The sequence below is a fragment of the Hyla sarda genome, chromosome 4, assembly GCF_029499605.1.
Source record: "Hyla sarda isolate aHylSar1 chromosome 4, aHylSar1.hap1, whole genome shotgun sequence".
NCBI classification, from domain to species: domain Eukaryota; kingdom Metazoa; phylum Chordata; class Amphibia; order Anura; family Hylidae; genus Hyla; species Hyla sarda.
The window spans coordinates 246,197,233-246,269,321 of NC_079192.1; positions in this window are offsets into that span (position 1 = coordinate 246,197,233).

A 72,089-nucleotide genomic window follows, 5' to 3' on the forward strand; every position below is an offset into this window, starting at 1 on the left:
TTAAATAATTATATCCATCTATCTATTATCTATAATTTCTGATTGGGGGGGGGGTCTAGCTGGGTACATATGTAAGGGGTCTGATTCCCAGCACCCCCACAAGATAGAAAAGTAATTATTACTGACCTCTAGTGAGGTCTGTTCAGTAAGTGTGTGGTATGATAAAAATATTTTAAAATGTATCCAGTTTCTTAAAATGTTATGATGATACAAAGTAGAAATATTTATTAAAATAAATATAATGCTTATTTACTAAGAGCAGTCTGCAGGGCCCTTAAAGAAGCTCACACATTTAAAAGAAATAGGTAAAATAAGAGTTAATAATCATATTATACTGTAGATTAAGAAATTAAGAATTTAAAAAATCACTCTATTGCCACAACAGTATAAGCAGTAAGAATTAGAAATAAAATCAGTTCTTTATAAAGCCGCGTGTACTGAAAAATTCCGCTTCTGCATGAAAATTCTGCATGAATTTATAGCCAATTTACTTAAATGAAATTCCTGCAGTGGAAATTCTGCAGCAGAAATTCTGCTGTGTAAATGGGAGAGTGGAATCCCATTGAAGTGTATTGTCTATAAATTCATGCAGAATTCAGCGCAGAAATTCTGCCGTGTGAACCAGGCCTAAGACCCCATTCACACGACGAAAATTCCACATATTTGCGTGAATTCTGCATCCACATTGGTTCTGTGCAGAATTCCACAGTTTATGTTTATTATTTGTTGTGTGGAATTCGTCCAAAATTTATGCAGAATGTATGCAGAATTTCTGCAGCTCAGTAAAAGATAGACATTATTTAATTAAACAGTCAAAGTTCGTGCGGATTCTGGACAGTGTCTGATGCGAGCTGTAATAGGAGAGATGGTTCCTGCCAGGGAAAAACCCTGCCGGGATCCCTGAATGGCCACTTGGTGCTGGCCATTTCAGGGGTCCCAGCAGGGTATTTGAATTTCAGGCCACCCACTCCCCAGATTAATAACTTAGGATCACAGTGGGTCTCAGGATTAAGACCCGGTGCGATCAATCCCTTAGCCCCTGTTCTACTACCCTCAACATGGAACAGACTTTGCTCCATGATGACAGTGGTATTACTAGTTCTACAGTAGTCTCCCTAGACACCTGCAGACTCCCGCAGCCGGGGGGAACTATTACTCCCATCATGGAAATTAGTCAGGTCCATGATGGGTCTGTGGAAAAAAAAAATCATTTTATTAAACTAAACAATGTTAGTTCGTGCAGATTCCACATAACATCTGCATACATTCCGCGTTAATTCAATGCAAATTTGGCAGAAAGTCAGCCCCATTGACTTCAATGGTATTCCGCAGCTTAAGTTCGGAAAATTATAAGACCAGACATATTTTTCTGTACCGCGGAAATCAGCAGCGGAATTCTGCATGCGGAAATTCTTCTGTGTGAATGACAGTGCGGAATCCCATTAACCCCTTAAGGACCACATGCGTATGGGTACGCCCTTGCTCGCTGGTACTTAAAGGGGTACTCCGGTGGAAAACCTTTTTTTTTTTAAATCAACTGGTGCCAGAAAGTTAAACAGATTTGTAAATTACTTCTATTACTGAATTCTTCTAGAACTTATTAGCTGCTGAATACTACAGAGGAAATTATTTTCTTTGCTGACATCATGACCACAGTGCTCTCCTCTCTGCTGACATCTCTGTCCATGTTAAGAACTGTCCAGAGTAGAAGAAAATCCCCATAGCAAACATATGCTGCTCTGGACAGTTCCTAAAATGGACAGAGATGTCAGCAGAGAGCACTGTGGTCATGATGTCAGCAGAGAGCTCTGTCTTCCAAAAAGAAAATAATTTCCTCTGTAGTATTCAGCAGCTAATATCTACTAGAAAAATTAAGATTTTTTAATAGAAGTAATTTTAATAGAAGTAATTTACAAATCTGTTTACCTTTCTGACACCAGTTGATTTAAAAAAAAAAGTTTTCCACCGGAGTACTCCTTTAACCCCTTAAGGACAATTTCATTTTTTATGTTTTCATTTTTTCCTCCTCGCCTTGAAAAAATCATAACTCTTTTATATTTTCATCCACAGACTAGTATGAGGGCTTGCTTTTTGCGCGACCAGTTGTCCGTTGTAATGCCATCACTCACTTTACCATAAAATGTATGGCACAACCAAAAAAATATTATTTGTGTGGGGAAATTAAAAAGAAAACCACAATTTTGCTAACTTTGGAAGGTTTCGTTTTCATGCTGTATAATGTGTTCTTTATTCTTTGGGTCAATACGATTAAAATGATACCAATGATAACATACTTTTCTATTACTGTTGCGCTTAAAAAAAAATCGCAAATTTTTTAAGCAAATTAGCACGTTTAAAATCCCCCTATTTTGAAGACCTATAACTTTTTCATTTTTCCATATAAGTAGCTGTATGATCTGTACTTTTTATTGATACCATATTTGCTTATATAAAACTTTTAATCCATTTTTTATAAATATTTTTGGGAATAAAATGTTATTAAAAAAAGCAGCTATTTTGGACTTTTTTTTTTTACGTTGACAGTACGGGATCATTTACATTTTATTTTAATAGTTCAGATACTTACGCATGCAGCGATACTAAATATGTATCTAAAATATTTTTTTAACACCTTTTGGGGGTGAAATAGGGAAAATGGGACAATTTACATTTTTATTGGGGGAGGGGGTTTTTCAATTTTTTTTTAACTTTTTAACTTTTTTTTACTTTTATTTTTACATTTTAATAGTCCCCATAGGGGACTATTTATAGCAATCATTCGATTGCTAATACTGTTCAGTGGTATGTATAAGACATAGCACTGATCAGTGTTATCGGTCATCTTCTGCTCTGGTCTGCGGGAAGGCAGATCAGAGCAGAAGACGCTGGGAAGGCAGCGGAGGCAGATGAGGGGACCTCCGTCTGCCATGCTGAATGATCGGATTGCCGCGGCAGTTCTGTGAGCAATCCGATCATCCATTTTAGTGACCTCGATTCTGCATATGCCGTGATCTGTATTGATCACGGCATCTGAGGGGTTAATGGCGGACATCCGCGGGATCACGGATGTCCGCCATTACCGGAGGGTCCCTGGCTGAGATCAGCAGCCGGGACCTGCCGGGCATGATCCGGTCATCGCTCCGATGCTCGCGGTTATGCTTAGGACGTAAATGTATGTCCTGGTGCGGAAAGTACCAGCTCACCAGGACGTACATTTACGTCCTGCATCGTTAAACGGTTAAGGACATAGTGTTTTTCCGTTTTGCACCGAAAAATCCATATGATGGCTTATTTTTTGCACCACCAATTCTACTTTGTAATGACATCAGTCATTTTACCCAAAAATCGACAGCGAGATGGAAAAAGAAATCATTGTGCGACAAAATGGAAGAAAAAATGCCATTTTGTAAATTTTGGGGGCTTCTGTTTCTACGCAGTACATTTTTCATTAAAATGACACATTATTTTCATTCTGTAGGTCCATACGATAAATAAAATAATACCCTACTTGACTTTTTATTACTTAGGAAAAAAATCATAACTAGATGCAGGAAAATGTATATGATTAAAATGGTCAGCTTCTGACCCTTATAACTTTTATATTGTTCCACGTACGGGACAGTATGAGGGCACATTTTTTGCACTGTGATCTGAAGTTTTTATTGGCACCATTTTTGTTTTCATCAGACTTTTTGATCGCTTTTTATTCATTGTTTATTTTATAAAAAGTGACCAAAAATACGCTATTTTGGACTTTGGAATTTTTTTGCACATACGCCATTGGCCGTGCAGTTTAATTAATGATATATTTTTATGGTTCGGACATTTAAACATACCACATATGTTTATTTTTATTTACAGTTTTTTTTATGGGAAAAGGGGGTTGATTCAAACTTTTATTAGGGAAGGGGTTAAATGATCTTTATAAACTTTTTTTTCACTTTTTTTTGCAGTGTTATAGCTCCCATATGGGCTATAACACTGCACACACTTATCTTTTACACTGTTCACTGCAAAGCCATAGCTTTGCATTGATCAGTGTTATCAGCGGTTGATTGCTCAAGCCTGGATTTCAGGCTTGCAGCAATCAATCGCCGTTCGGACGCACAGAAGGCAGATAAGGCACCCTCCTGCTGCGTCCCAGCTGATCGGGACATCGTGATTTTGTTGTGATGTCCCGATCAGCCCGTCTGATCTGCCAAGATACTTTTACTTTCACTTTTAGACGCGGCGATCAACTTTGATCGCCGCGTCTAAAGAGTTAATGCCGTACATCTGCCGGAACGGCGATGTGCAGCATTAGCCACGGGTCCTGGCTGCTGATAGTAGCCGGAACCGTGCGGGTATGATGCAAGCTCAGCTCCTGAGTTTGCTTTATAACCCCCCCCCCCCCCCCGGTGCCGCAGCGCCGTATAAACCCGGCGTTTTGCGGCAAGGGGTTAAAAACAAAGGGGCGTGCCTGTACACCCGTAGGAACTTCCGTCCCCGACGCGTGCCGGGCAGGGACCGGACTGGGATGACTGCTGATATCTATTAGCAGGCATCCCGTGCCAATGCCCAGGGGGGTCCTGAGACCCCCCATGTCAGCGATCGCTGCAAATTGCCGGTGAATTCACACTGACGATTTGCGGCAATTCCGGGTCATATGGGTCTCTGGTTACCCAGAGAATAAGGGGGATCGGGGGTGTCCAAGACACCCCCGGTCCCCTTGAAGGGATAGGAGTTAGATGACAGGGGAGCCACCCCTCCTATCCCTGCTATTGGTCGGTCAATACCAGACCGGGAGCGGGGGGTTAAAGTTCGGTTCCCCCGCTCTGCCTAACCACTGTTGTCCGGACAGAGCAGGGGAACCGTCGGTGACCGGCGCTGGAGGTCACTCACCAACGGAGGCGGCAGGAGCGGGTGCAGAATACAGAAGTCGGTGAGTTGCCTAGCAACAGCTGGAGGGCTACAGTTTGAGACCACTATACGGTGGTCTCTAAACTGTAGCCCTCCAGATATTGCAAAACTACAACTCCCAGCATGCCCAGACAGCTGTTTGGGCATGCTGGGATTTGCAGTTTTGCAACAGCTGGAGGGCTAAAGTTTGGAGATCACTGTGCAGTGGTCTCTAAACTTTGGCCATTCAGATCTTGCAAAACTACAACTCCCAGCATGCCCAAACAGCTGTCATGGTATGCTGGGAGTGGAAGTTGCGTACATCCAGCCGTTGCATAACTACATCTCCCAGCATGCCCTTCGGTGATCAGTACATGCTGGGAGTTGTAGTTTTTCAACAGTTGGAGGCAGAGTGGTTGAAAAATACTGACTAGGTAACAGAACCTAACTGAAGGTTTTCCAACCAGTGTGACTCCAGCTGTTGCAAAACTACAACTCCCAGCATGCCCAGAAAGCTGTTTGGGCATGCTGGGATTTGTAGTTTTGAAACAGCTGGAGGGCTATAGTTTGGAGATCACTGTGCAGTGGTCTCTAAACTGTGGCCATTCAGATCTTGCAAAACTACAACTCCCAGCATGCCCAAACAGCTTTCTTGGTATGCTGGGAGTTGTAGTTGCGTACATCGAGCTGTTGCATAACTACATCTACCAGCATGCCCTTCGGTGATCAGTACATGCTGGGATTTGTAGTTTTTCAACAGTTGGAGGCAGAGTGGTTGAAAAATACTGACTAGGTAACAGAACCTAACTGAAGATTTTCCAACCAGTGTGACTCCAGCTATTGCAAAACTACAACTCTCAGCATGCACGGTCTGTCAGTGCATGCTGGGAGTTGTAGTTTTGCTACAGTTGGAGGCTTGCCCCCCCCCCCCATGTGAATGTACAGGGTACATTCACACGGGCGGGTTTACAGTGAGTTTCCTGCTTCAAGTTTGAGCTTCGGCAAATTCCTAGAGGGAAACTCACCGTAAACCCCCGCCAGTGTGAATATAACCTAAAAACACTACACTACACTACACTTACACATAATAAAGGGTAAAACATTACATATACACCCCTTACACTGTCCCTCCCAATAAAAATTAAAATGTATCGTACGGCACTGTTTCCAAAATGGAGCCTCCAGCTGTTGCAGAACAACAACTCCCAGCATTTCCGGACAGCCACTGACTGTCCAGGCATGCTGGGAGTTTTGCAACAGCTGGAGGCACCCTGTTTGGGAATCACTGGCGTAGAATACCCCTGTGTCCACCCCTATGCAATCCCCAATTTAGTCCTCAAATGCGCATGACGCTCTCTCACTTTCAGGAGCCCTGTCGTATTTCAAGGAAACAGTTTAGGGCCACATATGGGGTATTTCCGTACTCGGGTACAATTGCACTACAAGTTTTGGGGGGCTTTTCCTCCTTTTACCCCTTATGAAAAGAAAAGGACTTCAAAAGGACCAGGATTTTCGGCGCTGACCACGGAGGGATAGACGGAGTCCAGGTAAAGGAATCAAGGTCTAATAGCAAGGCGTTTCACCGTGCTTGCGCGGCTTCATCAGACTTTTGAAGTCCTTTTCTATTCCATGATTCTTCAGGAAGGCTGCAGACTATAGGATTGTGATCCTTAAATCACACGCGATCAGCATTGTTGTGTATTCCACTACACAACTTAGCAGGGTGAGCATGGAAATTTTTCTTTTCTCTTTTCCCACCCTCGTGCTGGCTATACTCCACAGGGAGCGCCTTTCTCTTCCCTTATGAAAATGAAAAATTTACACTAACATGCTGGAGGTGCCCTATACTTTAGTTTCACAAGAGGCAAATGGAAAAAAGACCCCCAAAATTTGTAACGCAATTTTCTCCTGAGTATGGATATACCCCATATGTGGGTGTAAAATGCTTTGCGGACGCACAACAAGGCTCAGGAGTGAGAGTGCACTGTGTACAGTCGAGATTGGTATTTTGTACAGAGGTGGCTGATTTTAAACCGGCTCTGACATAAACACAAAAAAAAAAAATAGCCATGTGTGACCCCATTTTGGAAACTACACCCCTCACGGAATGTAACGAGGGATATAGTGAGCCTTAACACCCCACAGCTGTTACGAATTTTCGTTAAAGTTGGATGGGGAAATGAAGAAAAAAAAAATTTTCACCAAAATGCTGGTGTTACCCTAAATGTTTCAGTTTCACAAGGGAAAAATAGGAAAAAAGCCTGCCAACATTTGTAACCCCATTTCTTCTGAGAAAGAACATACCCCATATGTGGATGTAAAAAGCTCTGTCCGAAATTGAAGGCCATGTGTGTTTACAAAGCCCCCATAGTGCCAGAACAATGCATCCCCCCACATGTGACCCCATTTTGGAAACTACATCCCTCACGGAATGTAATAAGGGGTGCAGTGAGAATTTATGCCCCACAGGTGTCTGACAGATTTTGGAACAGTGGTCCATGAAAATGAAAAATCTAATTCTTCATTTGCACAGCCCACTGTTCCAAAGATCTGTCAAACGCCAGTGGTGTGTAAATGCTCACTGCACCCCTTATTAAATTCTGTGAGGGGTGCAGTTTCCAAAATGGGGTCACATGTGGGAGGGTCCACTGTTCTGGCACCACGGGGGGATTTGTAAACGCACATGGCCCCTGACTACCATTCCAAACAAATTATCTTTCCAAAAGCTCAATGGCACTCCTCCTCTTCTGAACATTTTAGTTTGCCAGCAGAGCACTTGACGTCCACACATGGGGTATTTCCATACTCAGAAGAAATGGGGTTACAAATTTTGGGGGTCATTTTCTCCTATTACCCCTTGTAGAAATGTACAATTTAGGGAAAAAAATACATTTTAGTAAAAAAAAAGAATTTTTTAATTTACTCATCCAACTTTAACAAAAAGTAATTAAACACCTGTGGGTAGTTAAGGCTCACTGTACCCCTTTTTACGTACCTTAAGGGGTGTAATTTCCAAAATAGTATGCCATGTGGGTATTTTTTGCTGTTCTGGCACCACAGGGGCTTCCTAAATGCGACATGCCCCCCAAGAACACAATTTCAGCAAAATTCACTCTCTAAAATCCCATTGTCGCTCCTTTCCTTCTGAGCCCTCTACTGCGACCGCCGAACACTTGAACTACACACATGAGGTATTTCCTTACTCAAGAGAAATTGGGTTACAAATTTTGAGGTTTTTTTTCTCCTATTACCACTTGTAAAAATAAAAAAACTGGGTCTACAACAACATGAGAGTGTAAAAAATGAAGATTTGGAATTTTCTCCTTCACTTTGCTGCTATTCCTGTGAAACACCTAAAGGGTTAACTCACTTACTGAATGTCATTTTGGATACTTTGAGGGGTGCAGGTTTTATAATTGGGTCATTTGTGGGGTATTTCTAATATGAAGGCCTTTCAAATCCACTTCAAAACAGAACTGGTCCCTGAAAAATTCCGATTTTGAAAATCTTGTGAAAATTTGGAAAATTGCTGTTGAACTTTGAATCCCTCTGATGTCTTCCAAAAGTAAAAACATGTCAACTTTATGATGCAGATATAAAGTAGACATATTGCATATGTGAATCATTATCTAATTTATTTGGAATGTCTATTTTCCTTACAAGCAGAGAGCTTCAAAGTTAGAAAAATGCTAAATTTTCAAATTTTTCATCAAATTTTAGAAATTTTCACCAAGAAATTATGCAAGTATCGACGAAAATTTACCACTACCATAAAGTAGAATATGTCACGAAAAAACTATCTCGGAATCAAGTTTATAAGTAAAAGCATTCCAGAGTTATTAATGCTTAAAGTGACAGTGGTCAGATTTGCAAAAAATGCTTCCGTCCTTAGGGTCATAATAAGCTCCATCGCCAAGGGGTTAATTCACAAGGTTATAGGTCACCTTTTGTGCACTTTATTTTTGGTGTTTTTCTTTTTTCATGGCAGCCCTTGTATATGGGCAACTTTTATCAGAGATGCAATAAATGTTAAGTTTTAGTGTATTGTTGGTTTTTCACAATTTTGGATGAAAGACAGTAAGTTATCTCCTTTTTGCTTTCTTGAAATGTTAAAGCTTCCCAGAGTTATTAATGCTTAAAGGGAACCAATCATCAGATTTTACCCTATATAACGCTTGGCAAAGCGTTATATAGGGTAAAATCTTTATTTTCGCCATTCCCGGGGGATGCTGCTGCCCCCAGAGATGGTGAAGATATGAAGTTATAAACTAGTCACCGCCGCCGTAAGTAGTCACCTGGGTGGGGAGCTCTTCTCCCCTACTCCCGTTCTTCGGCCGGCAGCGACGCCCCCTCCGCTTGATTGATGGGCCGCGTCATCGTTCTGCTCACTGAACAGACGGAGCAGAGTGATGACGCGGCCCACCAATCAAGCGGAGGGGGCGTCGCTGCTGGACGAAGAACGGGAGTAGGTGAGAAGAGCTCCCCGCCCAGGTGACTACTTACGGCGGCGGCGGGGACTAGTTTATAACTTCATATCTTCACCATCCCTGGGGGCAGCAGCATCCCCCGGGAATGGTGAAAATAAAAATTGGACCCTATATAACGCTTTACCAAGCGTTATATAGGGTAAAATCTGATGATTGGTTCCCTTTAAAGTGACAGTGGTCAGATGAGCAAAAAACGCTCTGGTCCTTAAGGTGAAAATGGGCTTGGTCCTTAAGGGTTAAAGTTAATGGGCAATAAATTAAAGGGGTATTCCAGACAAAACCTTTTTTTTATATATTTATATATATCAACTGGCTCTGGAAAGTTAAACAGATTTGTAAATTACTTTTATTAAAAAATCTTAATCCTTCCAATAGTTATTAGCTTCTGAAGTTTTCTGTTTAACTGCTCAATGATGATGTCACGTCCCGGGAGCTGTGCATGATGGGGGAATATCCCCATAGGAACTACACAGCTCCCGGGACGTGAATCATCAGATAGCAGTTAGACAGAAAACAACAACTCAACTTCAGAAGCTAATAACTATTGGAAGGATTAAGATTTTTTAATAGAAGTAATTTACAAATCTGTTTAACTTTCCGGAGCCAGTTGATATATACAAAAAAAAGTTTTTGCCTGGAATACCCCTTTAATGTGGAATTCCTTCCGGAAAATTCATACGGAATTCTACTGGGATTTTCTGCCATGTGAACGCGGCCTAAAGCTGTATGTTTTCTGCATGATTCCGCAGCACAGTTAAAAAGATGGAATACATGCGTAATTCTGCATAAATTACACATGTATTCTGCATGCATTCCACATAATTTCTGCACAAAAAGAATCCCCTTTGACTTCAATGGAATTCCGCAGCTGAAGACCGGAAAAATATAAGAGCCGTCTGATTTTTTCAAAGCACGGAAAGGGGGATTTCCGTATCAAATGTTCTGCAGCAGAAATCCTGCTGTGTGAATGATTATGCGGAATCCCATTAAAGTGAACAAGCAATAAATTTGGGCGTAATTCTGTGCACAAAATTCATGCAGAATTCCTTGCGGAATTTCCGCTGTGTGAATGCAGCCTAAGACTTAAATTGTAAAGTCCTGTAAAAAAGTCCAGTAAAAAATTTAAGAAAAACTGTCCAGATAGAAATATAAATAATGACCAGATAGATTTCCTTTAGACTAAGTTTCTACTTGGTTTTCTGTCCTGCGTTTTTTGGTTTGAAAAAAACAGAAGAAAAAACGGCTGAAAAAAACGGCAGTGCAATTTCTTGCATTTGGCCTTTTTCTGGTGTTTTTTCTGGCAATTTTTCATTTGTGCGGAAATTGCATTTTTGGCACCTTGGCAGTTTTTTTTTTTGGTACCCAAAATTTGTTGGGTACGGAAAAAAAAAAGGATGTAGTAGTGATGGAAAAAAAATTATTTAATGAAATTTAAATTTTTTATAACTAAATTTTAATTCATTTTTAATAAAGTGTGTGTGTTTCACTTTTTTTTCCTCTATCTTTTTACATTTTTTAGGTAGAACTACTACTCCCAGCATGGAACAGACTGTTCCATGATGGGAGAAGTAGTACCTGTACTAATAGACATATCACCCGGGGTGTCAGTCGTGACACACGATGCGATCGTCCATAATATAGCAGAGATGCGGAACGGCTCTATACAGCGCTCACATCTCTGCACTATACTCCGGCCAGTGATGTGAATAGAGCATCACTCATTCATATTTTCCGCCCAGAGTGATGATTGGACGGATGGTTGCAGCCAATCACTGCTCTCAGAGGGAAATATGAGTGAGTGGCCGGCCAGAGTATAGTGCAGAGATGCGAGCGCTGTATAGAGCCGCTTAATCTCTGCTATAGACAGGATGATCGCAGCAGGTGTCAGTAGTGATACCCGCTGTGATCTGTTCTTACCTGCAGGTACTACTACTCCCAACATGGAGCACACTCTGTTCCATGATGGGAGCTGTAGTACCTGCATTAATAGACAGATCGCAGTGAGTGTAACTTCTGACACCTGTTGCGATCTGTCAATTAATGCAGGTACTACAGCTCCCAGCATGGATCAGAGTGTGCTCCATGTTGGGAGTAGTAGTACCAGCAGTTAAGGAAAGATCACAGCATGTTTCACTCCTGACACCCGCTGTGAACCTCCTGAATAATGTATAGATGCAGCCAGCCGCTCTTCTATGGTCTCCTTCACTGACGTATATATACACATATTCATATTTCCCACAGAGAGTTGTGATTGGCTGGAACCATCTGGCCAATCACATCTCTCTGTGGGAAATATGAATAGGTATATATGTACGGCAGTGCAGGGGACCATAGAAGAGCGGCCAGCTGAATCTATAAATTATACAGGAGGATCGCAATGGGCGATCTGTCAATTAGTACAAGTACTACTACTCCCATCATTGAACAGTGTGTTCCATGCTGGGAGTAGCAGTACTATCTAAAAAATGTTTAAAAAAAGTGAAAAACACACACACTCACTACATTTTTTTATTATTGTCGGCTACATTTTTAGGTCCCTGCCTGCACACATAAATTGATCCCTGTTTAAAAATGAATAAAAATGTTGTAATAAAAAGAGATACATTTCGTTATATACAATTTTTTCCATTACTATTGTATCTTTTTTATAATTTTTTTTTTTAAATGGTACCCTAGGAAATTTTATTAACAAAAGGTATCTCCATCATTTTTTTGGGATCGCCAAGTCCAAAAGAGAATAAAAACAGCCTGAAAAACGCCAAAGTTAAAACCAACTTGGCGTCTTTCTTGGTGTTTTTTACTCCAATAGACTTGTATGGGAGAAAAACGCCACGATTTCAGGGAAAAAAAACCCTGTGGCTCAACATGCTGCGATTTTGCAAAACTGCCAAGGAGCTGAAAAACGCCAAAAAAGAGTGAAACAATGCCAAAGAATTTAAAAAATGCCAAACTGAAAAACGCCAAGTGGAAAAAGAATTATGCGATTTCTCATTGATTTAAAGCTAACATCTGTCCGCAGCGTTTTTTAGCCGGCGTTTTTCTTGGCATTTAAAAAAAAAAAGTAGAAACTTAGCCTTAGAAATTCAGATCCATACCTGTGAATATGAAAGTATCCATAAATAGGTACTATGTACTGATAAATGCCATTTTTGTAGTACATCCCCGGGACCTGTGGGATATAAGTAAGTAGTGCTATACACTGCTCAATGGTCTATTGGTATGGATTCCACTGCGCTCGCACATTTACCCTGCTGGGTCTCCTCCTGGATTTCGAGACTGCTGCCAGGTTAGCAAGTCTCTGTTGCTGCTGAGCCCGGAGAGGGAAAGATCTTAAAGTGGATAGCAGGGTCCGGACGGCATCTTCCTTGTGCCCAGAGTATGCCAAATGGATAATGGATATAGATGGAGATATGACGCTGTGTATGTCTGTATAGGACACTAGGATAAAAATAAAGTGCTCCCATCTCGTCCCGGCAGTAATCCAGTTGCCCTTTTCTGACCACCTATAACTTTCCTATTTTTCTGTTTACACTGCTATATGAGGGCTCATTGTTTGTGCCATGATCTGTAGTTATTATCAGTACAACTTTTGCATATATGTAACTTTTAGATCACTTTTTACTGTGTTTTATTTTTCTGGGATGTGATGTGTTGAAAAATTAGCAACTTACACTACAGTTTCACTATATGGGATCATTAACATTATATTTTGATAGTTCAATAATTTCTGCATGCTATGATCCAAACATGTCAATTTATTCTATTGTTTTACATTTTTTATTTGTAAAAAGAGTGTAATTTAATTACTTATCGAGGGAGGGGGCTTATTCACATCTATTAAAACTTTTTACTTTTTTACTTTTTATTTTACTTTTTGAGTCCCCACAGGGGACTATTTATAGCAAAGACTGTTCATTTCTATCAGTGATCTACTTGTTCAGTAATATTAGTGATCTACTTCTATAGTCTGACGAAAGGCAGAACAGAAAAGAAAATCACAAGAGCTGGCCAGGAGCAGGTGAGAGGAGCTCTGGAGGTGGTCTAATGAGTCCATTTGAGCCTGTGTAGATACTTCAGATGCTGTGATCAGCGTCTTAAGAGTTAATGGTGGATATCAGCAGAATAGCGGATGTCCATCCTTACGTATGAGGTCCAAGCTGCTGGCTGGTTTCCATTTACATTTCGGAAGACGCGGTGACCGTGGAACTCTGTGACATACATGTACCTTAAATGTCCTCTAAGGTTAAACCTTACTAGATAAACTATTCATAAGTGTGCATAGCTATTCGCATTAGCATGTGCACCCAAAAGTGTAGTCCGCAGGAGAAGTCGTCATGTTACATTGTACTATGAGGACATGTATATGCTATTGTGTGGCCACTCAGTGATTCTAATGTGAATTGAAGCCTGTTTAGTGTTTTCTTAGTGTGTCATGAAAATGTTTTATACGTGTGAGAAATTGGAAGCTTAAAGGAGTACTCTGGTGCAGAGTATTCCTGCTCCGTCCTGCCCGGGCTGCAAAAAAAATGAAAGTAAACCATCTCTCACCTTCCTGGGTTCCTGCGGAGCACTGCTACAGCTGATCTGTCCTCCGGTCCATCTTCTTCATACTTCCGTGTGAACGAAGCGTCACACGGCGCTCAGCCTATTATGGGCCGAGGCTGAACATCACGGCGGCCGGCGATAGGCTGAGCGCCATGTGACGCTTCGTTCACACGGAAGTATGAAGAAGATGTACCGGAGGACCGATCAGCTGTAGCGGCGCTCCGTGGGAACCAGGAAGGTGAGAGATGGTTTACTTTCATTTTTTTGCAGCCCGAGCAGAACGGAGCAGGAATACATATGTGTAAAGATATATTTCTACTATATCACCCTGAAATATAAAGAAAAGGCACATTTTTTAGCCATCATTTGAAACTTGCTCCCTGTCTGTAGGAACTAAAAATACCACAAATAATATTTGCAAGTAGGAAGCAATGGAGAATATTCTTAAAGAAACTGGTCCTGCTGTGTCTGGAGACTCCACTACTTATTCCTTTTTATTTGGTCATATGTGATACCAGGGACTTACCGTATATACTCGAGTATAAGCCGAGTTTTTCAGCACGATTTTTCGTGCTGAAAACACCCCCCTCGGCTTATACTCCAGTGAACTCTCCGCCCTCAGTGGTCTTCAACCTGCGGACCTCCAGAGGTTTCAAAACTACAACTCCCGGCAAGCCCGGGCAGCCATCGGCTGTCCGGGCTTGCTGGGAGTTGTAGTTTTGAAACCTCTGGAGGTCCACAGGTTGAAGACCACTGCGGCCTTCGACATCATCCAGCCCCCCTCTCACCCCCTTTAGTTCTGTACTCACCTCCACTCGGCGCTGGTCCAGTGCTGCAGGACTGTCCGGTGGGGAGGTCGTCCGGTGGGATAGTGGTTCCGGGCTGCTATCTTCACCGGGGGTGCCTCTTCATCGCGCTTCGGGCCCGGCCCCGGAATAGTCACGTTGCCTTGACGACGACGCAGAGGTACGTTCATTACCAACGTCCCTCTGCGTCATCGTCAAGGCAACGCCTCTATTCCGGGCCCGAAGCACGGAGAAGAGGCCCCCCGGTGAAGATGGCAGCAAGGAACCACTATCCCACCGGACGACCTCCCCACCGGATAGTCCTGCAGCACCGGACCAGCGCCGAGCGGAGGTGAGTACAGAACTAAAGGGGGTGAGAGGGGGCTGGATGACGTTGAAGGCCGCAGTGGTCTTCAACCTGCGGACCTCCAGAGGTTTCAAAACTACAACTCCCAGCAAGCCCAGACAGACGATTTTTGAAAATGATGACAAGGGGATGATGACAAGGCGATGATGAAGGGGGGTGGGGATGATGACAAGGGGATGATGAAGGGGGGTGTGGAATGATGACAAAGGGATGATGACAAGGGGATGATGAAGGGGGGTGTGTGGGATGAGGACAAGGGGATGATGAAGGGGGGGTTTGGGATGATGACAAGGGGATGATGACAAGGGGATGATGAAGGGGGGGTGTGGGATGATGACAAGGGGATGATGACAAGGGGATGATGAAGGGGGGTGTGGGATGATGACAAGGGGATAATGACAAGGGGATGATGAAGGGGGGTGTGGGATGATGACAGGCGGTGATGATGAAGGGGGGATGATGACAGGCAGTGATGATGAAGGGGGGATGATGACAGGGTGATGATGATGAGGGTGTTAATGACGGGGGTCTGGATGATGACAGGGGGGATGATATATTTCCCACCCTAGGCTTATACTCGAGTCAATAACTTTTCCTGGGATTTTGGGGTGAAATTAGGGGCCTCGGCTTATATTCGGATCTGCTTATACTCGAGTATATACGGTAAATACATAGTAACATAGTTCATAAGGTTGAAAATAGACCAGAGTCCATAAAGTTCAACCTATAACCCTAATGAGTCCCTTCGAGTTGATCCAGAGGAAGGCCAAAAAAAAAATAAAAAAATTTGTAAGTAAAAATTCCTTCCCGACTCCAAATATGGCAGTCAGAATAAATCCCTGCATCAATGATCTAGTATAAATAACCAGCAATGTTATTATTCTCCAAAAATGCATCCAGGCCCCTTTTGAACTCTTTTACAGAGTTCACCATGACCACCTCCTCTGGCAGAGAGTTCCACAGTCTCACTGCTCTTACAGTAAAGAACCCCCATCTGTGCTGGTGTAGAAACCTTCTTTCCTCTAAACATAGAGGATGCCCCCTTGTTATAGATACAGTTCTGGGTATAAATAGATCATGGGAGAGATCTCTGTACTGTCCCCTGATATATTTATACATAGTTATTACGTTGCCCCTAAGCCCTCTTTTTTCTAAACTAAAGAACCCTAATTCTGATAATCTTTCTGGGTACTGTAGTCCTCCCATTCCCCGTATTGCTCTGGTTGCCCATCTTTGAACCCTCTCCAGCTCCACTATATCTTTCTTGTACACTGGTGCCCAGTACTGTACACAGTATTATATGTGTGGACTGACTAGTGATTTGTACAGTGGTAGAATTATTTCCTTGTCGTGGCCATCTCTGCCCCTATTGATGCATCCCATGATTTTATTTGCCTTGGCAGCAGCTGCCTGACACTGGTCACTACAGCTAAATTTACTGTTACCTAAGACTCCCAAGTCCTTTTCCATGTCAGTCTTTTGACACATGTAAGCTTAGTCTTACTAATTGATCCTACTAAATGAATTTACTTTGGAGCACATAGGCATACATTTTATTTACACAAATTTAACATGTTTTTAAAAAGCTTTTAAAACATTGAATAAGGCTAAGTTTCTAATGTTTTTTTTGTCCTGTGTTTTTTGGTTAGAAAAAAATTCAAGAAAAAACGCTTGAAAAAACGTCAGTGCAATTTCCTGCATCTGGCGTTTCTTCTGGCGTTTTTTCATTTGTGTGGAAATTGCATTTTTTGGCCCCTTTGGTGTTTTTATTTTTGGTACCCAAAATTTGTTGGGTACCAAAAAAAAAAAAAGGATGCAGTAGTGATGGAAATTTTTTTTTCCATAGCTACTGCATCTACTACTGTTATTTTTTTTTTAATGGTACCCTACAAAATTTTATAAAAAAAAAAAAAAAAAAGGTATCTCCATCACTTTGTTGGATCGCTAAAGTCCAAAAGAGAATAAAAACAACCTGAAAAACGCCAAAGTTAAAACCCACATGGCATTTTTTTTTGGCGTTTTTTTTACTCCTATAGACTTCTATGGGAGAAAAATGCCACAATTTCAGGGAAAAAACGCAAGTGGCTCAACATGCTGTCATTTTGCTAAACCGCCAAGGAGCTGAAAAATGCCAAAAAAAGAGCGAAAAAACGCCAAACTGAAAAACGCCAAGTGGAAAAAGAATTTTGCGATTTCTCATTGATTTACAGCTAACATCTGGCTGCAGCGTTTTTTGGCTGAAAAAAACTCCATGCAACAGAATTGGCGTTTTTCTTGGCGTTTAAAAAAAAAAAAAAAAAAAAAAAACAAGTAGAAACTTAGCCTTATAGGGAAACTGACACCAAGGTCTCCTCCACTAACCTGCTTATACAGGGAAATAGTGCTGGTGAAACTGATTCCAACATTGTACTGAAGCCACTCCCAGCTTCCTGTTTTAGAGGTGTAGTAGCACCTGTGCGGTTGTGGTACAGACCATACGCCATGACCAGAGGAATAATTATATAGGAGGCTTTATCACAGGGCCAGTTCAGGCGAGCATAACAGGGCACCAGGAGCAACTCCTCCAGTGCACCAAAAAGGTAATTTACTTTTTTTTTTTTTTTTGGTACAACCTGGGAACCAAATCGGAACATGGGAAAAAGCTTTGGAATTAATGCAACCAGCACTATTTGTGTAATTGACACTGCTGTCAGTTTCCCTTCAAGATGTATGCCCATTGCCATGATATGGCTTCATTTTGCATATAGTTGTAATAGGGCTTCTATAGAGTTCAATGAGGCCTTTAATGTACTCCTTTATGCCTTTAATTTCATACAGACAGGCGTACACACTTTATTTATGCTGGATTCTGTAAAAATGCAAAGAAATGTTCATACTCCATTAGAGGGCAACCAAATCTGTATTGCCCAACTATATAGGGTTCACACACAGGATTCTGCCATAGGCTGGAAATTTGCATTTGCAACATTTATTTCAATATTGTTACTATTATCAGTAAAAAGTATGTTTCAGAATCAAATATTGTAACCAATGTATATTTGGTATATTTTAAAGTTGTATTCCATCTTATATTACCAGATATGCATTCCCGTTTGAAACTCTTTTCAACATAAAGAGAAGCTACTCTTTGTTCCAAAATGCTAATTATATTTGAGAAAAGCCCCACGAACAAGGTATTTTATTAACCCACCTAAAGTGGATCCATTTGCATTGCAAAGCTAGCACCATGTAAAGCTGTATGAAGCCTTAAAATACATTTTCAATGATATGAAAACAGATCACTTTGCATTATGCTAGTTTTGTTACCCGCTGATAATGTGAGAAATGACTAGGACAAAAAAATAACAGATTTCGCATAACATATGTGACCTTGAACCAGTGTATGAGCCAAAGAGACAGTACAAACACAGCTCCACCAGACAAGGGACTTTGATGCTGGGTAGCTAGGGGGTCAAGCGCAGAAAGGGGAAATAAGTGGTAAAATCACTGTCTCTAGACTCCTCAGATAAAATAGAAACAAGCACTTGGCATTTTCAGTGCTGACAACCTGGCTTGTTTGTTCACTCTAATGAGCACTCTGGCTCCATTAATGAGCAGACTGAATCCATTATCATCATCATTTCAAAAGGTAGCGTGCCACTAAATAGCTTCCCATATTAGCAGGCATTGCCCTTGTTGTTCCATTTGATCAGCTGTGGCAGCAGGGAGCTACTGTACTCTCACTTTTTCTGCTGGGAAATTAGCAAGTGAAAATTAGTAAAAAAAAAAAAAAAAGATGATGTATGTATATAAAATTTATTTATATGACCTTTAAAATATATGCAATAAAATACTTATACAAGATTATCTGAAAAAGGTGAAGAGGCAGTTAAGGAAGTAAACATCAATTTAAACCTGTTTTCCTGTTGTCATTTTTTTTCCTCTGTCAAACAATCGAGACCTATTCTTCTTTCATGCTAACACCTTTTTTAATAAATCACAGCACCAATTAACTTTGTCAAAAAAAATCTGGTGGCGTGTTTACGCTGAGAGGCTGTTGAGGGCAGCAAAAGCTCACGGTGCAACCTTCTGGTTTGCTAGCTAAAGAAAATGCATTTTCTACATTCCCTTCTTTCATTTTTTCCTTTTTATCTTGTAACGGGAGCTCTTGAATGAACACCTTTCTTTACAGCATTAAGGGATTTTAATTAGGGCTTTACTGTACCATATGTACTTTGTGACATGTGAATACAAAAAAAGTGTAGAGACCTATAAGAAGGAAAAGGAAAAGAAAAAGGATATAAAGCAACCATTGAAAATAATGAAAAAGTGTAAATGTTTTTCAAATAAGTTGTGTTTTTATTTATGAAAAATGTTCATTCTTTACATAATCAAATATTCGCGAGAGTTTGACTGCATAGTTTAGTACTGAAGCAGCTTTTATTTGTCATTTTTCATTTTGGAGTAACTGCGGAAAAATAAAAATAGGATGGCAAATTAAAAGTTTTATTTGTTCAGGAGTTTATCAGACAGATAATACTTAAGTTACAGATTTGTTACATTGAAGCCACTCTTAAATGTTAGGGAAAAAAAGAACACAGAACGGCCAAGAAAATAGAGAAATATTCTTAGCAAAATAGAACATGTCCGAAATAGAATATTTTCTGACACATTTGATTATTTTTGCCTAAATACAGCTGATACAATTGGACTATTTTGCAAAAAAACAGCACAGAGAATGTATACACTCATTGAGTAATTCAAATTCTTAAAGGAGTACTCCAGTGGGAATTTTTTTTTCTTTCAAGTAAACTGGTGCCAGAAAGTTAAACATATTTGTAAATTACTTCTATTAAAAAAATCTCAATCCTTCCCGTACTTATCAGCTGCTGTATGCTCCAGAGGAAGTTGTGACGTTTATTTTAGTCTGACCACAGTGCTCTCTGCTGACACCTCTGTCCATGTGGTAGTGGCAAATTGTGCAGTGCCATCTGCTTCTTTTTTCTTCCTTTTACCTATATATAATGTGTAGTTTTTTTGCAATGTAATAATTAAATTTTATGTGGAAACTGTGTTAGTGCACATTTTTATGACTTATAGTTGTTCACAGTTGCTATTTGCAATATCATCATTTATTTACTTCTTGTGTTGTTAAGCTTGACCACATGACTGCTTTGCCTGTGAGTGATAAGGTGGGTAGAGACAGGTATCCCTCATATGAGCTGGCTGGAATTTCTCATCAATTTCACCCTCCACCCCATGCAGCACTGAAGTACTGGAATCAAATTCCACCAAAAGACATCGTCTGCAAGAGTTTGTATGTTCTCCCTGTGTTTGTATGGGTTTCATTCCAAACTTCAAAACATAGCGATAGGTCAATCTGGAGTATAGATTGGGGACATTGACCAATGTAAGTGATGACAATCTCTATACAGCACTGCAGAATAAGATTGCACTTTACAATATAATAGTAATTCCTTGATTTATAAAGATGTACATTATAAGGCAGTGCTGACCCTCTCTGTATACTACAGAGGAAGTTGAGTTGTTCTTTTCTGCCTGACCACTGTGCTCTTTGCTGACATCTCTGTCCATGTCAGGAAGTGTCCGGAGAAGGATACATTTTCTACAGGGATTTACTCCTAATCTGGACAGTTCCTGACACAGACAGAAGTGTCAGCAGAGAGCACTGGTCAGAAAGAAAAGAACAACTCAACATCCTCTGTAGTATACAACAGTTGATAAGCACTGGAAGGATTAGGATTTTATAATAGAAGTAATTTACAAATCTGTTTAACTTTCTGGAGCCAGTCGATTGGAAAAAAAATGTTTTCCACTGGAGTACCCCTTTAACACCTTAAGGACCCAGACCATTTTTACCTTCAGGACCTGGGCATTTTTTGCACATCTGACCACTGTCACTTTATGCATTAATAATTCTGGGATGCTTTTACTTTTCATTCTGACTCTGAGACTGTTTTCCGTGACATATTCTACTTTATGTCAGAGGTAAATTGTTGTCAATACTTTCATTTCTTGGCGAAAAATTCTAAAATTTTATGAAAAATTTGAAAATGTTGCTTTTTTTTGCTTTGAAATTCTCTGCTTACAAGGAAAATAGACATAATAAATAAATTATATATTTGTTCACATATACAATATATCTACTTTATATTTTCATTATAAAGTTGGCATGTTTTTATGTTTGGAAGACATCAGAGAGTTTTAAGGTTCAGCAGCAATTTTCAAATTTTTCTAAACATTTTCAAAATTGGATTTTTTCAGGGACCAGTTCAGTTTTGAAGTGGATTTGAAGGGCCTTCATATTAGAAATACCCCACAAATGACCCAATTATAAAAACTGCACCCCTCAAAGTATTCAAAATGACATTCAGAAAGTGTGTTAACCCTTTAAGTGTTTCACAGGAATAGCAGCAAAGTGAAGGAGAAAAATCAAAATCTTCATTTTTCAACTCGCATGTTCTTGTAGACTCAGTTTTTCACATTTTACAAGGGGTAAAAGGAGAAAAAGCCCAAACAAAATTTGTAAACCAATTTCTCTCCAGTAAGGAAATACCTCATATGTGGATGTAAATTGTTTTCTGGGCGCTGTAGAGGGCTCAGAAGGGAAGGAGCGACAATGAGATTTTGGAGAGTGAGTGTTTCGAAAATGGTTTTTGGGGGGCATGTCCCATTTGGAAGACTCTATGGTGCCAGAACAGCAAAAAAAAAAAAAAAAAACATTGCATACTATTATGGAAACTACACCTTCAAGGAACGTAACAAGGGGTACAGTGTTCCTTAACACCCCACAGGTGTTTGATGACTTTTTGTTAAAGTCGGATGTGTAAATTATTTATTTTTTCACTAAAAATGCTGGTTTTCAAACAAATTTTACATTTTTAAAGGGGTAATAGGAGAAAATGCCCCCCCCCCCAAAATTTGTAACCCCATCTCTTCTGAGTATGGAAATACCCCAGGTATGGATGTCAAGTGCACTGCAGGTGCACTACATTGCTCAGAAGAGAAGAAGTCACATTTGGCTTTTGGAAAGCAAATTTAGCTGAAATGGTTTTTGGGGGGCATGCCGCATTTAGGAAGCCGCCATGGTGCCAGAACAGCAAAAAAAAAAAAAAAACACATGGCATACTATTTTGGAAACTACACCCCTCAAGGAGCGTAACAAGGGGTGCAGTGAGCCTTAACACTGCACAGGTGTTTGACAAATTTCCGCTAAATTTGGACGTGAAAATGAAAACTTTTCTTTTTTCACTAAAATGCTGTGTTACCCCAAATTTTTCATTTTCACAAGGGGTTATAAGAGACAAAGCATCCCAAAATGTTTTACCCAATTTCTTCTGAGTATTGAAATACCCCATATGTGGATGTAAAGTGCTCTGTGGGCGAACTACAATGCTCAGAAAAGAAGGAGCGCTTGAAGAGAGAATTTGGTTGGAAAAGATTATATGCATTTACAAAGCCCCTGTGGTGCCAGAACAGTGGATCCCCCACATGTGACCCCATTTTGGAAACTACACCCCTCAAAGAATTGAATAAGGTCTGTGAGACACCTGTGGACCATAAATGCTCACTGCACCCCTTATTAAATTCTGGGAGGGGTGTAGTTTTCAAAATGGGGTCATATGTGGGGGGTCCATTGTTCTGGCACTATGGGGGCTTTGTAAACACACATGGCCTTCAATTTCGGACACATTCTCTCTCCAAAAGCCCAATGGTGCGCCTTCTCTTCTGAGCATTGTAGTATGCACGCAGAGCACTTTACATCCACATATCGGGTATGTTCTTACTCAGAAGAAATGGGGCTACAAATAATGTTGTTTTTTTTCCTATTCTCCCTTGTGAAAATGAAAAATGTAGGGTAACACCAGCATTTTAGTGAAAATGTTTTATTTTTTTCCAACTTTAACGAAAATTCGTCAAACACCTGTGGGGTGTTACTTGAACAGGATTCTAATGAGGGGTCACTTACTTGAATCGCTTCAGTAGGTCCAGAGATATCAGAAGTTCCATTCTTGTATGCAGGGACCTGCGCTGTGGAGGCGGGGTCCCCCCCAACTGGCCGCTTCTGTTTCCCTTTGTTACCTCTTTATTCTGCCCCTGCTATTTAAATATTCATAGTCTTCAACTCCACGTCCTAGTGATGTGAATACACCAGTCACGTGAGCACAGCGCTCTCTTCTGGCGATTGCGTTCTGCAGAGAGAACGCTGTGCTCACGTGACTGGTGACTTCATGAAGACCATGAATATTTAAATAGCGGGAGAGGAAAGGAACTTTGGGAGATGATATCTCAGGATCTACTGAAGCAATTCAAGTGACCCCTCGTGAAATCCTGGGTTGAGTGGTGTGAAAAAGGCACATATGATAAATCCCACTCCTAAATATTTGTTTTGTAAGGTATGCATAGATATTTTTAGTGCAGACTCTAGTTTTTAGTGCAGATTTTAGTGCAGCCAAAATTCGGACACATTTTGAATCATGCTGTACATTTGCTTCAGCCTAAGCTGTTAGGTCCAACAACAATAGAGACTAGGTAAACCACAATTTGTTTATAATAGCACAGTACACTGATTTATTTATCAATTAAGAAAAAGACCTTAAACTACTTAACGTCTGTACAATAACTGTAAAATATTGGATTTGTAAAGTTGCACTGCTTTTATGTTTTTTACAACTGTGACTTAGAGTTACAAGTGGATTTGTACTTTAATGCAAAACAAATATCCATAGTACAATTATGACAAAGCGTTTACTGTGGAATGTGTCATTGTGTCCTATATACAAATGACAATAATCCTGTGTTTGAAGGGTGTGTTTATTAATGAACATGGTATCCTAAAATGACTTTTTCAGGACAAAAATCCAATTGAAAATCTATAACAGTAATAACTGTTAATAGCCTTAAATAGGTTTTTTATATTTAGCTTTGTCTACTTGTATATTAGTTTTTAGAAACACATTTACAGTTGTAATATGCAATGCATGCCGCATATTATTGAATAAATGATCATATACTCAGCAACAAAAATAATAATAAGATTTTAAGAATTTGTTTTTTCTTTTCATCCACTGATGTTTAAATGAATGTTTAAAAAATGGCAACCGGGTCAATACACATGTAGGGCTATGTGTTGTTATCAAATAAAGCTGTAAAGATTTTTAATTTACCTACATCTAGTGTCTGGGGTGGTTTGCTACTGCAGTTGTTCCTTGTGTATTCCTCTTCGCCTTTGGTGACACCCTCCGATTTGAACTTGGAATCACTAGAAAGCCATTCTAACACTGTCACTGTGTTGCCAGGAGATTATTTCTTTTGTTAATATTTTACCATTATATTTGACAGGATTTCACATTTTCTGTAGTCCGCCTTTAGTACATTGAACTGCCAGACAGAGAAATTAATACCCTGAGTGACTGTATTTTAATTAAGCAATTTCATGCAAATTACAAATTTTAGATTGCCAAATAATATATTACACAAAAATTGTAGGCTGGCTGATCTGATATGCATGGAGTATTACTCTTCCAGGCACTATGCATACATGGGAAAATGAACGAAAATGCTAATTTCCAATCTACTATGCAAACGGTAAAAGATGCCTATTTAGATACATATGCTTTTCCTGGAATGTGTAAACAGTTCTTGAATTTAATATAGCCGAGATCTGAAGGTCTCTGTGTGTGTATAATATACATGGGGCTTCAATACAGAAAATGCATCCTTACAGTTGACGGATTGTGATGTCATTGTTAATAACAGCAATGTCAGTGCTGTAAGATATCAGAACAGATTCACACATTTCAACAAAATAGTTTACAAAAAATGTATTTTTCTAAATGTGCACACTTTTTAGTGATTTTTTTTAAGAATGTATTTTTCAACATGTTTTTTACATAGTTTTAAGACGATTTAAAAAATAATTTATTCTATTGGGATAAATGTAAAATAAAAAACTATGAAAACTATTAACCCCTTATCGACCACAGATGAATATTTACGTCCGTGGCCGTCTCCCGCGATATAACGCGCCGTCAGGCGGTGACCGCGTGTCATATTGGGTCGGTCCCGGCATGTAACTGAAGCCGGGACTCGGGGCTAATAGCGTGCGGCAGCAATTGCGGTGCCACACACTATTAACCCTTTAGACACGGCATTCAAAGTTGGACGCCGCATCTAAAACGAAAGTAAAACCTTCCCGGCTGCTCAGTGGGACACGAGCGGAGGGTCACTCACCTTCCTCCGGCACGTCCGATCTGCAATTGACTGCTCCAAGCTTGAGATTCAGGCTTGAGCAATCGACCGCCGATAACACTGATCAATGTAAAGCTATGGCTTTGCAGTGAACAGTGCTCGCAATCAGTGTATACAATGTTATAGCCCCCTATGGGGGGCTATAACATTGCAAAAAAATGGGTAAAAAACAAAAGTTAAAAGTGATTTAACCCTTTCCCTGATAAAAGTCCAAATCACCCCCTTTTCCCATTTAAAAAAAAACATGTAAATAAAAATAAATATAAACATATGTGATATTGCCCCGTGCGTAAATGTCCGAACTATAAAAAAAATCATAAATTAAACCACAGGGTCAATGGCGTACACGCAAAAAAATTCCAAAGTCCAAAAGAGCATTTTTTGGTCACTTTTTATATCATGAAAAAATTTATAAAAAGTGATCAAAAAGTCTTATCAATACATATATGGTACCGATAAAAACTTCAGATCATGGCGCAAAAAATTGGCCCTCATACCGCCCCATAAGCAGAAAAATAAAAAAGTTATAGGGGTCAGAAGATGACAATTTTAAACGTATACATTTTCCTGCATGTAGTAATGATTTATTCCAGAAGTACGACAAAATCAAACCTATATAAGTAGGGTATCATTTTAATCGTATGGACCTACAAAATAAATATTAGATGTCATTTTTACCGAAAAATTTACTGCGTAGAAACGGAAGCCCCCAAAATTTACAAAATGGCGTTTTTTCTTCAATTTCGTCGCACAATGATTTTTTTTTCTGTTTAGCCATTGATTTTTGGGTACAATTACTGATGTCACTGCAAAGTAGAATTGGTGGCGCAAAGAATAAGCCATCATATGGATTTTTAGGTACAAAATTGAAAGGGCTATGATTTTTAAAAGGTGAGGAGGAAAAAACAAGTGTAAAAGTGCAAAAATGGAAAAACCCGTGGTCACTAAGGGGTTAAAGAAACATATGTTCCCATTGGTTTTGCAAAAAATAAATAAAACAAAAGGGAACACAAGATGCTCTTAAAAAATTTTTAAACAAAATATACAGAGGAACTTTTTCTATTTGAAAAAATGATTAGTAAAGATGATCATGTGTCAAGACAAATACAATAAATAGAAGTAACACATAAGCTATAGTTAGAAATTGCGAGTGGAGAAAATAAATATACATATAGTAGTTTTTAAAGGGAACCAAGCACTAGATTTTACCAAATAAAACACCTGGCAAGGCGTTATATGTATATGGTAAAATCTTCATCCTCCCCATCCCGGGGGAACTTTTTGCTGATGGTGAGGATATGATGTCCCCCCCTCCACCCTATAAGTATTCCCATGGGCGTGAAGCTATATCTACCTAGTCCTGCTGCTCCATCCATAGTGACACCCCCTCGGCGTAATTAACAGCCTGCGTTACCGCTCTGCTCTGTCTGCTTAGGCAGCAGAGAGATTACGCGGGTTGTCAATCACATCGAGAGGGTGTCACTATGGGACTAGGTAAGTGTAGGTCCCTGCCCATGGGACTTCTTATGGGGCAGCTGGAGAGACTAACAAACTTCCTATCCTCACCATCCCTGGGGGCAAAAATGTCCCCCGGGGATGGGGAGGATTAAACTTTTACCATATATATAACATGTTGCCAAGTTTTATATATGATAAAATCTAATGCTTGCATCCCTTTAACAGTAAGTGGTGAAACGATATAATGCCCTACTACAGATTGTTAATAGTAGAAGGATGAAAAAGGAAATAAACTAGACAGTTATTTTATGAATAATAGTTTTGACAGATAAAATGTTGACAAGATCATGGAGGTAATTTGACCATGAAAATATATGTATATGACTTGAGTTGGGTGAGAAAATATTTTTATTGTAATACTGAGAATTCACTGCTCTTTTTGAGTTAATTTTTTATTTTTCCTTTGGTCCCAATGCAAATTGAAGTCGTTAGAATGCACCAGTAAGATTTAATACTAATACTGTAATTATGTTTTCTGCCGTGAAGAGTCAAAGGCCCAGATTAACTATTTCAAATGAAATAGAGCTTTAATACTATGGGGCAATTTCACATGGAAGAATTCCCAGCCAGAAAAATTCCAGCCAGATATTCCGCTACAGACAATGGCAGAATAAATCTGCACTAGGACTGTTGGAAATGCGCTGTCTGCATAGACCACAATGCATTTGTGAGTGGATATTGCAAAAAGAATTGACAGAATGAATTGTCAATGCTTTCTGTAGAGTATGAAATCGGAATTTCCGTGGCAGATGTTTCCACTGTGTACATGGTGCAGCAGAATGCTTTTAAAAACCAGGAGAGTCTGCAGCAATAATATTTCCGAGTGGAAATTCCACCACGTGAATGGCGCCTTACAGTAAATGCAGGGAATTAAGTCAATGGCCCAGATTAACTAGGCACTCAATGAATGGGACAGATTTATCAAACAGCCTGAGCCACTGTAATAAATCAAAGAATAAGACAGTTTAAGTAAATCTTGGCCAATGTTTATTATGTTATACAGCCTTGAAAAATCGGCTAAGGACTAGGAACATCAGCCAAACTAAGGACACATGCGTAGACTGCACTGTTGCTACTCATTATTACACTGTAGTGAGATGAGATACTTTATGAGATGCCTTTAAAACAGGTTAAAAGGGTGCAGTCAAAGGGTGCAGTCACATATATCCAGCAATCCAGCTCAGTTTCCCTCTGGTGCTATAGAAAAGCTTTAGTAGAAAAATGATAATCAATTTGATCCCATTCATTTGAAAGGGACTTTTCATATTTATGTGGAGCCTCAATTTCAGCACCCCCGTTTCCAGCCTGCAGAAACAACTGGGCACCAGACAAAACATAACTGCTGCACTTTGCCATCGGTTGTGGCAGGTGATCTGGCTTAGCACTGAATGAAATTGCCAGACATACATGAAAGCACCCTGAGAGATGCTATAATAGTCAATAGCTGTAGCCCAGTACAGTCCAGTAACATGTAGTTATTTGACGATTTTCTGTGGTGTACATGTAAGGATTAGCTGTTGGTTGGTGGATTCCTCTTTTAAGATAGGATTACTGAACATTTCAGTAAAAAAATTTGACTATTTTTCATAACAGTGCTACAAAAGCTTGATGGTTATAAAATACACTTAAATGGGTTTTCCCATCTGACTTAGTTATCCCTATCCTGTGATAGGGAATACTTACCAGGTCACAATCTCAACTCAAGCCTACTGTGCATGTGAACATGTGTGCCATGGACATAGACAATAATAGCACTTGGCTGTCTCTGTGGCTCCCATAGAGAATAAATGGAACATAAATGCATCAAACATGCTCCACTTACTGCTCCATTCTAACAGGAGACCCTAGTTCCCATTCTCTAGATCATCTGGGGGCCCCAGCATCCCGACCCTTCATGATCAGATCATTATTCTTTATCCTATAAATTGGGAATAACTTTTCATATCGGGAAAACACTTTTTTGAGCACACTACACCTAATGGCTGCACTACACCCTTACAGGCTTGAATATTTGATTGCTGCAGAATAAATGTGTAAACTGTTGAACACTTTTACTAACAGAAACAATTAGTTCTGAGTCATTCTTCACAAGTTATGGTGACATGCTTTAACTAGATTGCACCCAAAGGGAGTCTCAGATTTCATCCATCCTTGGATCGACTATAAATCACTCTCTTTCACAGACTTGTACTTTTACAAGTATATCACGCAACACCCACTGCAGTTGGAGAAGTATCCCTAAGCCACAGTGTGGCTAACATGGTACAGTCTTTATTCAGTAGCTCAGAGATTTAATGCAGTCTCTTTAAAGATCACTCATTCTAGTTTGAATTAACATTATCACAGAGTACAATTGCAACAGTAATTGATTAAATTGTGAAATCAATAGGGGAAAAACTGACATTATAGGGGAAATAGGAGAAAAACTACATCTTGCACAGTGATCATCAAGTACACTTACAAACTAACAGGTTGTAAGTGTACTTGATGATCATGAAGTGCAAGCCTGCTAGCCACGTCACGGCCACCTGTAAGTAGCAGGTCCCTAACATTCCAAGCATAAAATGGTGCTGCACTGAGCGGTAACCACCACCGCCACAATGCCAGTGCCCAAAGGGGGAACGACCCACAGGCAGAGCATCCCCAATGCCGCCCGACCAGACTCTGATCTGCACCACCCCACAGACACGGCGCCATGGAAGCTTGGTTGACCAGTTGAAAACAAAACAGAAGGGATAGAAATCACAATGTGAATTGCAGCATTACGTCGATGGTGGTGGTCACTGCTCAGTGCGGCAACATTTTATGCTAGGGATATTAGGGACCTGCTGCAATAGGAATTCAAAAGAGTTAAAAACAAAACAGACGTGGTCGCGCATCTACAACATGCACAGCGATCCTAGGCTTCTCAGCAAAATGTATTAAACTAAGAGGTCATTAGTGCACTTCATGATCATCAAGTACACTAATGAGCTGTTAGTTTAATAAATTTTGCTGAGACGCTCAGGATCACTGTGCAAGATGTAGATGTGCGACCATGTCTGTTTTTTTTACTCTATTGAATTAACATTGTAAATTATTAAAACTTTATCTTTACAAAACTATGTTCGTATCCCATAGATCTGTTGTCAGTGTTTATCTCACAATGACCACTTTAACTCGATACAGATAAACTGTAATCTGCAAGGTTTAACATTTTTGCTAGATGTAAAACAGATATTCGCAGTTTACTTGGTCCAACTTTCAAGAGCTACTTTGGCCAAGCACACTGTATATCTTCTGCCAATCCACTTTACCAGACTGGATCTAACAGGTTACAGGACAGCCACCCCTCAGATATCCATTGGTCAAGAATATATTTCCATGGCTGAAGTCTACAACAGACTAAACTGACCCAGACGCTGCTGTCTCAGAGCTAAATTTTCACAATGCCTCCATTATGGCTCCTTTTAGGACTGACATATTTTATATTGTACACAGATCTGGTTCCTACCAGGGCTGAAGCCCCTTCCAGCATAAACAGTTTATAAATATTCACTGCCAGAGTGTGAAACCCCAGAAAAAGCTCCCTGCCTTGCTATGCAGTATGTATAGCAGTCTATAGGTATAACATTACACATTAGCTTCCAGACTCAGATGGAGAATCCAGCTCTATAGGTATTTTTGGTCAATGCAGGTATTTCAAGCACCTCACTGCACTCTCTCATCTCTAGTGCAAAACCTGTACACATTCCACTTTGCCCCTTTCTACCACCATTGTGGTGCTATAATAAATGCACCAGGCTCTGTATGGGCCCTTGTTGTCACTGGCACCTCTTCCTTTAATCTGGCAGTGAGGAGAAAGAACTACTACTTTTTTTTCTCTCCAAATGACAGTAACACTTTAACCCCTTAAGGACCAGGCCCATTTTGGCCTTAAGGACCAGACCAATTTTATTTTTGCATTTTCGTTTTTTCCTCCTCGCCTTCTAAAAATCATAACTCTCTTATATTCCCATCCACAGACCCATATGAGGGCTTTTTCTTTGCATCACCAATCGTATTTTTTAATTACATCACTTATATTACCATAAAATGTACGGCGCAACCAAACAAATATTATTTATATGGGAAACTTGAAAAGAAAACCGCAATTTAGCAAATTTTGGAAGGTTTTGTTTTCACGCTTTATACTTTCTGGTAAAAATGACATGTTTTCTTTATTCTGTGGATCAATACGATTAAAATGATAACCATGGTTATATGCTTTTCTATAATTGTACCGCTTAAAAAAAATCTCAAACCATTTAAACAAAATTAGTATGTTTGAAATTGCCCTATTTTGACCACCTATAACGTTCTCATTTTTCCATATATGAGGCGATATGAGGGCTCATTTTTTGTGCCTTGATCTTTAGTTTTTATCAGTAACACTTTTGCTTAGGTTTTACTTTTTATTATTTAAAAAAAAAATTTGGGGAATAAAATGTGGCAAAAAAGCAGCAATTTTGGACTTTTACAATTTTTTTTACATTTACGCCGTTCACTGTACGGGATAATTAACAATATATTTTAATAGTGCAGACTTTTACGCATGCGGCAATACCAAATATGTGTAGTAATTATTTATTTTACGCTTTTTTGGGGGTAAAATGGGAAAAAGGACGTTTTATTTTTTTATTGGGGGAGGAGTTTTTTCAAATTTTTAAAACTTTTTTATTTTAAATTTTTTTAACTTTTTTTTTAAAACACTTTTTATGTCCCCATAGGGGACTATTCATAGCAATCAGTTGATTGCTTATACTGTTCGGTGCTATGTATAGGACATAGCACTGCTCAGTATTATATGTCATCTTCTGCTCTGGTCTGCTCGATCTCAGACCAGAGCAGAAGACCCCAGGAGACAGCCGGAGCAAGGTGAGGGGACCTCCAGCCACCATGCTGGATGATCGGATCCCCGCGGCAGTGCTGCGGATGATCCGATCATCCATTCAAAGTACCGCACTGCTGCAGATGCCGTGACCTGTATTGATCACGGAATCTGAGGGGTTAATGGCGGACATCCGCGCAATCGTGGATGTCCGCCATTACTGGCATGTCCCTGGCTGCTGATAGCAGCCGGGACCTGCAGGGCAAGACGCGAGCACCGCTCCAGTGCTCGAGATCATAGTGGCGCGTAAATGTACCTCATGGTGCGCTAAGTTCCACGTCACCATGACGTACATTTACGGAATTGTCGTTAAGGGTTAAAAGATCTGTAATGTGGTGGCATTTTAATATCAGTATTATGGTAATAAGGCCTCACTCCTATGTAGGTGACTGTATCATCATTACACTAAATTGAGTGCAAATATTCTATGTGGGTGGCTGTAATAAAAATAAACTTAGTTGAAATGGTTGAAAGAAGAAGCTGAAGATGCATGACCTGAATATCACTTATTTATTATCTGTAAAAAAAAATGATATGCCCTGTAATGTATTAATCATTATTATTTGTTGCATCTTGTATAATTACTTTGTTTTGCTTCCTAAGGTTTGATAGGCATAATACAACAAAATGAATGTAAAGTTTTTATAAACATTTTTAGTGCTGTAAATGTTTAATATTGTTTAAATTAATTGTTCTATTTTATTTTATTATTCCCGTTAAGTGTATTGATGTGAATTTATTCACACTCTTCAGAGACATTTAATAAAAATGAATACAACCGACTGACAGATTAATGTAATATACAGCATAATTTCATAATAATAATACAAAACTTGTGAAGATTGAATACTTCAAAATTTGTTGGGAATTTATTTTGTAGGGGCCATTGAATGCTTTCCTTGAATAGACCTATTACTAATAATTCATTGTAGCAATTGGCCTACTGCAATGCCTTGTCAGGTTTCTCTGAGCTGTATTATTTTATAAATGCTGACATGAGAAAGTTCCTTCTTTTAATATTTAAATATCATATGTTTTTCTTTCTGAATCTTTCTCCTTTTGAATATTTAATGAAAGACCATAGTTTAACCTTCAAAAAGATGAGCATTCACTGAAATATCCCAAACATGTTTTCAGATTATAGCATTTTTTATTTATTTGGGATACTATAGTCATTCCAACTATGTATAATGTGTTTTCCTTGTTATTTTCTTTTTGTAAATAAAACGTTTTGAATCTGACAGCGCCCATTTAACCCCTTAAGGACCCGGGGTTTTTCCGTTTTTGCATTTTCGTTTTTTCCTCCTTACCTTTAAAAATCATAATTCTTAAAATTTTTCACCTAAAAATCTATATGATGGCTTATTTTTTGCGCCACCAATTCTACTTTGTAATGACGTCAGTCATTTTACCCAAAAATCTACGGCGAAACGGAAAAAAAAATCAATGTGAGACAAAATTGAAAAAAAAATGCGCCATTTTGTAACTTTTGGGGGCTTCCGTTTCTACACAGTACATTTTTCAGTAAAAATGACACCTTCTCTGTATTCTGTAGGTCCATACGGTTAAAATGATACCCCACTTATGTAGGTTTGATTTTGTCGTACTTCTGGAAAAAATAAAAACTTTACGTTTAAAATTGTCATCTTCTGACCCCTATAACTTTTTTATTTTTCCGCGTATGGGGCGGTATGAGGGCTCATTTTTAGCATTGATAGGACTTATTGATTGCTTTTTATTCATTTTTTCTTGATATTAAAAGTGACCGAAAATGCACTATTTTGGACTTTGGAATTTTTTTGCGCGTACGCCATTGACCTTGTGGTTTAATTAACAATATATTTTTATAATTCGGACTTTATTTTTATAATTCGGACATATTTTTATTTTTATTTACACAGTTTTTTTAAATGGGAAAAGGGGGGTGATTCAAACTTTTAATAGGGAAGGGGTCAAATGATCTTTATTCACTTTTTTTCTTGCAGTGTTATAGCTCCCATAGGGACCAAAAACACTGCACACACTGATCTTTTACATTGATCACTGGTTTCTCATAAGAAACCAGTGATCGATGATTCTGCCGCTTGACTGCTCATGCCTGGATCTCAGGCACTGAGCAGTCATTCGGCGATCGGACAGGAGGCAGGTAAGGATCCTCCAGCTGTCATGTAAGCTGTTTGGGATGCCGCGATTTCGCCGCGGCTATCCCGAACAGCTCCCTGAGCTAACTGGCATGGTTTCGCTTTCATTTTAGACGCGGCGTTCAACTTTGAACGCCGCGTCTAAAGGGTTAATAGCGCGAGGGTTATTAGCCACGGGTCCCGCATTATAGATCGGGAGCTGACTCAGGGTGTACAGGTACGCCCTGGGTCCTTAACAGGTTGATAGCACCCTGTTACGTTATGCGCTCCGGCCACACACGTTGGCCAAAAGTGCATAGTCCCGTTACCTACTGCTGCCGGCGGGCTGGGACTCACATCGCAGGACGCGCCCGCATGCGAGCCCCAGTCCGTCACTCACCTGGTGCTTCTCCTCCTCTATGCCTCTCTGCTCTGGCACGCGTGTCCCCGTCCCCTAGGGCGCGCGTGCACCGGAGCTTTAAGATTTAAAGGGCCAGTGCGCTCATTAGTGTAATTCACCTGTGGCTCGTTGATCAATTCCTCCACCCTACTCTCTTTCCTGTTGGATCTTTGTTGCCTTGAGCCTGAGAGAAAGCATTCCTGTTATTGCCTTGCTGTGTATCTGATCCTTTGCTCCATGACCTGACCTTGCTCCTTGCCACTTGCCTACTGACCATTTGCTACGTTCCTTACTATGCTACTGTGCCGCCTACCTTGACATTCTGACTACATCCTGACTACGAGCTGTCTTATCCCTCCTGTGCCTTGCATCTCCTCAGCCGCCTGTGTGGTTGAGCCATGCCAGGAGTGTCCATCCCGCTTTACGGAGGGCTCTGGTGAAAACCAGCCGCACCTTAGACTCCGCTCCCTGGTACGGTCCAAGTCTTCTGCCACACAGGTCCAGCGGATCCACATACACCGGGGTTCCTGTCTTCTGAAACGTGAGTGTTACAATAAGATACGGCCATGGATCCCACTGAGGTACCCCTGCCTTAAGTCGCAGATCTTCCCTCCGTTGTGGTACATTAGTCGCAGCAGTTGGCCCGACAGGGGCAGCAACTTTCTCAACTTTCTGCTATGATGCAACAGCTTTTGCCCTTACAACAGCAGCAGGTACCGCAACCGGGCCCAATCCCACCACCAGTCCCTGCACGGTCTTCTGGCTTCCAGCTAAGTCTTCCGTTACCTTCCAAGTATTAATGACAATTGTAAGTCATGCAGAGGCTTCGTTACACATTGCTTCATGCACTTGGAGCTCATGTCTGAATAGTTTCCGACGAAACGTGCTAAGGTGGCCTATGTCATTAGCCTACTGTCCGTAAAAGCCTGGCATGGGCTACACCCCTTTAGGACCGTGGTGATAAGGTATCCTCCAATTTGTCGGCCGACTTGACAGAATTTTGCAGTGTCTTGGAGGAACCCGCACACATTCTTCCATTGGTGACTACACGGTTCAATTCCGCACTCTTTCCTCTGGACTTGCATGGAATGATGAGGCCTTGTGTGCCATATTCAAAAAAGGACTGTCAAGAAGGATTAAAGATGCCCTCGCAGCACGTGATCCTTCATCTTCTTAGAGTGAACTTAGCCACTCGCATTGATGTGCGTTTTGCTGAGAGACAGGAGGAACTGCACTTAGAGAGGGAACCTGCCCGAACATGAAGATATACTCGCCTGGCACCCATGTTTCAACATTCACCTCTTCAGTTTCCTGCGCCTCTTGCCGAAGAGGCTATGCAAGAGGAGCTTGTCATCTTACGCAACAGGAGAAGTCACAACGACATAGTGAGAATTTGTGCTTGTACTGTGCTAGCCCGGAGCACTTCCTCAAGGACTGTACAGCTCACCCACAGTGTTCGGGAAATGCTCGCACCTAGCAGGTGACTTTATTGATGCATCTTTGGTCCACAAGTATCATCTTCCCCTTACTCGGCTTGCCAAGCCCTTGTTCATCTCCTCTGTTAATGGACAAAATCTGGACTGTATGGTTCACTTTCGTACAGAATCTCTTGTCATGCAAGTAGGAGCATTGCACAAAGAAAAGATTGAATTCTATGTTCTACCACACTGTACTTCAGAGATTCTTCTTGGCCCTCCTTGGCTGCAACGCCATTTTCCGTGACTTGAATAGAGAACTATTATTCGTTGGGGACAATCCTGTCAAAATCTATGCCTCCAATCCGTTAAGTCTAAAATCGTTTTTGTCCTCCTCCTTTACCAGGCCTGCCACCACCTTACCAAGATTTCTCTGAGATTTCTCTGATGTTTTCTGCAAGAAACAGGCTGAGTCTCCACATCGTCCTTACAACTGCCCTATAGATCTTCTGCCTGGTACCCCTCCTCCTCGTGGAAGGATATATCCTCTATCTGTTCCTGAAACCAAAGCCATGGCTGAGTATATTCAGGAGAATCTCCAAAAGGGATGTTACGCCTAGCGCTCCGGGCCCCCGCTCCTCCCCGGAGCGCTCACGGCGTCTTTCTCCCTGCAGCTCCCCGGTCAGTCCCGCTGACCGGGAGCGCTGCTCTGTCATGGCCGTTGGGGATGCGATTCGCACAGCGGGACGCGCCCGCTCGCGAATCGCATCCCAGGTCACTTACCCGTTCCCGTCCCCTGCTGTCATGTGCTGGCGCGCGCGGCTCCGCTCTCTAGGGCGCGCGCGCGCCAGCTCCCTGAGACTTAAAGGGCCAGTGCACCAATGATTGGTGCCTGGCCCAATTAGCTTAATTGGCTTCCACCTGGTCCCTGACTATATCTAACCTCCTCCCATGCACTTCCTTGCCGGATCTTGTTGCCCTTGTGCCTAGTGAAAGCGTTTTGTGTGTTTAAAGCCTGTGTACCAGAACTTCTGCTATCTCCCCTGACTACGAACCTCGCCGCCTGCCCCCGACCTTCTGCTACGTCCGACTTTGCTTCTGCCTACTCCCTTGTACCTCGCCTATCTTCAGCAGTCAGAGAGGTGAGCCGTTGCTAGTGGATACGACCTGGTCACTACCGCCGCAGCAAGACCATCCCGCTTTGCGGCGGGCTCTGGTGAAAACCTGTAGTGGCTTAGAACCGGTCCACTAGCGCGGTCCTCGCCATCCCTCTCTGACACAGAGGATCCACTACCTGCCAGCCGGCATCGTGACAGTAGATCCGGCCATGGATCCCGCTGAAGTTCCTCTGCCAGTTGTCGCTGACCTCCCTACGCTGGTCGCCCAGCAAGCTCGTCAGATCGCCCAACAAGATCACCAGCTGTCGTACTTGACCACCATGACACAGCAACTCCAGTCACAACTACAGCAAGTACAGTCACAGCTACAGCAGCAACAACCATCTCCTCCGCCAGCTCCTGCACCCCTTCCGCAGCGAGTGGCCACTCCTAGCCTCCGCCTGTCCTTGCCGGACAAATTTAATGGGGACTCTAAGTTTTGCCGTGGCTTTCTTTCGCAATGTTCCCTGCACTTGGAGATGATGTCGGACCAGTTTCCTACTGAAAGGTCTAAGGTGGCTTTCGTAGTCAGCCTTCTGTCTGGAAAAGCCCTGTCATGGGCCACACCGCTCTGGGACCACAATGACCCCGTCACTGCCTCTGTACACTCCTTCTTCTCGGAAATTCGAAGTGTCTTTGAGGAACCAGCCCGAGCCTCTTCTGCTGAGACTGCCCTGCTGAACCTGGTCCAGGGTAATTCCTCCGTTGGCGAGTACGCCATACAATTCCGTACTCTTGCTTCTGAACTATCCTGGAATAATGAGGCTCTCTGCGCGACCTTTAAAAAAGGCCTATCCAGCAACATTAAAGATGTTCTGGCCGCACGAGAGACTCCTGCTAACCTGCATGAACTCATTCATCTAGCCATTCGCATTGACATGCGTTTTTCTGAGAGGCATCAAGAGCTCCGCCAGGAAAAAGACTTAGATCTCTGGACACCTCTCCCACAGTCTCCACTGCAATCTGCGCCTAGGCCTCCCGCCGAGGAGGCCATGCAAGTGGATCGGTCTCGCCTGACCCTGGAAGAGAGGAATCGCCGTAAGGAAGAGAATCTTTGTCTGTACTGTGCCAGTACTGAACATTTTTTGGTGGATTGCCCAATCCGTCCTCCACGTCTGGGAAACGCACGCTCGCACCCAGCTCTCGTGGGTGTGGCGTCTCTTGATGCTAAGTCGGCTTCTCCACGTCTCACGGTGCCTGTTCGGATTTCTACTTCAGCCAGCTCTCCCCTCTCAGCCGTGGCCTGCCTGGACTCTGGAGCTTCTGGGAATTTTATTCGGGAGTCCTTAGTGAATAAATTCCGCATTCCGGTGACCCGTCTTGTCAAGCCACTCCACATTTCCGCGGTCAACGGAGCCAGGTTGGATTGCACCGTGCGTTACCGCACGGAGCCCCTCCTAATGTGCATCGGACATCATCACGAGGAAATTGTATTTTTTGTCCTTCCTAATTGCACTTCTGAAGTTCTCCTTGGACTACCCTGGCTTCAACACCATTCCCCAACCCTGGATTGGTCCACTGGGGAGATCAAGAGTTGGGGTCCCTCTTGTTCCAAGGACTGCCTTCAACCGGTTCCCAGTACTCCCTGCCGTGACCCTGTGGTTCCTCCTGTATCCGGTCCCCCTAAGGTCATTAAGGACTCTGCCTGCCACAGGAAATGCCTCTCCCCCCCTCCCAGTCCCATCAGGCAACCCTCTGTGTCCCCTCATGGCCCTCGTCCTGGTGTCACACTGCCCCGTGCCAGGTCTCGCCCTCTGCCCTCTCTCCCCATTCCTACTCCTGCTGTTCTGCCTGCCGTTGAGGAATCCCTCCATCCTTTCCCGGTGTCCTCATCCCAGGGGAGGCACTTACCGGACAAAGAGAAGGGGAGACCTAAGGGGGGGGGTACTGTTACGCCTAGCGCTCCGGGCCCCCGCTCCTCCCCGAAGCGCTCACGGCGTCTTTCTCCCTGCAGCTCCCCGGTCAGTCCCGCTGACCGGGAGCGCTGCTCTGTCATGGCCGTTGGGGATGCGATTCGCACAGCGGGACGCGCCCGCTCGCGAATCGCATCCCAGGTCACTTACCCGTTCCCGTCCCCTGCTGTCATGTGCTGGCGCGCGCGGCTCCGCTCTCTAGGGCGCGCGCGCGCCAGCTCCCTGAGACTTAAAGGGCCAGTGCACCAATGATTGGTGCCTGGCCCAATTAGCTTAATTGGCTTCCACCTGGTCCCTGACTATATCTAACCTCCTCCCATGCACTTCCTTGCCGGATCTTGTTGCCCTTGTGCCTAGTGAAAGCGTTTTGTGTGTTTAAAGCCTGTGTACCAGAACTTCTGCTATCTCCCCTGACTACGAACCTCGCCGCCTGCCCCCGACCTTCTGCTACGTCCGACTTTGCTTCTGTCTACTCCCTTGTACCTCGCCTATCTTCAGCAGTCAGAGAGGTGAGCCGTTGCTAGTGGATACGACCTGGTCACTACCGCCGCAGCAAGACCATCCCGCTTTGCGGCGGGCTCTGGTGAAAACCTGTAGTGGCTTAGAACCGGTCCACTAGCGCGGTCCTCGCCATCCCTCTCTGACACAGAGGATCCACTACCTGCCAGCCGGCATCGTGACAAGGGATTTATCAGTAAGTCCTCTTCTCCTGCTGGAGCTGGTTTCTTCTTTATTGGAAAGACAGATGGCTCACTTCGTCCATGCATTGACTACAGGGGACTTAATTAAATCATGGTCAAGAACCGTTACCCTCTACATCTTATTTCAGAACTTTTTGACCGTCTACATGGTCCCAAGGTCTTCTCCAAGTTGGACTTACATGGAGCGTATGGCCTCATTCTTATCCGCAATGGAGATAAATGGAAAACGGCCTTCAATACTCGTGACGGACATTTTGAGTATCTCTTAATGCTTTTTGGTTTCTGCAATGCTCCAGCCCTTTTCCAATTGTTTGCCAAGGATATCTTCAGTGATCTTCTCTACACCTGTGTTGCCGTATACCTAGATGACATCCTGATCTTCTCTTCCAACTTAGAGGAGCTATGTACTCATGTTCATATGGCTCTTCACCAACTATGAAAGAATCATCTCTACGCCAAACTGGAGAAATGCCTGTTCGAGAAATCTAGTATTCTGTTTCTTGGCTACATTGTCTCTCATCAGGCCCTGCAGATGGATCCAGATAAATTGTCTGCAGTATTGGATTGGCCTTGTCCTTCGAGCCTACGTGCTATTCAACGCTTTTTGAGAATCGCAAACAATTTTCGTCAATCTATCCCACGTTTTTCATTCTTGGTTACTTCAATTGTGGCTCTCACTAAGAATGCATATAATCCTAAATCTTGGCCTCAAGAGGCTGAAGAGGCCTTCTCCCATTTAAAGTCTGCTTTTGCCTCTGCTCCCGTGCTTACAAGACCTGATCCAGAGAGGCCCTTTGCTGTGTAGGTTGATGCCTCGTCTATTGGAGTTGGTACCGTTCTTTCACAACAAAAATACCAAGGGAAAGACTGTTACTTATGGGTTCTTCCCCAAGACCTTCTCTCCTGCTGAGAGGAATTACTCCATTGGAGATTGTGAACTCCTCGCTACAAGCTAGCTTTGGAGGAATGGCAACATTTATTGGAAGGTTCTTCTCATCCGGTCAGCATCTACTCCAACCATATGAATCTTCTATACCTTCAGTCTGCTCAGTGTTTGAACACCTGCCAGGCAAGGTGGTCACTGTTCTTTTCTAGGTTCAACTTCTTCATTCACTTCCATCCAGCAGACAAGAACATCAGGGCTGATGCTCTCTCCAGGTCCTCTGACGTCATTGGTTTGGACTCCACTCCTAGGCATATTATTCCTCCTGACCGTTTGATTCCTGCCGCTCCTGCTGAGATTCAGCAAGTTCCTCCGGGAAAATCCTGTGTGCCCGCCGGATTGAGATGCAGGGTCCTGAAATGGGATCATTTTTTCTTGACAGCAGGACATCCTGGAATACGCAAGACTCTACTTCTTATTTCCTGGCACTACTGATGGCCCCATCTTGAATGTGATGTTTCTGATTTTGTTCGTTCCTGTGACAAAACTCCTCGACAGAGACCTGCAGGACTCTTACAGCCTTTACCCTTTCCAGAGACTCCTGGTCCCATATCGCCATGGATTTCATCACCAATTTGCCTCCATCTCATAATAACACTGTGTTCTGGGTCATTGTAGATCGGTTTTCCAAGATGGCTCATTTTATTCCTCTACCAGGTCTTCCTTCTGCCCTGCAGCTGGCGAAGTACTACTTGTTGCATGTCTTTTGTTTACATGATCTTCCTCAGCATATCATTTCGGATCGAGGTGTGCAGTTTGTCTCTAAGTTCTGGTGAGCCTTTTGTAACCATCTGGACATCAATCTGGACTTCTCCTTTCCATACCACACTCAGTCCAACGGTCAGGTGGAGAGAGGTTATTCAATCCTAGAGACTTACCTTCCGCATTTTGTTTCAGCTCGTCAAGATGATTGCGTCGACCTTATCCTTTCGCTGAATTCTCATACAATCATAAGGATTCTGAGTCCACAAGGTCGTCCCCCTTTTTTGTTGTCTACTGACTCCTCCTCCATCCTCCTCTTGCTCTCCCAGTTTCCTCCGGTGTGCCTGCTGTTAATAAGCTGATCTGTGACTTCTGGGTTTTTCTAGTCATCTGACAGGAGAGGAGGAGCAGGGGCAGCCAGAGGAGCTAGAGGGTTATGAGGAAGACGAGACAGGGGACCCAGACAAACCATGGCAGTATGCAGTGGAGATGGAGGCAGGGAGTCCCTACGAGTCACTTGCGCAAATGGCATGATGCATGCTCACTTGCTTGTGTATTGACCGCCAAATTGTCACCATTCGGCAGTGGGAGGACTTCTGGCTCTCCACCTTATTGGACCCTCGCTACCTGCACAAAATGAGGGCCCTTTTACACCCACTGAGAGGGAGGTTAACTGACCTACTACAGAGAGATCCTGCGTAGTCAGTTGGCTGATACCTATCGGCGCCATCGTCCATCCTCTCGCAGGTCTGGCTCGGGGGACCCTCTGTACTCACCTTCCACTGCAATGGCTGCTGGGGAGGGGTGGGGTGGCTGGAGCAGTACCAGCTTCATCAGCAGCAGCCTGAATCTACAGCCGCTAATGAGTAGCTTTCTTCACCCTCTTAGTGATGCAACTCATCAGCAGCAGATAGACCTGGAGCAGGACCTAAACCAGCAAGTGGTGGAATACCTTGATTTGACCATGCCAACACACTTTGAAGATCTGCTGGACTTCTGGGCAGCCAAACTTGATTTGTGGCCGCAACTAGCAGAGTTTGCCGTGGAAAAGTTGTCCTGCCCGGCCAGTAGTGTGCCATCAGAGCGGGTGTTTAATGCAGTGGGGGGGGGGGCCATAGTCACCCCAAGGAGAACTTGTCTGTCCACGAAAAATGTGGAGAGACTGACCTTTGTGAAGATGAATCATGCATGGATCAGCCAGGATTTCCACCCACCAATGCCTGATGCATCAGAGTAGATTGACCATGTTGCCACACCAACACTTCACAAATATGGATAGTGCAAAACATATGTAAGGCACTGCTCCCCAGTTACAGAAATTAATCCACATCAGACCACAAATAAGCATTGAGGAAATGCATTAGCTAAAACTTAGGATAAAATTTATGAACCCCAATTTTTTATATCTAAGAAAAGTAAAGGTGTGCAAAAAAACACCATGTGCGACCTGCACCACCAAGTATTGATGCGATGCAAAGACCTCCAAAAGGTGGAAGGGAATAACGTATGGTGCATTGTAACTGGTGGGGGTAAAAACTTCCCCTGTAAGACCTTCTCTTGCATAATAAATTCCCTTCTTGGCAAGTGTTACTCGCCCTAAAAAGGGTGCCCCATACAGGAACCTCTCCCTATTTCCACCTACAAACACTGCCATTTCCCAGGGTTTTTAGGTGGAAATAGGGAGAGTTTCCAATGTGGGGCCTCCCTTTTTAGGGTGAGTAACACTTGCCAAGAAGGAAATTAATAAGGTGAGAGTAGGGCCTTACAGGGGGAGTTTTTACCCCTGCTGGTTACAGTGGACCATGCGTTGTTCCCTCCCACCTTTTCAAGGAAACTATTACTCATCTTAAAAAGGGCAGCCCCATACAGGAACCTCTCCCTATTTTCTCCTGAAAACCCCGGGAAATGGCAGTGTTTGTAGGTGGAAATAGGGAGAGGTTCCTGTGTGGGGCCACCCTTTTTAGGGCGAGTAACACTTGCCAAGAAGGGAATTAATAGTGCGAGGGTATGGCCTTACAGGGGAAGTTTTTACCCCCACCAGTTACAATGGACCATACATTGTTCCCTTCCACCTTTTAGAGGTCTTTGCATCACATCAATACTTGGTGGTGCAGGTGGCACATGGTGATTTTTTCACATTTTCCTTTTGTTAAATACAAATAAAAATTTCGGGTACATATATTTTATCCTAAGAATATTATTAAAAGTTACGTTTTACGTAATGCATATCCTCAATACTTACTTGTGCACACTAACACTTTTACAAAAGAGACCGTTTTCTTCTGCCTACCTGCCTCAGCTACTATTCTGATCCTGCCACCTGCCTGATGCCACACATTTGATGCCAAGTTCTCCTTTTTTCTACCACCTTCGTCACTGGGTACTGGCATTTCCACCCACTGCCCCACTCTGTCACCGGGTCACTTTCAGGACTCCTGATGCTGCTGATGCCAGCTCCAGGCTGTCTCATTCTGCCACCATATGTTCTCCTCATGCTAATGCCAACTCCAGGCTGTCTCATACTGCCACCCTATGTTCTCCTCATGCTGATGCCAGCTCCAGGCTGTCTCATACTGCCGCCATATGTTCTCCTGATGCTAATGCCACCTCCAGAGTGTCTCATTCTGCCACCATATGGGCTACTCATGCTTCCACCACCTCCAGTCTGTGTCATTCAGCCACTATATGGTCTCATCATGCTTCCGCCACCTCCAGGCTGTGTCATTCAGCCACTATATGGTCTCCTCTTGCTGCTGCCAACTCCAGGCTGTGTCATTCAACCAGATTATGGTCTCCTCTTGCTGCTGCCACCTCCAACCTGTGTCACTGTGCCGCCATGTGGTCTCCTCATGCTGCTGGCACATTTTCATCTATTTGAAATCTTCAATTTAAATGTTTAAAAATATATTTAATCTTTTTACTTGGGAGGCCCTATGGTCTCGTCAGGCTGTTGCCACCTCCAGGCTGGATCATTCAGCTCTATATGGTCTCCTCATGCTGCCGCCACCTCCACGCTTTGTCATTCAGGCACTATATGGTCTCCTTGTCACCTCATGCTTCCGCCACCTCCAGGCTCTGTCATTGTGTTGCTCTGCGACATTGATTGTAATAGTGACGCCTCTAGTCTGCATGTCTACTGAATAACAGTATTATTTCACTAAACTGCCCAATCCCTATGCCTGCTATGGCAAGGCAAAGTGTTCTACAACATCAGTGTTAGGGCCATGGGCATAATGATAGCAATAGCAGCCATTACAATTGCAAGAAGTTGGGACTGATGCCTCAGGAGTCAGAATTTTGTATTTGTTGTAGGAATAGCCCAGTGGTAGCTTTCATCTATCTAATACTATATCTGATATATGGTGCTATCATCAATACCTTTATTATTGCAATATTTGCTGCTGTTCCAGTTTCCTGCCATTAGGTAGTGTGGTCCCATTTCATTTTGCTATGAGGCCCTATGAATTCTAGTAATTGCACTGGTTAGGGCCTTTTACCACCTTTACAATACCAATGAACCTGACATCATTGTCTGTAGTAACTCAATTATTGTAAGGAAAGTGGAACAGAACAAAAATATCACAACTGCAAATACAGTATAAAAAATACACAAAGGAATCCATGCTGTGGTATCTGTTGCACAATGAATCTCACAAGATACAATAGGTAAAATCCAGGGCTAAAGCAACAGTGAATGTACAGATCAGATCTTTTGCAGATTTTAGCATGGATTTCAGACTGCTTGAACAACACATTTGTGTATGAACCCATCTTTGCCTTGGAGGACATTTAGTACCACAAAAAATATTTGGTTCATTAATTTAGCTGGAGATGAGAGAGGATTGGATGGAGGAAGGGTGCAAGATGAGTTGTGTGAATGTAGGTAATTGTGATTGTTTTGGGGTGAGTATGTTGAGTAAGGTTAACTGGGAGAATGAGCTTCTGTGTTTTTACCTTATTCCTTTCCCCCAATGTATAGATTGGAATGTTGGATTGTATCATTTGTAATGTACTTAAAAGAAAATTTCAATAAAATATTTAAAAAAAAAATGTGTATCTTTTTCTTTATCCGTCTAACAAATTTACTATAGTTAATGGTTTTCAGACACATTTTAATGTAATTACTATATATATGTATATATATATATATATATATATATTGTGAGAAGGTGAAAGGTATCCTGGTAGATGGGCGATATGTGTCACCAAGGCTCCTGGCCTTGTTGAAGTAAGAGTCGGTAGACTGACACTATGGCTGCAATATGTCTGGCAGGCCAATCCGGGTTGGCTCTTACTGGGAATGACCAAGTGCAGAATAGAGATCATTCAAGGCTGCCTTTTGATGGCCTTAAAGGCAACCTGTTTCACCAGCTGAGGGGGATTTGCTAGTTGCAGCTCACACTGCCAGAGAGAGCTGAGAGTGGAGTTCTTCCCTACTTTTGCTCCAAGGTTGGAAGCTGGTGAGCAGCCTGCCTGGAGGCATGGAAAAGACTTGCATTATGCCACATGGTCTGAGGTGTGAACAAACAACTAAGGAATTCAGTTGGAGTTTTGTTATGTTTTCCTTTGTTCTGCATTTAAAGACTGTTTGCTGTGTGACAAGTGTGAATAAAATACTGAACTTTGATTTGGAAAATACTGCTTCCTTGCCTCTATACTGCAACCGCACCTATTTGCAAGAGCGAGTCATCATAATATATATATATATATATATATATATATATATGTCACGATGCCGGCTGGCAGGTAGTGGATCCTCTGTGCCAGAGAGCGATTGGCGAGGACCGCGCTAGTGGACCGGTTCTAAGTCACTACTGGTTTTCACCAGAGCCCGCCGCAAAGCGGGATGGTCTTGCTGCGGCGGTAGTGACCAGGTCGTATCCACTAGCAACGGGTCACCTCTCTGACTGCTGATGATAGGCGAGGTACAAGGGAGTAGACAGAAGCAAGGTCGGACGTAGCAGAAGGTCGGGGGCAGGCGGCAAGGTTCGTAGTCAGGGTGGATAGCAGAAGTTCTGGTACACAGGCTTTAGACACACAATACGCTTTCACTAGGGACAAGGGCAACAAGATCCGGCAAGGGAGTGCATGGGAGGAGGTTAGATATAGTCAGGGACCAGGTGGAAGCCAATTAAGCAAATTGGGCCAGGCACCAATCATTGGTGCACTGGCCCTTTAAGTCTCAGGGAGCTGGCGCGCGCGCGCCCTAGAGAGCGGAGCCGCGCGCGCCAGCACATGACAGCAGGGGACGGGAACGGGTAAGTGACCTGGGATGCGATTCGCGAGCGGGCGCGTCCCGCTGTGCGAATCGCGTCCCCAACGGCCATGACAGTGCAGCGCTCCCGGTCAGCGGGACTGACCGGGGAGCTGCAGGGAGAAAGACGCCGTGAGCGCTCCGGGGAGGAGCGGGGACCCGGAGCGCTAGGCGTAACAGTACCCCCCCCTTAGGTCTCCCCTTTTTTTTGTCCGGTGACTGCCTCCCCTGGGATGAGGACACCGGGAAGGAATGGATGGTTTCCTCAATGGCAGGCAGTACAGCAGGAGTAGGAATGGGGAGGGAGGGCAGAGGGTGAAGCTTGGCACGGGGCAGGGAGACACAAGGACGGGAGCCATGAGGGGACACAGAGGCTTGCCTGAAGGGACTGGGAGGGGGGGAGAGGCATTTTCTGTGGCAGGCAGAGTCCCTAACGACTTTAGGGGGACCGGATACAGGAGGAACCACAGGGTCACGGCAGGGAGTACTGGGAACTGGTTTAAGGCAGTCCTTGGAACAAGAGGGACCCCAACTCTTGATCCCCCCAGTGGACCAGTCCAGGGTTGGGGAATGGTGTAGAAGCCAGGGTAGTCCAAGGAGAACTTCGGAAGTGCAATTGGGAAGGACAAAAAATTCAATTTTCTCGTGATGAGGTCCGATGCACATTAGGAGGGGCTCCGTGCGGTAACGCACGGTGCAATCCAACCTGGCTCCGTTGACCGCGGAAATGTGGAGTGGCTTGACAAGACGGGTCACCGGAATGCGGAATTTATTCACCAAGGACTCCCGAATAAAATTCCCAGAAGCACCAGAGTCCAGGCAGGCCACGGCTGAGAGGGAAGAGCTGGCTGAAGTAGAAATCCGTACAGGCACCGTGAGACGTGGAGAAGCCGACTTAGCATCCAGAGACGCCACACCCACGAGAGCTGGGTGCGAGCGTGCGTTTCCCAGACGTGGAGGACGGATAGGGCAATCCACCAAAAAATGTTCGGTACTGGCACAGTACAGACAAAGATTCTCTTCCTTACGGCGATTCCTCTCTTCCAGGGTCAGGCGAGACCGATCCACTTGCATGGCTTCCTCGGCGGGAGGCCTAGGCGCAGATTGCAGTGGAGACTGTGGGAGAGGTGTCCAGAGATCTAAGTCTTTTTCCTGGCGGAGCTCTTGATGTCTCTCAGAAAAACGCATGTCAATGCGAGTGGCTAGATGAATGAGTTCATGTAGATTAGCAGGAGTTTCTCGTGCGGCCAGAACATCTTTAATGTTGCTGGATAGGCCTTTTTTAAAGGTCGCGCAGAGGGCCTCATTATTCCAGGAAAGTTCAGAAGCAAGAGTACGGAATTGTATGGCGTACTCGCCAACGGAAGAATTACCCTGGACCAGGTTCAGCAGGGCAGTCTCAGCAGAAGAGGCTCGGGCAGGTTCCTCAAAGACACTTCGAATTTCCGAGAAGAAGGAGTGTACAGAGGCAGTGACGGGGTCATTGCGGTCCCAGAGCGGTGTGGCCCATGACAGAGCTTTTCCAGACAGAAGGCTGACTACGAAAGCCACCTTAGACCTTTCAGTAGGAAACTGGTCCGACATCATCTCCAAGTGCAGAGAACATTGCGAAAGGAAGCCACGGCAAAACTTAGAGTCCCCATTAAATTTGTCCGGCAAGGACAGGCGGAGGCTAGGAGTGGCCACTCGCTGCGGAAGGGGTGCAGGAGCTGGCGGAGGAGATGATTGCTGCTGAAGTTGCGACTGAAGTTGCTGCACAATGGTGAATACTTCCGATAGCTGGTGGGTTAGATGGGCGATCTGTCGGGATTGCTGGGCGACCACCGTGGTGATATCAGAGATATAAGGCAGAGGGACGTCAGCGGGATCCATGGCCGGATCTACTGTCACGATGCCGGCTGGCAGGTAGTGGATCCTCTGTGCCAGAGAGGGATTGGCGAGGACCGCGCTAGTGGACCGGTTCTAAGTCACTACTGGTTTTCACCAGAGCCCGCCGCAAAGCGGGATGGTCTTGCTGCGGCGGTAGTGACCAGGTCGTATCCACTAGCAACGGGTCACCTCTCTGACTGCTGATGATAGGCGAGGTACAAGGGAGTAGACAGAAGCAAGGTCGGACGTAGCAGAAGGTCGGGGGCAGGCGGCAAGGTTCGTAGTCAGGGTGGATAGCAGAAGTTCTGGTACACAGGCTTTAGACACACAATACGCTTTCACTAGGCACAAGGGCAACAAGATCCGGCAAGGGAGTGCATGGGAGGAGGTTAGATATAGTCAGGGACCAGGTGGAAGCCAATTAAGCAAATTGGGCCAGGCACCAATCATTGGTGCACTGGCCCTTTAAGTCTCAGGGAGCTGGCGCGCGCGCGCCCTAGAGAGCGGAGCCGCGCGCGCCAGCACATGACAGCAGGGGACGGGAACGGGTAAGTGAACTGGGATGCGATTCGCGAGCGGGCGCGTCCCGCTGTGCGAATCGCATCCCCAACGGCCATGACAGTGCAGCGCTCCCGGTCAGCGGGACTGACCGGGGAGCTGCAGGGAGAAAGACGCCGTGAGCGCTCCGGGGAGGAGCGGGGACCCGGAGCGCTAGGCGTAACAATATATATATATATATATATAAAACTAATGCTACCATTGCTACAATGAATTGAAATAATAATAATCACATGCAGTTTTTTACAAACTGATATTTCAACACATAGTTTATATCTCTTTAGAAGAAACATGGCCGAATTTCCGAGCGGAAAATTCCGCTCGGAAATTCTGCTGCAGCAGAGTCCCATTAATTTCAACGGAATTCTGCTGTCCTGTGCAAACAGCGGAATTTTAGCGGCTTTGCCACCTAGGCAGATGTTGTTGCATTGCCCCTGATTCAAGTACATGTGCAAAATGTCCACCGGTATTTTCTGGTGGACATACCGTACACTTTTGGCCATGTGAACATGGCCCAATAGACAATGGTGATGGCATGCCCAAGTTTGATACTATAATAAAAAGGTGGGATTAATGCCATATTAGAAAATAAAAATATGCCTTCATTAAGCATTTTTAAACTTTGCTTATGTAATAACTGAATGCATATGTAATCTGCTCATGTTTTTTTTAAATGTGAAAGGCATTTAAAGTAAATGTGGAACCCAGGTGCAAACATATTTTCAGTGAAAAATGTTTGCAATTAAATACTAACACAAGAGACTCATTTTGCTTTTGGAATAAATGAAAATATGAAATGTAACACCTAGAATTTTTTAAGAGTGGAAAGTGTTATTAAGGACATAATTTTGTCATTAAAGCGCTCCATTAAAGCATGCATTTATCAATACCAGCTAGTAGAGAATATTTCAAATGTAGAACAAATGATAAAATATAGTAGGAACTTAATTTTAAAATGTATAATTCATGATTTAATGCTGATTAATTAATGTTTAAATGTTCTGGTTCAGAATATATCTGTATTTAAATTTTGAGCAAGGCCAGATTACTTATTTATACTTGAAAAATGACTGTTGAAATGTTATTATGCCATTTGTTTTTAGGCTGAGTACAGAGAGTGAGCATTGGAATGTAGAAGTCATGTGCAACATCATTCAAACCACATTTTAACACTACAACATAAGACATAATAAGATCTGATGCATTTCTCTAATTGCTGTTTGATGTTTTATTGATGTTTCTGGTGTGACAGCTCATGTGCTTAAGTTTTCCATATATTTACACATACCTTCTACTAAATAATTTTTAAATAAGTTTGTCCTGATATTCTCAAGAAAGTGCCGCTTGAATGGGATGGTGAGTCGCACATGTGATGTGGTGGTGAGATCATTGTGGGGTCCCAGCTGTCAGATCCCTTATGATCTGACACCTATTCTTTTTACTGTGTATAAGTGTTGTAACTTAGAATATTATTTTAAAGTAGAAGTTTCATGGACAATTTTTTTTTACTATAATACTTAGGCTGCCTACAAATAAAGCAATAAACAGGGCTCACCTGCTGCTGCTCCACCCAGGTCTCCTGTTTTCTCACTGCATCCTCCATCGCCATCTTCTTACTGGTCAGGCCGTGGTCAGCGCATCACAATGTCTTTCAGCAAATCACGGACCACAGCGATGTTCCGCCTCTGACGTCGATAGGCTGAGCGGTGGTGTGATGCATTGCGATTTGCTGACCATGGCGAGAACAGGAAGAAGACGGCAGTGGAGGAGCAGTGCGTGATACCCAGACACCAAGGAAGCAAGGACAGGTGAGTCTTGTTTAGTGTTTTATTTGGAGGCAGCCCTGGCATTATAGTAAAAAAGTTTTTACATCCTTTAAGGATATAGCCAATTTAAGTTTATCCTCCCTCACCTTCAAAGAGCTATAACTCTTATAACTCATAACCTTATTTTTCCATCGATAGAGATGTTATCACTACTGATGCCCTTCATTCTCAGGATTGGTGAGGGTCCCACAAGCATCTAGACCCACTCAATCATTAATTCTGAAATGTTAGATAGATATATATTAGGCTGGGTTCACATAGGTCCGGCATCCAGCATAGGTGAACTCAGCCTAGATCTAAACGCAACTGATGCCATAACTGATGACAACATGCATCAGTTATCATCAGTTGTATGGCAGAAACAATGGATGCCGGACAGGGTAACATCCCTGGATGTTTATTTTTAACAGCATACAAAATAAGTGTTGTCTCAGGTTTTCCCAGGTTGCAGTGCAGTCCGAGACATTACATCACTAGTCAGGTGTTCAAAAGAAGCCTGTCTGCTTCCTTGGGTGGAGTGACCACTGGGTGGGGGGAAGATCATTCTCCACAGAGCTGCAGGGAACTGTCCCAGGTGTGCTTCAATGGGTGGAATGACTGATTTGTGGAAGGGAGAAAAGTGACCTGGAATGTGTAGTTAGAGGAAACTCCAACAGGAAATAGCCATTTCACAAGAAGAAATCAGCAGCACTATGAAGGACTCACAACATAGCCATTTAGCCCTATATACAAGCAGTGATCCTACCGAAGCATGTCCATTACTGTTGGCAGGTAAGTACTAAATAACCCCTTTAACACCGTCTGCCGGTGCATTCTGCTCCCCATCCTAGGTGAGATGGACTTTCTGCTATTTTTTTTTTTATATTAAGGAACAGCAAGAGAGTATAGAGGGTGTTTTCACACACACAGCTATTTGTGGAAGTTTTAACCCCTTAAGGACCGAGGTCATTTTGGCCTTAAAGACTTTTTTTAGAGACATTTTTTGAAAATGTGACCTGTGTCACTTTATGCATTAACTAGCTGTCACGCCCCCTCCCATAGACTTGCATTGAGGGGACGGGGTGTGACGTCACACGGGGGCAGAGTTGTGTCGTCACGAACTTCCGTTCCCGTGGTCGGGACCCAGACCCTCCAGAGCTTCCGGAGCAGAAACAGGTGGGTGCCGCATGCTATATTGCAATGGGCCCCAGCGGCGGGACCCCCTCAATCAGACATCTTATCCCCTACTTGGATCATTTCTGCATTTTTCTAACTTTGAAGCTCTCTGCTTGTGAGGAAAATAGACATACCAAATAAATGATATATTGATTCACATATACAATATGTCTACTTTATGTTTCATCATAAAGTTGACATGTTTTTACTTTTGGAAGACATCAGAGGGCTTCAAAGTTTAGCAACAATTTTCAAGAAATTTAAGTTATTAATCCCCCATAAACTAGCCAATTATGAAAACTTTACAGCTCAAAGTATTCAAAATGACATTCAGTAAGTTTGTTAACCCTTTAGGTGTTTCACAGGGCCCCTAAATGGACCAAAAGTGTAAAAATAAAAAGTAAAAAAAAAAAGTTTAAAAACACACATTAACCCCTTAGGTATTACAAGTTTAAATCACCCCCCTTTTCCCAAATTCCATATAAAAAATATGTAACCATAATAAAAATAAACGTATGTGGTATCGCCGCATGCGTAAATGTCTGAACTATAAAAATGAATCATTAATTAAACTGTACGGTCAATGGCGTAAGTACAGAAAAATTCCAAAATAGCGTATGTTTGGTCACTATTTAGATCATGAAAAAATGAATAAAAAGCGATCAAAAAGTCTGATCAATACAAAAATGGTACCGCTAAAAACTTCAGATCACGGTGCAAAAAAATAAACCCTCATACCGCCCTGTACATGTAAAAATAAAAAAGTTATAGCAGTCAGAAGATGACAATTTTAAACGTATTAATTTTGGTGCATGTAATTATGATTTTTTCCAGAACTAAGACAAAATCAAACCTAGATAAGTAGGGTATCATTTTAATCGTATGGTCCTACAGAATAAAGAGAAAGTGTGAGTTTTACAAAAAAAATTACTGCGTAGAAACGGAAGCCCGCCAAACTTACAAACTTTTTTTTTTCTTAAATTTTGTCACACAGTGATTTTTCTTTTGGTATCGCCGTAGATTTTTGGGTAAAATGACTGATGTCATTACAAAGTAGAATTGGTGGCGCAAAAAATAAGCCATCATATGGATTTTTAGGTGCAGAATTGAAACGGTAATGGATTTTTTTAAGTAAGGAGGAAAAGACTAAAGTGCAAAAAGGGAAAAACCCTGCGTTCTTAAAGGGGTATAACGGTGAAAAACGTATTTTTTTTAAATCAACTGGTGCCAGAAAGTTAAACAGATTTGTAAATGACTTCTATTAAAAAAAATCTTAATCCTTCCTGTACTTATTAGCTGCTGAATACTACAGTGGAAATTATTTTCCGTTTGAAACACTGAGCGCTCTGCTGACATCATGACCACAGTGCTCTCTGCTGACATCTCTCTCCATTTTGGGAACTCCATTAAAAGGAAATCCCCATAGCAAACATATGCTGTTCTGGACAGTTCCTAAAATGGACAGAGATGTCAGCAGAGAGCACTGTGCTCATGATGTCAGCAGAGAGCTCTGTGTTTCAAAAAGAAAATAATTTCCGCTGTAGTATTCAGCAGCTAATAAGTACAGGAAGGATTAAGATTAAGATTTTTAATAGAAGTAATTTCCAAATCTGTTTAACTTTCTGGCACCAGTTGATTTAAAAAAAAAAGTTTTTCACCGGAGTGCCCCTTTAACCTCTTAAGGAATTAGGGCGTACCTGTACGCCCTAAGCCCGGTCCCGGTGTGAAAAACGGGGTCACGCCGTGACCCCGCATCACACCGGGTCGGTCTCGGCTGCTAATGATAGCCGGGACCCTGGGCTAACAGCGTGCGGCACCGATCATTGTGCCGGGCGCTGTTAACCCTTCAGATGCGGTGATCAAAGTTGATCGCCGCGTCTGAAAACTAAAGTAAACGGTTCCCGGCAGCTCAGTTGGGCTGACCGGGACATCACGATAAAATCGCGATGTTCCGATCAGCTGGGACGCAGGCGGAGGTCTCCTTACCTCTCTCCGCGGCGTCCGATTGGGGATTGATTGCTCCAAGCCTGAGCTACAGGCTTGAGCAATCGAGCCCCTATCTGACTGATCCCTGCAAAGCTATGGCTTTGCAGGGATCAGCATAGGAGATCAGTGTGTGCAGTGTTATAGGTCCCTATGGGAGCTATCACACTGCAAAAAAAAGTGAAAAAAAAGTTAACAAAGGTCATTTATCCCCTTCCCTATTAAAAGTTTGAATCACCCCCCTTTTCCCATAAAAAAAACTGTGTAAATAAAAATAAACATATGTGGTATTGCCACGTGCGTAAATTTCCGAACTATAAAAATATATTGTTAATTAAATTGCACGGTCAATGGCGTGCACGCAAAAAAATTCCAAATTCCAAAATAGTGTATTTTTGGTCACTTTTTATATCATGAAAAAATGAATAAAAAGCGATCAAAAAGTCCGATCAATACAAAAATGGTACCGATAAAAACTTCAGAACACGGTGCAAAAAATTTGTCCTCATACCGGCCGGTACGCGGAAAAATAAAAAAAGTTATAGGGGTTAGAAGATGATAATTTTTAAAATATAAATTTTCCTGCATGTAGTTATGATTTTTTCCGAAGTATGACAATATCCAACCTATATAAGTAGGGTATCATTTTAACCGTATGGATAAGGTAAGGTGTTATTTTTACTGAAAAATGCACTGCGTAGAAACGGAAGCCCCCAAAAGTTACGAAATGAAAATTTTTCTTCAATTTTGTCGCACGATTATTTTGTTTCGGCGTGGATTTTTTGGTAAAATGACTAATGTCACTGCAAAGTAGAATTGGTGGCGCAAAAAATAAGCCATCATATGAATTTTTAGGTGCAAAATTGAAAGCGTTATGATTTTTAGAAGGTGATGAGGAAAAAATGAAAATGCAAAAATGGAAAAACGCTGAGTCCTTAAGGGGTTAAGGGGTTAAAGATATTATTGAAATTTTAAATTTAAAAATTTCCCTAAGATTAAGCCCTTAAGGATGCAGGGTTTTTCCGTTTTTGCATTTTCATTTTTTCCTCATCACCTTCTAAAAATCATAACACTTTCAATTTAGAACCTAAAATACCATATTACCGCTTATTTTTTGCGACGCCAATTCTACTTTGCAGTGACATTAATCATTTTACCAAAATATCCACGTCGAAGTGGAAAAAAATTCATTGTGCGACAAAATTGAAGAAAAAATGCAATTTTGTTACTTTTGGGGGTTTCTACGCAGTGCATTTTTTGGTTAATATGACATCTTATCTTTATTCTGTAGGTCCATACGGTTAAAATGATACCCTACTTATATAGGTTTGATTTTGTATTACTTCTACAAAAAATCATAACTACATGCAGAAAAATGTATATGTTTAAAATTGTCATCTTCTGACCCCTATAACTTTTATTTTTCCATGTACGGGTCTGTATGAGGGATAATTTTTTGCACCGTGATCTGAAGTTTTTATAGGTACCATATTTATATTGATTGGACTTTTTATTCATTATTTCGTGATAAAAAGTGACCAAAAATACACTATTTTGGACTTTGGAATTTCTGTGTGCGTACTTCATTGACCGTGCAGTTTATTTAACAATATATTTTTATAGTTCGGACATTTCCGCACGTGGCGATACCACATATGTTTATTTTTATTTACACAGTTTTTTTTTTAATGGGAAAAGGGGGGTCATTCTTACTTTTATTAGGGAAGGGGTGAAATGATTTCTATTAACTTTTTTCACACTTTTTTTTGCAGTGTTATAGCCCCTCCTAGTGGCTATTAGACTGTACATACCGATCTCATACACAGATCATTGCCGATATGGCAAAGATCAGTGTTATTGGCGGTCGATTGCTCAAGCCTGGATTTCAAGCTTGGAGCAATCATCGCCAATCGGACGCGACGGAGGCAGGTGAGGGGACCTCCGCTCGCGTTCTAGCTGATCGGGACATTGCGATTTCACCGCAATGGTCCCGATCAGCCCGACTGAGCTACAGGGAAGCTTTCACTTTCATTTTAGATGCAGTGATCAACTTTGAACGCTGAGTCTAAAGGGTGGCACAACAATCGGTTCCGCATGCTATTAGCCCAGGATCCCGGCTGTCATTAGCTGCCGGGACCAACCGGGTGTGACCCCGCGTTATATGCCGGGACCGGGCGCAGGTCGTACAGGTATGCCCTGTGTCCTTAAGAGGTTAAAAGATGAATTTTAAGATTGAAATGGAAGATTTATGGTAGCTAGTGCTACCATAAAATATTTTTAGGTAATGTCTCAGGCCCAGTAGCATCAATAAAGCATATAGTGGCTGAATGGCAAGGCCTGCAGGTAGCGGCAGCATGAGTACACATTAGGGCTTCACAATCCCTATTAAAAGATTAATTTTAAAATTGAAATTGAAGATTTCTGGTAGCTAGTGCTGCCATAAAATATTCTGAGATAATGTCCAAGGCCCAGCAGCATCAGTAAACCATATAGTGGCTGAATGGCACAGCCTGGAGCTGGCGGCAGCATGAATAGACAATAGGGCTTCACAATCCCCAAGATTAAAAGATGAATTTTAAAATTGAAATTGAGGATTTTGAAATTGAAATTTAAGATTACACTCACAAGTTTTAATGTCCCGGGCCCCGGGGTGTGGTTACAAAGGACCAAATCTAACAAGGAGTCACATGACACATGGCGGCACAATGAAAGAGCCTAGAGGTGGAATCAGTATAAGAAGACAATATAGTGGCTGATTGGCACAGCCTGGAGTTGGCTGAAGCATGAGGAGATTATATAGTGGCTGAATGGCACAGCCTAGAGGTGATGAAGCATGAGGAGACCATATAGTGGCTGAATGGCACAGCCTGGAGATGGCTGAAGCATGAGGAGACCATATAGTGGCTGAAATGCAAAGCCTGCAGGTGGAGAAGCATGAGGAGACGATATAGTGTCTGAAAGGCACAGCCTGGAGGTGGCTGAAGCATGAGGAGACCATATAGTGTCTGAATGGCACATCCTGGAGGTGACTGATGCATGAGGAGACCATACAGTGGCTGAATGGCACAGCCTGGAGTTGGTGGCAGCATGAGTAGAACATACAGCGGCTGATTGGCAGAGCCTGGAGTTTGTGGCAGCATGAGGAGACCATGTAGTACAGAGGGACTGAACTGGCGGACCATGGTCCAGATCCGGACAGCGGCTGCCAGCAATGCGGACCACCCACCAAATGCCTCCTCTTTCACTTTTATAGGCTTCCCAGGGAGCCATCCATCTGCCCAGACACAATTTGTTCAACAAAAGAAATGCAGCTCAGGCCGCTCTCAACAACTCCCACCTCTTGAGTAATGCCCCCCCCTTTGGCTGGTCTCTTGGCCCCAAGTTAGCTGAGCAGGGGCAGGGTTGCTGTTGCTTTAAAACGTCCTCACGTATGCACGCCCGACGTCACGGACGTGTCCCTGCCCTGGCTGCTAAGCAGCAGAAGGAGATCACGCCACCTCCGAGAGCTGCAGCTTCTACAAGGTGAGGACACTATGGAAGTGGGGAACAGCTGTTTTTTGCTGGGGATGAAATGTGTAGTTTAGGATGGCAGAGGGGAGGTGGGCACTGTAGGAGTGTGGAGAATGACAGGGGGGTGTAGGGTTGTGGAGGATGGGGGCTGTAGGAGTGTGGAGGATGGGGGGGCTGTAGCAGTGTGGAGGATGGGGGACTGTAGCAGTGTGGAGGATGGGGGGCTGTAGCAGTGTGGAGGTTTTGGGGTCTGTAGGAGTGTGGAGGATGGGGGGGGGTCTGTAGAAGTGTGGAGGATGGAGGCTGTAGCAGTGTGGAGAATGGGGGGCTGTAGCAGTGTTGAGGATGGGGGCTGTAGGAGTGTGGAGGATGGGGGGGTCTGTAGCAGTGTGGGGGATGGGGCTGTAGCAGTGTGAAGGATGGGGGGCTGTAGGAGTGTGGAGGATGGAGGAAGCTGTAGCAGTTTGGAGGATACCAGTAAAAAAAAAGGTCTGATGCGGAGGATATTTGTGAAGTGTTGTGGCACAATGGTCAATGCATCAGGCATTGGTGGATGGAAATCCTGGCTGATCCATGCCTGATTCATCTACACAAAAATCAGTCTCTCTGCATTTTTCATGGGCAAACGAGTTCTCCTTGGGGTGACTATGGCCCCCGCAGCACTAAACACCCGCTAGTTGTGGCCACAAATCAAGTTTGGCTGCCCAGAAGTACAGCGGATCTTCAAGGTGTGTTGGCATGGGCATGTCAAGATATGCCACCACCTGCTGGTTTAGGTCCTGCTCCAGGTCTACGTGCTGCTGATGAGTTGCTTCTCTATGCAGGTGAAGAAAGCGACTGTAGACAGGCTGCTGCTGATGGAGCTGGTACTGCACCTACCACCCTACCCCTCCCCAGCAGCCATGGCAGTCGAAGGTGAGCAGGGGGAGCCCCCCGATTCAGACCTGCGAGGGGATGTATGATGGCGCCGATAGGATGACTTCATAGACTGCCTCTGTAGTAGGTCAATTTGTCCTCCCTCTCAGTGGGTGTAAAAAGGCCCCTATTTTGCGGCAGTAGCTAGAAGTCATCCCGCTACCGAATGGTGACAATTCGGCTGTCACTACGCAAGTAAGTGAATATGTTACATAGGAGAGTACCCCTATCCGCTTGGATCATTAAGAAATCGGTAATGGCTTTTCTCTGTTCGTACACAGTCGGTCCAACATAGGGAGGGTGGAATTCCAACATTACAAATCAGACTATGTTGGGGGATACTGTTCTGACGCAGCAGCTCAAGGAGGGTGTGCTTTGCAGTGTACGAGTGGCTGAAGTGCATTCAAAGTTTCCTTCCCATTGTTAGGATGTCTTGCAAATGGGGGGGAACACTTCAGGAACCGCTTCACAACCATATTGAGGGCGCATGGCTCAGCCTTCCCAGTGGCAGCACAGAAAAGATGTTCTTCCCATTGTCAGTCACCATGGTTCCCATTTTCAGTTTTCGTGGAGTAAGCCATGCTCCGATTTCTTTACGAATGACTTTTAGTAGTCCCTCCCCTGTGTGACTCCGTTCACCAAGGCAAAGCATGTGAAGAACAGCGTTACATAGCCGTGCCCTGCACACAAGATTTGCTGGAGGGGCACTGAGACTTGTCTGGGCAGTGGAGGCTGAGGACACGGTGGAGGATGAGGAGGCGGAGTCGCACACTGTCACAGGGCCAATGGCCTGAGATTGTGGAAAAGGAAGTGGCATGACCTGTCCAAGTTGGTGTTGCGGCAGTGCAAGAACCACATTCACCCAGTGAGCCGTAAAGGACATGTATTGTCCCTCGCCATAGTTAGAGCTCCAGATGTCGCCGCTGCCATTCATTTTGGTACACACTGACAGGCTCAAGGACTGGTCCACCTTCTGTTCCACAAAATTGTGCAGGGCTGGTACGGCCTTCTTCGCAAAGAAATGACGGCTTGGCACTCTCCACCTCAGCTTGGCACAAGCCATCAGTTCTCTGAAAGGTGCAGAGTCCACCACTTGAAAAGGGAGGGACTGCAACACCAGCAACTTAGACAGGAGCACATTCAGCTTCTGCGCTGTTGGAGTGAGGGCATACAATTTCCTCTTGGACATGGTTTGCTGATGGATTGTTGGCGGAATGACTGACGAAAAGTAGGGGGACTACAATATTACATATAAGATAAGGTTATATGTCGACCAGGTGTTGTATAGTAGTTCCCAGCTGATTAAATAAAATTTTAAGGGGGAAGTGCCTAAAACAAAATTTTATTGGTATGTATTAAAAAACACCCTATATAAACAAGTGTAATCCCAAAGAAAAAGGTGCTATTAAAGTAATATAAATAGTACAAAAAGATACAGTTGCATCTATAACCAACGGCCAATTGCTGTCACGTAACAATCAAGCAATATCGTATTACTTAATAATAGGTCAAAGCAATGTAAGTACAATACCAGATATGCTCAAAAAATTTGAATATTCAGTACTCATGTATTATCATGTATACCCAAAAAATGTCAATATCATGTCCCAACGTACGTTTCTGTCCCACAGTGCTGTTGACCATTCACAGGGGACGTCCTCAGGGGATCAACCTTACTATACCAAAAAAATACATATGGGTATATACAGAAATACTCAATCAAGATCAAGAGTCCATAACACATATTGTATAGAATAGACTCAGGTATCCAAACAAATAACATAATAACACATCCTCTACATGAGTGTTAATGCATGACTCAGACCAATGTTATGTAAAGCACAGTTATAAAATATGTTCTCAGATCACACTGTTCGGCGCGGTTCAAGAGCGTTTCCACCTGCAGATAAAAAAGACAAAAAATACAATTTCTAAAAGGGTGCCTTGTTAAACGGCATCCGTATGTGTTGACAGCGACATTTACTTACATACAGAGGTGATGCTCATTGGCGCTTAGTGTGTTGGGGAATAGACCTGAAATAGTAGCAAAGTGCCGCTTTTCATTGCCTGTCTCACACTGATCACTAGACACTGAATAAAGTTCTTTAGTAGCATACTCACGTGTCGCCCGGATCGTAGCATTCCTAACAGACCTGCAGTGGCAGATCAGCGAATCTCGTTTACCCGCGTGGCGTGCACTCTGCACGCCGGCGTCTCCCTAATAAAACCCCGTCCTCTTCCGGGATTCCCCCGTGCCGTCCCTTCCATGATGCAAGGAAGGGACGGGGCTAGATGACGCGATGTGTATACACATCACCGCCCTCGATGTGATGCACAGGGAAAGGATTACTGGTATATAGCAAGCAAATCAAGGTATTTTGGCACAGGTTTCTTGGACCAAGTAGAAGCAGTGGAACTCGGCACAAGTGCAGAATAAGCATGGGAATAAACTAGCAGCTCAAGAGTATCACAATAAAAGTTTTTTATATTTTTGATGCATATGTAGATTATATATAAAACTTGTATTGCAGTATGGCTATACCTCAATGGGAATGGCCGTGCATGATAGCACCAAATGGGTAAAAAATCATCTATATCTATAAAACTCAACGTGTGTGTGTATGTATGTGTGTATGTGTGTATGTTCCAGCATCATGTCCAAACGGCTAAAGATATTAAAATGAAACTTGGCAGACATGTTACTTATATGTCACCAACAAACATAGGATAGGTGATTTAACCCTTACTCACCCCCATTTGCCAGGGGCGGGGTTTATATTTAAAGTCCCATACAAGTCAACGGGAAATATATGTTACTGCATAACTTCCAAACGGCTGGAGATATTTAGAAAATACTTGGTCACATCTTATTTATATGTCCACTTAAAATATAGGATAGTTAATTTAACCCTTAACTAACCCCATTTGTGAGGGTTGGGGTTTTTGTTTAAAGTCCCATGCAAATCAATGGGAAATATATGTTCCCACATAACTTCCGTACAGCTGGAGATATCTCAATACCTGGTACACGTATTACGGGTCGGGATAGGAGGTTGGGATAGGAGTTCGGAATATGAGGACGGGATAGGAGGTCGGCATAGGAGGTCGGGATATGAGGACTGGGATAGGAGGACGGGGATAGGAGGACGAGATAGGAGGTCGGAATAGATGGACTGGATAGGAGGTCGGGATAGGAGGACGGGATAGGAGGTCAGGATAGGAGGTCTAGATTGGAGGTCGAGATAGGAGGTCGAGATAGGAGGTCGAGATAGGAGGACGGGAAAGAAGGACGGGATAGGAGGTTGGGATAGGAGGTTGGGATAGGAGGTCGAGATAGGAGGACGGGATAGGAGGACGGGATAGGAGAACGGGATAGGAGGTCAAGATAGGAGTTCGGGATAGGAGGTCGGGATAGAATGTCGGGATAGGATGTCAGGATAGGATGTCGGAATAGGAGGTTGGGATAGGAGGATGGGATAGGAGGACAGGATAGGAGGACAGGATAGGAGAGGTCGGGATAGGAGGTCGGGATAGGAGGTCGGGATAGATGGACTAGATAGGAGGACGGAATAGGAGGTCAAGATAGGAGGTCGGGATAGGAGGTCGGGATAGGAGGACGGGATAGGAGGACGGGATAGGAGGTCGGGATAGGAGGACGGGATAGGAGGATGGGATAGGAGGTCGCGATAGGAGGTCTAGATAGGAGGTCGAGATAGGAGGTCGAGATAGGAGGTCGGGATAGGAGGTCGGGATAGGAGGTTGGGGTATGAGGTCGGGATAGGAGGTCGGGACAGAAGGATGGGATAGGAGGATGGGATAGGAGGACTGGATAGGAGGACCGGATAGGAGGACGGGATAGGAGGTCGGGATATGAGGTTGAGATATGATGACGGGATGTGAAGTCAAAGTTCCTCCCTTGTTTATTTTCCTCCCCAACAAGGATTAGAAAGGAAAAACCGGGCAACGCCGGGTGCTCAGCTAGTAATAATAATAAAGCTAGTAACAAGTTATTATATCGTTTTTGTTGTCAAGAGTATTAGAAAAATGTAAACTGTATCATATTTTAGTAACTAGCGGAGTTGTGCCGATGTGTGAAGGGGAGTGGGTTCACATAATATAATATCACAGTAATATTTAAATATATAGTAAAGGGAATAAATCAACTGACTGAACAATATACATATTGATCACATGTGGGGGCTGATAACAATGGTCAGCCAATGGAGTCCCTAACAAAGTGGTGACAGGTATCAAATTGGGGGCCTCAGGTACTATAACACCCTAAATTCCCTATTGTAGGACCCTAAACCCTACACAGCAATATGTATATTGTTCAGTCAGTTGATTTATTTCCTTTACTATATATTTTTTTATATTACTGTGACATTATATTATGTGAACCCACTCCCCTTCACAAATCGGCACAACTAGTTACTAAAATATCATACGGTTTACATTTTTCTAATACTCTTGACAACAAAAACTATATAATAACTTGTTACTAGCTTTATTATTATACATTTTTTTTACCCATTTGGTGCTATCATGCACGGTCATTCCCACTGAGGCATAGCCATACAGCAATATTAGCTATTATGCACTGTCATTCCCATTGAGGTATAGCCATACTGCAATACAAGTTTTATACATAATCTACATTTGCATTAAAAATAAAAATAAACTTTATAGTGATACTCTTGAGCTGCTAGTGTATTCCCATGCTTATTCTGCACTCGTGCCGAGTTCCACTGCTTCTACTAGGTCCAAGAAACCTGTGCCAAAATACCTTGATTTGCTTGCTATACACCAGTAATCCTGTCCCTGTGCATCACATCGAGGGCGGTGATGTGTATACACATTGCGTCATCTAGCCCTCCTTGCATCATGGAGGGGACAGCCCGGGGGGAATCCTGGAAGTGGACGGGGTTTTATTAGGGAGACACCGGCGTGCAGAGTGGGTAAACGAGACTTGCTGACCTGCCACTGCAGGTCTGTTAGGAATGCTACGATCCGGGCGACACGTGAGTATGCTACTAAAGAACTTTATTCAGTGTCTGGTGATCAGTGTTTGACAGGCAATGAAAAGCGGCACTTTTCTACTATTACAGGTCTATTCCCCAACACACTGAGCGCCGATGAGCATCACCTCTGTATGTAAGTAGATATCGCTGTCAACACATACGGACGCCGTTTAACAAGGTACCCTTTTGGAAATTGTATTTTTTGTCTTTTTTTTTATCTGCAGGTGGAAACGCTCTTGAACCGCGCCGAACAGTGTGATCTGGGGACATATTTTATAACTGTGCTTTACATGCAGACATAACATTGGTCTAAGTCATGCATTAACACTCATGTAGAGGATGTGTTATTATGTTATTTGCTTGGATACCTGAGTCTATTCTATACAATATGTGTTATGGACTCTTGATCTTGATTGAATATTTCTGTATATACCCATATGTATTTTTTTGGTATAGTCAGGTTAATCCCCTGAGGACGTCCCCTGTGAATGGTTAACAGCACTGTGGGACAGAAACGTACATTGGGACATGATATTGACATTTTTGGGTATACCTGATAATACATGAGTACTGAGTATTTTTTTTTTTTTAGCATATCTGGTATTGTACTTACATTCCTTTGACCTATTATTAAGTAATACCATATTGCATGACTGATACGTGACAGCAATTGGCCGTTGGTTATAGATGCAACTGTATCTTTTTGTACTATTTATATAACTTTAATAGCATGTTTTTGGGGGGATTACACTTGTTTACATAGGGTGATTTTTAATACATACCAATAAAATGTAGTTGTAGGCACTTCTCCCTTAAAATTTGATTTAAAAAAGTAGGGGGAGCAGGAGCATCTGGAGTGAAAGAAGGAGGGTATGAGACACAGCTCCCTACTGCAGAGGTGGTGGAGCCTTGGCTGGCTGAAAGAGGAGCGTCACGCAACTGGGTGATGCAGCAGACTGGACCATTACATCGGAGCCACGGTTCTCCCTGGCTGCTTTATGTGGTGAAGCATATGTTGACGCAAGGCCATGGTGCCAACATTGGGATCCTGGCCACGCTTCACCTTCTGCCTACATATCATGCATGTGTCTATGTTAACCTCCTCCGGATGCTTGATGAAAAACTGCCACACCGCCGAGTAGCTAATTTTCCCACCAACAGTCTGCCCCTTCTGCACCTATCTCCCAATTGCGATCTACTTAATCATCATCAACAAGTGTCTGCATGTCACTGATTTCCTCCTCAGGTTCTTCAATAGTGTCTGCTTCAGGACCCTGAACACTGGCAACACTGTCTCTCAAGTCACTCTCCTCATCACTACTTGCCTACCTAGTGGAGGAAGAGGCGGATGTCTCCTCCACTTCTTGGCTGGGCAGTAGCTGCTGACTATCCTCTATTAGATTGTCCTCACTGAATAGTGGAGCTGAACCCACAGCATAAAATACTTCTTTAGGGGAAGGAACAGCATAGGAAGGAGGCAAAAGGAGGACAGGGATTGCTCCCGGGCCATGCCAACTGAGGGTTGTGTCTAAGGAATTCACTGACTGTTGACTGGGGGTATCAGATGTCACTTGTGATGAAGGGGATGACCATGTTAACCAATCAATGACAGCAGATGGGTTGCTGGTTGAGACACGACCACTAGCTAATACTGGTAGCTCAGGCCTTCCGCTACCGATAGTCTGCTGCGCCTTCTGCCTGATGAATTTAGGCCTCTGCAACTCCTCTGTGCACATCCTGGCACTTCTCTGCCTGACATACTTAGTACGTATATGAGGGGAGTACAATACGCTTCACTACACTTAAAACTGTTTTTGTCTAGAACAGCAGCAGGTGTGTACTTTTGGCTGTCCTTTCACAGTATCTAGGCCCTTGACAGATTAATAGGTACAAAATAGTACATGTAGGTATGTGGTATGCACTGTTGAGGGCAGAAAATGTGCTACAGTACGCTTAAAAAAGTATTTGAGTACAACACTAGCTGATGAGTACTTTTGCACTACAGTACGCTTAAAAAAACCGTATTGGAGTAAAACACCAGCCGGTGAATACTTTTGCCTGGACTTTCACAGTATCTAGGCCCTTGACAGATTAACAGGTACAAAATAGTACATTACTTAGATGTACGTATGTGGTATGCGCTTATGAGGGCATAAAAATGCGCTACAGTACGCTTAAAAAATGTATTGGAGTAAAACACCAGCTGGTGATTACTTTTGGCTGTCCTTTCACAGTATATAGGCCTTTGACAGATTAACAGGTAGAAAATAGTACACTAATTAGATGTACGTATGTGGAATGCACTTATGAGGGCAGAAAAATTAGCTACAGTACGCTTAATAAAGTATTTGAGTACAACAACGTCCGGTGATTACTTTTGCCTGGCCTTTCACAGTATCTAGGCCCTTGACAGATTATCAGGTGCAAAATAGTACACTACTTAGATATATGTATGTGGTATGCACTTTTGAGGGCAGAAAAATGCACTACAGTACGCTTAAAAAAAACGTATTGGAGTAAAACACCAGCCAGTGATTACTTTTGCCTGGTCTTTCACAGTATCTAGGCCCTTTACAGATTAACAGGTAGTACATTACTTAGATGTACGTATGTGGTATGCACTTAGGAGGGTATAAAATTGTGCTACAGTACGCTTAAAAAATTTATTGGAGTAAAACACCAGTTAGTGATTACTTTTGACTGTCCTTTCACAGTATTTAGGCCCTTGACAGATTAACAGGTACAAAATACTACAATACTTAGGTGTACATATGTGGGATGCACTTATGAGGGCATAAAAATATGCTACAGTATGCTTAAAAAAGTATTTGAGTAAAACACCAGCTGGTGAGTACTTTTGCCTTGCCTTTCACAGTATCTAGGCCCTTGACAGATTAACAGGTACAAAATAGTACACTACTTAGATGTAAGTATGTGGTATGCACTTATGAGGGGAGGACAAGGCGCTCCAGTACGCTTAAAACAGTATTTGGCTACAACACCAGCAGGTGTGTACTTTGCATGGCCTTTCACAGTTCACAACACCAGTAGTACACAACAGTGCTGGAGCACACAAAAGCTTTGGACTAAACCCAAAATTGCACTCTGTCAAAGACTATTAGGAATGGATTGCTGGGTATTACATTGTCTACAGACTAGAATAACCAGCAGATGATTTGTTGTGGAACAAAGACACAGAATTGCGCTGAAAAATAATTTCTGCCTCCTCTGCTAAGGTTTATGAAGTTGAGGCAGTTTGTTGAAATGTATGAGGCAACACACAGCTATCTGTCCCTCTCTGTAACAAAATGCTGTAGAAAGTGAGTGGGAGATTAATGGCTAGAGTAAAAACCATTTTCAGTGGAAAAAAGCACTGTTCTCTGTCCACCAGAATGCTGATGTGACTAGGAGGTGAAACGCTGTGGAAAAAGCTTTTCGGTGTAACACACACACAGCGATGTCCTTCCTATCTCTCTACAGTGTAATGAATGAAGTGACTGGCCGCAAAATGGCTGCCGATTATATAAGGCTGTGACATCACAGGGGTGACTGGCTGCTGATAGGCTGCATCCTACATGTGAATAAGGTTTATCCCGCCTACCCGCCTTGCCTTCCCAGAGTTTCTTGCCCCATGTACTGAAATGTGGATCCGCCATTTTAGATGCCTTGGAGCCTGGAACGCACTAAATGGAGTTAAATAATCAAATTCTTCATGAAATTCGCAATTAATTCGAATTCATCAGTTTCGATTCACTCATCTCTACTCTTCGTTGTAGCCTGTCAGATACCCAGGCTACAGCACTAGGGATTAATGGATGGACCACAGCTCTTTTTCTTTAGCTTTTATAAAAGCTTTATACACTGTATATCTTCTTTCTTCTGCTACACTAACTTTGGCTCCAATCGCTACTCAGACAGAAGTGAGAGCTTCGGAGCCGGCGTTACTGTAACAAAGAAGCTGAGACACTGTGATTGGTCCACAGGGACCAATCACAGAGCTCTCTGACCAGGACCAATCACGGATGGTCCTGGGATGTCAGACAAAAGTTGTCTCCCACATGTGACAGCCGGACTTCTGCCTGTTAACCCATGCGATGCCGCCATAAACATCATGATGTGCAAACTAGCTGTATAACATGACATTTATATAAGTCATTCTGCGGGAAGGGGTTAAATGTAGTTTCTTTAAAGGGATACTCCCCTGGAAAACATATTTTTTTTTAAATCAACTGGTGCCAGATTTGTAAATTACTTCTATTAAGAAATCTTAATCCTTCCATGCTGTTCAGCTGCTGTATCATCCACAGGAAGTTCTTTTCTTTTTGAATTGCCTTTCTGCCTGACCACAGTGCTCTCTGCTGACACCTCTGTCCATTTTAGGAACTGTCCAGAGGAGAAGAAAATCCCCATTGCAAACCTATCCTGCTCTGGACAGTTCCTGACATGGAAAGAGGTGTCAGCAGAGAGCACTGTGGTCAGACTGAAAGGAAATTCAAAAATAAAAGAACTTCCTGTGGATCATACAGCAGCTAATCAGTACTGGATGGATAAGAATTTTTTTTAACATTTTTTTGATGAAGTAATTTGCAAATCTGATTAACTTTCTGGCACCAGTTGATAAAAAAAAATGTTTTCCAGTGGAGTACCCCTTTAACCCCTTAAGGACTCAGGGTTTTTCTGTTTTTTGCACTTTCGTTTTTTCCTCCTTACTTTTAAAAAATCATAATTCTTTAAATTTTGCACCTAAAAATCCATATGATGGCTTATTTCTTGCACCACCAATTCTACTTTGTAATGACATCAGTCATTTTACCCAAAAATCTATGGCGAAATGGGAAAAAAAATCATTGCGTGACAAAATTTAAGTTTTGGGGGCTTCTGTTTCTATGCAGTAAATGTTTCCGTAAAAATGACACCTTCTCTTTATTCTGTAGATCCATATGATTAAAATGATACCCTACTTATATAGGTTTGATTTTGTCGTACTTCTGGAAAAAATCATAACTACATGCACGAAAATTTTAACATTTAAAATTGTCATGTTCTGACTCCTATAACTTTTTTATTTTTCATTGTTCAGGGCGCTATGAGGGCTCACTTTTTGCGCTGTGATCTGAAGTTTTTAGGGGTACCATTTTTGTTCTGATCAGACTTTTTGATCACTTTTTATTCACTTTTTGTGGTATAAAAAGTGATAGAAATATTTTGGACTTTGGAATTTTTTTGCGCGTACGCCATTGAACGTGCGGTTTAAAAAGCGGTATATTTTTATAATTCGGACATTTCTGCATGCCTTGATACCACATATGTTCATTTTTATTTTTATTTACACTGTGTTTTTTTTTATTCTTGGAAATGCCGGGTGATTCAAACTTTTATTAGGGGAAGGGATAATTGAAAGGGTTAATGATTTTTTTTTACACTTTTCTTATGCAATATTATAGCCCCCATAGGGGGCTATAACATTGCATTAACTGATCTTTTACACTGATTGATGCATCTCCATAGGAATGGATCAATCGTTGTTTTCGGCGATTGAATGCTCAAGCCTGGATCTCAGGCTTGAAGCATTCATTTGGCGATCGGACAGCGCAGGAGAAGGTAAGAAGACCTCCTCGTGTGCTACAGCTGTTCAGGATGCCGCGATTATACCGCAGCAATCCCAAACAGCTCCCTGAGCTAGCCGGGCACTTTTACTTTCGTTAATAAAGGGTTAATAGCGCGCGGCACCGCGATCAGTGCCGCGCGCTATTAGCGGCAGGTCCCGGCTTCACTATGACGCCGGGCCTGCCGCGATATGATGCGGGGTCGCCCTGTGACCCCGCGTTATATCGCAGGACCGGGACCCAGGACGTACCCATACGTCCTGGGTCCTTAAGAGGTTAAAGTGGAAGTGCTAATTGTCACGATGCCGGCTGGCAGGAGGTGGATCCTCTGTGCCAGAGAGGGATTGGCGTGAACCGTGCTAGTGGACCGGTTCTAAGTCACTACTGGTATTCACCAGAGCCCGCCGCAAAGCGGGATGGTCTTGCTGCGGCGGTAGTGACCAGGTCGTATCCACTAGCAACGGCTCAACCTCTCTGACTGCTGAAGATAGGCGCGGTACAAGGGAGTAGACAGAAGCAAGGTCGGACGTAGCAGAAGGTCGGGGCAGGCAGCAAGGATCGTAGTCAGGGGCAACGGCAGGAGGTCTGGAACACAGGCTAGGAACACACAAGGAAACGCTTTCACTGGCACAATGGCAACAAGATCCGGCGAGGGAGTGCAGGGGAAGTGAGGTATACATAGGGAGTGCACAGGTGAACACACTGATTAGAACCACTGCGCCAATCAGCAGCGCAGTGGCCCTTTAAATCGCAGAGACCCGGCGCGCGCGCGCCCTAGGGAGCGGGGCCGCGCGCGCCGGGACAGGACCGACGGAGAGCGAGTCAGGTACGGGAGCCGGGGTGCGCATCGCGAGCGGGCGCCACCCGCATCGCGAATCGCATCCCGGCTGGGGGCGGTATCGCAGCGCACCCGGTCAGTGGATCTGACCGGGGCGCTGCGGGAGCGAGAGTGTAGCAAGCGCTCCGGGGAGGAGCGGGAACCCGGAGCGCTCGGCGTAACAGTACCCCCCCCCTTGGGTCTCCCCCTCTTCTTGGAGCCTGAGAACCTGAGGACCAGATTTTTATCTAGGATATTGTCCTCAGGTTCCCAGGATCTCTCTTCAGGACCACAGCCCTCCCAGTCAACCAAAAAGAAGGTTTTTCCTCTGACCTTTTTGGAGGCCAGTATCTCCTTTACGGGAAAGATGTCTGAAGAACCGGAGACAGGAGTGGGAGAGATAAGTTTAGGAGAGAAACGGTTGATGATGAGTGGTTTAAGAAGAGAAACGTGAAAGGCATTAGGAATACGAAGAGAAGGAGGGAGAAGAAGTTTATAAGAGACAGGATTAATCTGGCACAAAATTTTGAAAGGACCAAGATAGCGTGGTCCCAATTTGTAGCTGGGAACACGGAAGCGGACATATTTAGCGGAGAGCCATACCTTGTCTCCGGGAGAAAAAATGGGGGGAGCTCTTCTTTTCTTATCAGCAAACTTCTTCATGCGTGATGAAGCCTGTAAGAGAGAATTTTGGGTCTCTTTCCATATGGTGGAAAGATCACGAGATATTTCATCCACAGCGGGTACACCAGAGGGCAAGGGAGTAGGGAGGGGGGGAAGAGGGTGACGGCCGTACACCACGAAAAATGGGGATTTGGAAGAAGATTCAGAAACTCTGAAGTTATACGAGAATTCGGCCCATGGTAGAAGATCTGCCCAGTCATCCTGGCGGGAGGAAACAAAATGCCGTAAATAATCACCCAGGACCTGGTTAATTCTTTCTACTTGCCCATTGAGGATGATAAGCAGAAGAAAAGTTTAATTTAATCTTGAGTTGTTTACAGAGAGCCCTCCAGAATTTAGACACGAATTGGACGCCTCTATCCGAGACGATCTGCGTGGGCAACCCGTGAAGACGAAAAATGTGTACAAAAAATTGTTTTGCCAACTGAGGCGCAGAAGGAAGACCAGGAAGAGGGATGAAATGTGCCATCTTGGAGAATCGATCAACGACCACCCAAACAACAGTGTTGCCACGGGATGAGGGTAAGTCTGTAATAAAGTCCATACCAATCAGAGACCAAGGCTGTTCGGGAACAGGCAGAGGATGAAGAAGACCAGCGGGCTTCTGGCGAGGAGTCTTATCCCGGGCACAGACAGTGCAGGCACGCACAAAATCCACAACATCCGTCTCCAGAGTCGGCCACCAATAGAAACGAGAGATGAGTTGCACGGATTTCTTGATGCCCGCATGACCTGCGAGATGGGAGGAGTGACCCCATTTGAGGATTCCGAGGCGTTGGCGTGGAGAGACGAAGGTCTTCCCTGGAGGAGTTTGCCTGATGGAGGCTGGAGAAGTGGAGATCAGGCAGTCAGGAGGAATGATGTGTTGCGGAGAGAGCTCTACTTCCGAGGCATCCGAGGAACGAGAGAGAGCATCGGCCCTAATGTTCTTATCGGCAGGCCGAAAGTGAATTTCAAAATTAAATCGGGCAAAGAACAGAGACCACCTGGCCTGGCAAGGATTCAGCCGTTGGGCAGACTGGAGATAGGAGAGGTTCTTGTGATCGGTGTAAATAATAACTGGAAATCTTGATCCCTCCAGCAGATGCCTCCATTCCTCAAGTGCTAATTTAATGGCTAGTAGCTCTCGATCCCCGATGGAGTAGTTCCTCTCCGCCGGAGAGAAGGTCTTAGAAAAAAAACCACAAGTAACAGCATGCCCGGAAGAATTTTTTTGTAGAAGGACCGCTCCAGCTCCTACTGAGGAGGCATCAACCTCCAATAGGAAGGGTTTAGATGGGTCAGGTCTGGAGAGCACGGGAGCTGAAGAAAAGGCAGACTTGAGCTGTTTAAAGGCGTCTTCCGCTTGAGGAGGCCATGACTTAGGATTGGCATTCTTTTTGGTTAAAGCCACGATAGGAGCCACAATGGTGGAAAAATGTGGAATAAATTGTCTGTAATAATTGTCGAACCCCAAAAAACGTTGGATAGCACGGAGTCCGGAGGGGCGTGGCCAATCTAAGACGGCAGAGAGTTTGTCTGGATCCATTTGTAGTCCCTGGCCAGAGACCAAGTATCCTAGGAAAGGAAGAGATTGACATTCAAACAGACATTTCTCCATTTTGGCATAAAGTTGATTGTCACGAAGTCTCTGAAGAACCATGCGGACATGCTGGCGGTGTTCTTCTAGGTTGGCAGAAAAAATCAGGATATCGTCCAGATACACAACAACACAGGAATATAAGAGATCACGAAAAATTTCATTAACAAAGTCTTGGAAGACGGCAGGGGCGTTGCACAGGCCAAAGGGCATGACCAGAT